The following is a 72,089-nucleotide window of genomic DNA, read 5'->3' as shown; positions in this document are numbered from 1 at the left end:
CGGTGGGCCTAGGAATCCTCGACTGGTGAATGGTGAGATATACGGTAAATCCTAGAGGTGTGTGGTCTCGATCATGCATAGGAATCCTTGACCCACCATTGTATTATGGGTTATACGGTAAATCCTAGAGGCTACGAGATAGTAAAATTCCTCATGTTGTAGGTGGAGATATATGATGGCATCCATGCTTGTTTAGGGCCTAGTGATTTGTCACGGATTGTGGTAAAGCCCGAGGAAACCTGAATTGGTTTGGTTTTTAGTCCCACATTCATGCTTGGAATATGACATAAGGGTGATTGGATGAAAGAAATATTTGGTTTAATGAATATATAGTCGGGTGGTTCGTGGAAGTCCCAAACCTGGTTGGATTTTGCATTCATTAATATGAGTATGTTTTATGATAGACTTGATGTATGGCTCTCATCATGTTTTGGTTATAAAACGAATGTACAATGTATACATTTCCTAATATATGATAATGAAGCTATTGTGATATGGAAACAATCCTTCTTTACGAATCTCAGATAAGTATGAGACCCCTATGCTCAAATATGTTGTTATGACCTGTAGTTTGAATATTTGTGACATGTTTGATGAAATGCATGTCATGGCTAGTAGGGGTCAAATCAAGTACTAGTACCAATGATTGCATTAGTAGCCTTATTCCATTTTTATTTCTCATTTATGAAATTTTCATGAAGTTTTGGGTAGTGGCCTAAGTCCTGGTCCTAAAAACGTTGCACAAAATTTGGGGTCGTTGGGTCAAAATTAACTGAAATCGTCCATAGTCACTGGCATGCTTTGTTGTGGGAGCGACTAGAAGGCCTTAGTCACATGCATGGAATTTCATGAGAGCAAGGTCTAGATCAATGAAATTCCAAGTTGTATCAAGGGTTGGTCACTTATAAAGGTTGGTTGGCTCCTAAAGGTTCTGTAGCATGTATGGAAAGTCATAATGGTTTTATTTTGTCTGTTTCACTTCCTTAACTATACATGGGGATTTGAATCACATCATATTATCCTTTCATCACACGTTTACCCCAATTAGCCGGTTAACTTGGGTAAATGTGGGAGGAGGGTGTTACAATATCCAATTATAACATCATGATGAGAGAGTATTATTCAACGAAATTTAATAAGGAAAATGTCAAAAAAAAAATACAAGCAAAGAGAGTATTTTTAGTTGTTCATTGATCCTAGATTCCACCAACCAGTTGATCCGAGAAAAATACATCTTCGTATGGACTAGTGCACATTCCTGACATGAAGACACAATTGGATAGAGAAATGAATCATAGTATTTGATAAATCTCCCTGTAATAATAGGAAGCTTCATTTGTCTTTTATTCACAAATTATAGGTTGAGTTCATTCTAGTATCAATGAAAATTATTTTAACATTGGAGAATTCAAAGAGGTTTGTCTCGACTATTCTTATGAAAAAAAACTACCAAGCATAACTGGTTAGTGGGCTTCATCCTCCTACATGATTACCTAACCCAACACCACATCCCCCACCCCCCACGCCAAGGATAATTTTAGGGGCGAATGTTCGCCCTTTGGCGAAATTAAGGGGTTTTAAATTTTTAGTGGGCGAATATTTTGTATCATAGTACATTTTTACAAATCACCTCAAATAGCCCACCTTATTTTAAGGGAGAGGGTAAAAAAGGTAAATTTAGCCCTTGAAATTAGGACTTACAACCTTCCATTCGCCCATTTTCAAGAATAGGTTTTACTTAAGTGAATCCATTCGCCCATTTTCAAGAATAGGTTTTATTTAAGTGAATCCTATGGGCCAAATACCATATTTATAAAAGAGGTATGGTAAATTAATAAAAATATAAATAAATGAGAGGTATGGTAAATAAATAAAACATTTTTTATATTTACTCCATAAGTCACCTTATATACATGTAAGGGTGTAAACAAATAAAAATATAAGTAAAGTGGAGGTATGGTAAATAAATAAAACGTCTTTTTATAATTACTCAAAAGGTATGGTAAATAAATAAAAATGTAAATAAACTAGACGTATCGTAAATAAATAAAACCTCTTTTTATATTTAGTCCATAACCCTCGTTCTATTTATGAAGGCTCAAGGAATAGGTTTTATTTAAGTGAATCCTATGGGCCAAATACCATATTTGTAAAAGAGGTATGGTAAATTAATAAAAATATAAATAAACGAGAGGTATGGTAAACAAATAAAACATTTTTTTATATTTACTCCATAAGTCACCTTATATTTACGACCACTCAAAAAATGGGTTATATTTAGGTGAAACCTATGGCCAAAATACTATGGGACAAATACCATGGACTAGATTGAACCATTATTAACCCTAATATTAGAATTAATAAAAATAAAAATGGCACATGGTATTGACCCATGGTATTCACCAAAATGGCACATGGTATTGACCCATGGTATTCACCAAAATGGCACATGGTATTGACCCATGGTATTCACCTGGAATGTAGCCTATTTAAATGGGGGAATTAAACCAGCATGTAGCCTATGCTAAGATCCACTAGGACTTTACAAAGTTTTATTATTTAGTGAAAGACTCGCCAAGATCTTACAAGATTTTATAATTGAGTAAAATATTCGCCATGCTTGGTGAGAGATTCGCCAAAAAATTATATATACATATTATATTATTGATAAAATCGCCTTCCATTTTTCCTATATACCATGGAGATTCGCCTATTTATTATATTTATAAATTTAGGGGGGGTTCTTAAAATTTTCCCTGCCCCACGCTCCATAAGCCACCTTTCTTGGAGATAGGATTTGGGTTGCTAGTACTATGATATTGTCCCTAACACATGACCTAGTTTGATATATAGTGTTTGTAGTAGCATCCCATCAAGAGCCATCATCTGATGATATTATACCACTAGGTGTAGAGTCTCTAGGTTAAGATGACCATTTTGGTTCCAACATGGTTTTTTTCATCAATGGTCTCATTGTGGGCATACTTATCATGGCTTGATAGAGTATCCTTTCAAGATGTTTTATTACATGAGGTTAGTATGGCATACTTTTAACATTTTCATAGCCTATGTATTTAATTTTACATTTGAAAAATATCTAGTAAATGTAACTTTAAAGTATTGATTGCCGTGTTTTATATTTTTGGCACATCCAACCCCTAATAAATGACACTCCTCCCTTCCTCTACTAGGGAACCTCTTCTATACTTGGACTTGATGTAGTGGTTTCTACAACATATTCCATTAGGTCTCTCACACCTATATCTTAATGTTGTCACATTGTTTCAAATTAGTTATATGCTTCATATGGCATGCATTTTCTATCTTTCATTGCACCTAGAAAAGATTAGCTCATCTTATGGTTTCATGAATGGACGTATATTTTTGAAGAAAATATATTCATAATGATTTACTTCTTGAGGAAACGTATTCATCATATTATAATTAGCAATCCTTATAATAAGTCAAAGGGATATTCAAAGGGCTTTTGTTGTTGTGGAACTATGAATCTAACATGACAATCATTTAGGTTAATATTAATCATTCCATCTGAAAAATGGAAACACACACACACACACACACTAATGGAATTCTAAATTTAGGAAAATTTCCACTGACTCGAGACTAATGAAATATTCAAAAGTCACAAAAATATATGGATTAAATCATGTTTTGGTTTACCCACACAACACACAAAAGTTATTTGAAACATAATAAATTTAACATATACAATGTTCACAACAAACAAAAATTATTACTACATGTACAAAGTATTAAATATGCTTTTCCATTTTTTGTATTTGAATAGTTGTACCATATTTTTCACTATTGAAATCACTTTAAAGCATGGAAAATCCTCTAAGAAATCTTTTGTTAACCAAAAACTTGCGCACTAAAGGATTCCATAGTAAGCTAGGACTTATGTTGCACCTTGAAGTATTGTATGGACTTGGGTACCTTGAGGGTCCACACGAAGGTCTAAGACTTAGGTGTGAAATGAATGATTAGGGCCATGGATGAAAAGGACCAGGCTTAGAGGGAAATCTTGAGGAGTTTTAATGATTTTGAGTTGACATTAGCCAAAAAAACTTTGGCAAGGTCTCACACTCTAATATTGATCCAAGTGGATATTTGTGGCCACACACCTCTTCAATTGTCTCAATGGTTCTCTATCTTCTTGGTAGTTTTTTTTAATGATTTTTGGGTCCCAAACTTACAAGGGCATTTTGAGGCTCTAAATGATGTTTTTGGGCAATTCAGGGTGCCTAAGGTTCTAATGGCATATCCTGGCACTAGTCCAAAGTTGTAGTCCTCATATAGTTCTTTCCAATGAGTTCTCGTGCATCCAAACAAATATTGTATGCAAAATTTGCACCCTTGGGAAGTTGATGTATCAACTAACCACCTTAGGCCCGACAAACCTTTTGGCATTTCATCTTCTAGGGTTATATTTTTGGACCTCTAAGGTTATTTATTTGTAATAAAAGGCCATTATTTTGGCCTCTTGTAATATCTTTCAAGAATGCCCATAGCCACCATCTCTCTCCATCTAGAGATAACTACCAACATTATAGCTAGTTTGTCTTCTACAATTTTTTGTTATTTCATTTATTAATAGAAGTTGGGTTTTCACCATATTGTTGTAATCTCTGGTATATTTCTCTCTATTTGTTACATTTTTTTCTTTCATTTCATTTCATTCATTGTACAACCCAGATCAATGGTATAAGAGAAATTTCACTTCTTGTTGTTTCTTAGTGCATGTCCTCGACGAGGTTAGGGTACATATAGTTGGGTATCAAGGTAACTTCACTTAGGAACAATCACTCTTGCAAACCCAAGCAGTATCCCATGGTGAAAGAAAATAGAGATGATAGAGCAAGGGATAATATAAACTTTTTTCTTGAGAAAGCACTCACACAATAGAGGAATGAGATGATGGACAATTTTGTGTAGATCCTTCACTGATTACCAACAACCACTGAGACATCTTCAATAATAGAAAAATTTCGAGTTGTGATACCCTTCAAGGTACAAGTTAACTTTAATATATCCTTATTCAAAGGCCAAAGAGATGTAGATGCTTTGGGAAAATGGTTAAATATATTAGAGGGCATTACTCTGTCCAAATTTTTTCCAATAATGAGGATATCAACTTCACACTTCTGAAAGCCAGTCCCCATATCAAGAATTGGTGGGAAGGTTCCTAGGAGAGACACAACGAAGATGAGTTTGTAATGTTCAATTCAGGACCACTTTGGGCCACTTATGTTGATTCCCTTAAGGAGGAATTATACCTTGTAGGGAACTATGATGATTAGTAAATGAGATGGACAACTCTACGACAAGAGAGAGACCATATGGTGTTTAAGTACACTAATAATTTCCATACCTTACAATAAAATTTGGGTATCAAATACTTTGAGCAACATCTTGTCTTCCAGTACTATAACGATCTATATAGCTACATGCAACTGATATTGAAGTACCATAATGGCATACATAGATACATCCAAATAGAGATGGATTTCCTGGTAATCTCCTCACTAGGAGCCACTTATCGATATGTTGTCAAAATTGAGCAAAAATTTAAGCAATGTAATAAGTAGGGGTTCGGGTTTGCAAATATGTTGTAACAGAAGCCCAAAGAAGGTGGCACTAACTCACATAACTAGGGACAAAGTAAGGAGGTCCAACCTCAAGGAAGCCAACCCAAGTTGTAGGTGAAGAAGGGCAATGGGAAGTCAAAAAATGACACTAGAAAGTATGTGAGTCCCACAAAGCTCTTGGCACAACACTGATGAATGCCACTTGAAACAATCGTTATTGGTGGAGCTTAAAGAAAAGGAAGTGGAATTTATCGATGATTCTAATTGAGAACAACATAAAGGAAAGCATATCATTGATGAAAAACCTAGTGCTATCATCATTACCACAAAGATCCAACTAGAAGAGATAGAGGAGCTTGAAGTGGGGGAGTGCCTCTTCCATTCGCAAATGTGATTGAAAGGGACTACACTCCATTTCATCATTAATAGTTGGAGCCAGAAGAACTTGATACCAGGCGAGGTCATCAAGAGATTGATTCTATTGACAATTCCATAGATCCAACCATACACCATTGGTTGGTTGAGCCATGAAAGAGACATCTATGTCAACCAACAATACGACCTATCCTATGACATCAAGCCCTTTGAAGATGAGGTACCATGTGATGTTTCCCCACTTGAATTTTGTGATGTTGTTTTTGGACAACCTTATGTGTGATAATGTCATGCTTCTTATGAGTCTCATCCTCATAGTTTCATTTTTACTCTCAGAGGTTAGCTCTACAAGATACCAGAGGGGTCTCAACTACCGCAAGTTCATTGATATAAAAAATCATGCCAAAAGTTAATCTCTCAGATTGAAAAGTTTGTTCTCTTCATTATTTTGTTAGAAGGTGAAAGGAAGGTCACTGCAACCACCAGAACCTTTGCATGACGTCTCTCTACCCAAAAGAAGAAAGTGGAAAATAGTATAGAGACAAACAAAGATATCGCTGCTCCACTTATAGGGGCGTGTCTTCACTGCTAGTTCAAACACTCAATTGACTTGATAGTTGGTTCTCCTTTACTTAATGGCCCAATATATAGACACTTTCTCTTGGAGAATGAAGAAATAAAATACCAGATCCAGGAGCTCATCCAAAAGGGCCACGTTTGACCAAGCTCTTCACCTTTCAAGAGTCCAATTGTGTCCATTTAGAAGAAGTATGGGAGATGTAGAATCTATATTGATTATAAAGGCTTGAACAAAATCAATGTCAAGAATAAACACCTGATCCACATGATTTATGATTTTCTTAACCAACTTAAGGGTGCCAAGTTCTTTAGTAAGATTGATTTGAAGTCAAGCTACCACCAACTTCCAATTGAAAAAACTAATGTATGGAAGATAAATTCAAATATAAAGAAGGCCTTTTCAAGTGGTTGTTCATGCCGTTTGGCTTGATTAATGCTCCAGAACATTCATGAGGATGATGGATGATATCCTATGGCCATTCACAAACTCTTTTGTGGTTGTGTATTTGGATGACATTCTCATCTTGAATATAACCTAGGCAGAACATTTGCAACACATTCAATATGTCTTAAGAACCTTGCGACAACACAATATGCATGCTAATATGGAAAAATGCTCATTTTGTATGCACATAATTCAATACTTGGGATACATTTTGGAGGAACATGGGGTGCATGTGAAATCAACCAAGATCCAAGTCATTTGGGATTAGCCAATTCGAATGACTCTAATAGAGCTTCGTAGCTTCTTAGGCCTTGTTAAATTTTACTAAAGGTTCATGTTGGGCTTATCTTTTGTCACCTGGCCCTTAAGTCAAGTGATCAAGAGTGGAGAAAAATAATTTTTTTCTTGGTTTGAGTGACAAAGAAAAACTTTCGAGGATCTAAAAAACTACCTTTGCTCTACACTAGTGCTCATCCTACCAAATTTACAACAACCATTTGTGATTGAGATAGATGCATATGACTATGCTATTGGTGTAGTCCTCACTAAGTAAGGATATCTGATGGCCTATCAAAATACTCTTATGACAATATATGTACTCCATCTTGTAGGTCTGCTAATAATGGAAGCATTAAATTTTTTGGAAGGAGACGATCATCCACACTAATCACACGCATATGCAATTTATGTAGACACAAGGAAATTTATAGAATGATTTCCATCAAAAGTGTTCCATTTGAACACCAAATGCAAGAAGAGTAACACCAATCATGTTGCATATTACCTTAATCAACCCCCAGTTGTGGTGCTAACCATAGTTCTTCACTCTTGTGGACACGATATCTCTTAGTGGTCATAAATAGTCAACAACGACTCTGAATTCACTACCACATACCATATTTTGATTTCAAACAAGAAAGTTCTATACTTCCACCTCTAAGACGTGCTCTTATGCTATCTAGGCCACATTTGTGTTCCTTTAAGAAATTGTACCAAGCTAATTTGGGTGGTGTAGGTTTTAACCCCATATAGAAATTACCTGCATACAAATTCTAAAAAATAGAAAATAAACAATGTGAGAGCATAACACATAAACCACATATACACAGAGTTTTTTCCCTAGATCCCAAAACTGGACTACCAGCTTGATTTTTCATTATTTTCCTTTCAATTTTACAATACATATATATACATGCCAAAGCATCCAATACCATGGATCGAAAACCATCATGCCCAAAACCATGCACAAAATCATAGGTAGGTCTGCCCACTAAATATAGGGTCCAAAAAAAAAATTCCCCAAGGCGCTGCCCCGGACCCTGTAGAGGGGGGCTAACCACCCCCCTCAAACCCCCTGTGATCCCCCCGCTACACAGTTGGCACAATGAAGGGGGGGCTCTGCCCTCCCTCTAACCCCCTGGTTAACTAGGAAAGCTATTCATGGAAATAATATAACACAAACCAACATTCTCCCACTTGTTGTTTTCTTTCCACAGGGGTCCACAAGAGAGATTAGTCATTTATCCAGCCTTGCAATGCCCATTGTTTCTCTACACCAATGGAACTTCTAAGAGCTCACATATTTTGTCAATGCATTTGCAGTATTCTTCAAAGTGTCCACCTTTACCAACAACACCTTTTTGTCTTCTATCATATCCCTCACAAAGTGATACTTAACATCAATGTGCTTTGTCTTTGAATGGTAAGCAGGGTTCTTTGCCAAGAAAATTGCACTTTGGATGTCACATTTGGTGAGCTCCAGTATTGTAGCAATAATGCTACAACTCCTGGGGCTTCATGTCTCTCATTTTATCAACCCGGTAGTTCGTACAAACTTGGAAGCGACGGTGCTATATGCACAAGTACTAGCTCTTGTCGCAGCTGTCACTTGGTCAGCTGGCACAAGTCCGCTAGGGCTCAAGCCAACTTCTATAGGCTCTCAGAAGAAGCTTGCTAATTGATGGACGAAAGATAATCTCAAAGGAAAGCTACTCTACTTGACAAAAATGAACTGAAAGCAAATCGGAGCATGTAAACCTAGGAAACCCTAATTTAACTAGTCTGACCTCTACAATGCATGGAATGTAAATGCAACTTCTACCAATGCTGTCACTACCTCTAATAAATGAAAATGCATGGATCTAAACTACTTGCATCATGAAAGTTATGTTTTTGTATTTTTCTTTTAAGTGTGTGGAATGATGGTGATCTTGTGCTAACTAGGGTTTGGTTGTGCAGTTGGGATGGAGAAGGAAGGAAAGCGTGGGATAGGTTGGGGAGGCTAGGAGAGGTCCCTAGGGATCCTTAGCACCCATCCACAGAGGTTCCTCGCATTCAGATGCTCAGCAACTGAGAGAGTGGCCTCCTACAGGATGGCTGTGGAGAATCCTACAGGATACTCTATTTTCTACAGGATGTCTATAAATGGCTACAGGATGACCTACCGTGAGTGTTTGGAGTGATGGAGGGATGATGAAATGGTAGATGGAGATGTGTAAGGTAGGGATGAGGCTGGTGATGGCTTTAGAAGTGGAAGATTAGGATGGGAAGTGAGTGTAGGGAGGAGGATGGAAGGTGAAGGGCTATGTCAACGAAAGGCTAGAAAATGGGAGTACGTGAGGAATGAAATACTTTGTGAGGTAACAGAGCGGAGCAGGGGTCAAAGAGATGTCTGCATGCGTGATCAAGATGGAGGACAAAGTGATGGAACGAGAGAGAGCAGTGTAAGTGAAACAAATGCTTATGACTGTCACTTAACCAAAAACGCATCAACCTAAACTACTTGTGCTTGTAAATTCAATGAGCAGCAATCTAAACGTGAAAGAGAACGTGCATGACGCTGTGGTAAGGAAGTGTGGTGCAGGTGTGAATCATGTGGAAGCATCTAACTTAACGTGACTGTGTTTGCAGGAATCATGGAATAAAGAAATGCGTATTTTTGGTGGTCAATCATGGACTTCACTCCAATCCCAGATGAGACGGCAGTGAGCCTTAACAACCTTTTTGTTGGAGCTCCAATCAATTATATCTATTCTCTGCTACACTAAGCAAATGGAAACAAATTCACTATAAGCAATCTCCTATCTAACTCATGAAAAAGAACAACTCAATAACCTGTAATTCGAATTGCATGTGTAAATGGAAAGCTCAAAGTGCTGAAATGAAATGGAAACAACACTACAGCAGAGGGGATCTATGGCTCTCAGGTTGGGCCCTAACCTGAGAGCTATAGTCTCCTTAAGAAAAACTCAGAACTAGATCACAAATTGCCTTCTTTATTCATAACTGATATCATGCCAAATTGGCTTACAAAAAGGAACGAAAACTGAAATGTGCTCCAAAATTACAATAGCAATACGAGAGTTTCAACAACCTATCTAAGGCTAAAGCCTTCATACTTATACAAAAACGATGATCCAACAAGTGTCCTACATTTTAGGAGCTCGGCTGTCCAACTAGAGTTTAACTGCTGATCCTGTAGGGTGGTCATAATTGTTGTTCCTGTAGAGCAGTTTATAACTGTTGTTCCTGTAGAACAGCTGGCCGTTTTTTAAGCTCGGAGGGGAGATGGATTAGAGCTCGGATTTCTTGATGGGAATCACGAGGGATGTCCCTAGAACCGTGGACATCCTCTCCCAAAACCCGTAGTGCCACCTCGTTGTCTCCTTAACTCCTTTTTCGTTGTCTTTTGCTCCCTTTTAATGCCAAAACCTGGAATCATAATGCATTAGTCACGTAGAGAGAGTGCCTACCTTCTTCCTACAAACAACATGAATAAACTAAGAAATGCATGCATAAGCAATAAAGAATGAATGGTTTGAGCAAGTAGAATAGGCCAAAATGAGCCCAAATTGTACCAAAATTGGGGCTCATCATCACCCCCCAGCTGAACCATTTGCTCATCCTTGAGCAACCTTGCTCCTGCTCCTTGTCCTTGGCCGAGGACTCAGGACCGGAACAGGCTCTTTCTTTTCTGCCTTTGATGGCCCTGCCTTCTCTGCCCCTGGTGGTGATGAAGGTGATGCTTCCTTCCCCTTTTCCATTTCCTTGAGTCAGGCTTCGGAAGGCGACTGGCCTATCTTTCGAGTCCAGGAGGTTATTTTTGGGCTCCCCTTTTCTGGGGTGGCTAATGTTTTAGAGGGGGTCCTTGGACTGGGTGAAGTAGGGACATCCCCTGAAGTGGTTTGGCTGTTGGGTGGAGGCTGTGGTTTGCCCGTGGTCATCCTCTTGCTTCTCCTGACTTCAGGTGGTAGAGGGGTCTCCCTCTCCCTTTTCTCTTTCGGTTTTGGAGGTGTGCTGAGGGCAGCCAGTGCCACTGCTGCCTCCTTCTCAGGAATGCCAGCCTTCTCCTTCTTGCGATTTGCTCTCTCGGAGCTCCTTGTAGAGGGCCTCTCCTTTTTAGATTTCGGGCTTCTTGTGGAAGACCCTGCTTTGCCCGCTTCCGGGCTTCCTGTAGAAGATTCTTTCTTTGTCTTCGGACTCTCTATAGGAGGTTGTTTCTCAATGACCTTCGGGCCTCTTGTAGAAGCCTGTGGTTGCACTTTCGGGCTTCCTGTAGAAGCCTCTTTCTCCGTTTTTGGGCCTCCTGTAGAAGCCTGTCCTCCAATGATTTTCGGGCTTCCTGTAGAAGCCTTGGTTGTTGCTCTTGGGCTTCCTGTAGAAGCCTCCTCCTTACTGATCTTCGGGCTTCCTGTAGAAGCCTTTGTCTTTGTTTTCGGGCTTCCTGTAGAAGCCTGTTTTTGTGGTTGCGGGCTTCCTGTAGAAGCCTATGCTTGCGTTCCTGTAGATGAAACTTCCGCCACCTTTTCTTTCTTGGCTGCATGGATTTTGCTTTTGGCTTTGCCTGCAGGAGCTGACGAGGTGCTTGGGCTGGCAGGGACCACCTCAGTCTTGACTGCCCTGCTTTTCAACCTCTGTTCCCTTGCTGACAGGATGGGGGTGTCTTCTTTTGCTCTGTCATCCTTTCCCTCCTCCTTTTCCTTTCGTTCTTTCTTCTGTGTTGGAGTCGGGACCTTTTTGCTTTTCCCTTTCTTACTCTTGGCTACGGGCTCTTCTTCTTCACCGCTAGAGGACTCCGTTTCTTCAAGCAACATTTTTATGTCCCCTTCCCGTGTTAAGTTCCTAAATGATTCCCATGCGAGGGGGACTTTATATGAGTGAAGAGAATCCTCCACAAGCAATTTTATTAGCCCATGATGGGCTATCTGATCAGGGATTCCGTCCTTGAGCTTTGTAGAGCACTCCATCAAGGACTGTAGTAAAAAGTAAGGAATGCTCAGCCTCTGTGCTGCAGGGAGGTCAATCTGGTGTCTTAGTTCATTGAGCAGCCTGAAGTGATACGCATATATGATGCTGTAACGACCCTCACAGGTGATATATTTCATAATTTGCAAACTGACTTCGTTCCACGGTGGCAATAGGCTGGTCCTTTTCACCCCATTTTTGTCCTCTGTGAATGATTCTTCAGGCGGGAAGAACTCCTTCTTTGCTTGCTGGCTCTGCTTCCGCTCTTCTTTATCCCACGGCAGACCCATGGGCAGTTCCGTGACTCGACTTATGTGCTCTGGGGTGAGTTGGAGGCTGAGACCTCTGAAGATTACCGTGGCCAGTGTCAGGGATTTAGGCTTCAAGGCCTGCAAGAATTCCTCGGCTACTTCATCATCGTAGCCCTGTAGCTTATCACAAAAAGGCATCCATTGTGCTCTGGTAAAGAGCTCAACCACTGCCGGGTTTCTCCTTAATTTGGCGGAATCTGTGGGTTCTCGCCTGATAAATCCACCCGGCATGATGCACACAGTGGTTTTGACCAAAGGCGGTAGATACAAAGGAAATTCGATCTTATAGATAGAGCATGCAATGAATTCACAAAACCACAGTCTAATTATACTGCTATCCTGTAGAAGCGATAGTATAGGCACGGCAATCCAATATCTTTTATGACCAGACTGTGAATAATGACCTTGCCACCTTCGAAAACCAATTGCGGAAGGAGTTTCAGGGTTACCTCTTTTCCGCCACCTTTTTTACGTGAAGACTTCACCTTCCTGTAGAGACTGCTTTCCTGTGGATATTGCTTCCTGTAGGACTGCGTTCCTGTAGAAACTGTTCCTGTAGGAGCAGTGCGCAGACTTCGGGGGGAGCTATAGTTGGACAGCGGTCGAGAGGTGCCTTACCAGCGTTCAGGTAGCCGAGAGCTTGGCGTATCAACATGCAGAGGTAATCAGAGGAGCTACTCGAGTTTTGAAGTGAGGTTGATGGATATACACGCTTAATCGAGCCGATTAGATTTTGAATCGGCGCAGCTCGTGGCGCGGGGGGTGAGCTGTCCCCGCCGGACCGTTGGGTGATGTCACCCATCATCCGCCTGCACATTCGCTTGCTGCCGCATTCATTCCCACAGATCTGCCGCCGCCCTTTTCGGTTAAACTCGTTTCACGGTTGACGGGACTAATCTTCACGTGCGTGCTGCGTGTGTCCTTTGTTGTGGCTGCCACCTCATCATCCTACTATCCCTTCACTAGCCGATGTGGCCAGTCAACTGGCCTTACGGCCGCTCAACCATTCACCTTTATGCCATGCAAAACAAATCAAAGTAATATCCATGCGATTTGATGGAGAGAAGGATTAGAACACTTACCTGCGCGCGTCTGCATATGATTTTCAGGTTTTTGGACGACGGATCTACCTGCTGCATGTGGCTTACACAGTCCCGGAGGCTCGTGGTTACAGGATGCTGGCGCTGTGGTGGACGTTCTGGTTGCATGCGCCCGCGTTTTGCTTGCAGATGGCGGTGCTGTGGACGGTATTCACTCGAGCAGGTTGAACTGTTACAGGATCCCCGCGAGGGGTCTTGTCACAGTCCTTTCTCCTTGGGTGCATGCTGCATGCTGGTGGTTCTAGCTTCTCGATCACGATCCCAGCGCTTCTGATGCATAACGTTGATGTGGTATGGCTCTCGGTGCTTGGTTTTTCTTTGACAGATGTTTTTTTACGAGAACTCATTGCTTTGTTGTGCTGCTGCAGGGATCTTGGCTGCATGGCAACGAGGATGGTGGAGCAAGATAATAGCAATGCTCAGGGGTGCCATCAGTGGCATGCATGCATTCAATCCACTCCTCGGTCGCTAGATCTTCATTTGAAACACATTTCAGCCATCGCAACCTTCTACAGGAAGTTTCCTGTAGAACACAGAGCTTCCTGTAGAAATTTTGCACTTTCCTGTAGAAGATCCGCGTCTTCCTGTAGGAAGACTCTCTGTTCCTGTAGAAAACTGTATCTTCCTGTAGAAGATCCAAATCATGATAAAAATTGCACATACCTTGAAAAACATTGTTATTCTTGGAGGAGGTGTTGATGACATCCTTTGATAGCATGATGAAGGCCCCTGGCTTGGAGTGGAGAGGCTTCTTCTCCTCCATAGAACATCTGCATGCAAAACTTTTATTGTGCTTATTGTTTTTTCTTTTTTTTTCTCTTTTTTTTTTTTTTTGAAAAGATAGCAGGGGCGCCCCAAAGAGGTTTTCACCCTTGCTACCTGCCCTGAGCGCCTCAAAGAGGTTTTCACTCAAGGATCTTTTTTAAACTTTTTTTTTTTTTTTTTTTGAAAGACAATAGGAGCGCCTCAATGAGGTTTTTACCCCTACTACCTGCCTTGGGTGCCTCAGAGAGGTTTTCACCCAAGGATCTTTATTTTTTTTCTCTTCAGGGTATGCCCAAAGTGGAGGCAGAACCCTTCTCTATGGCCAAAACAGATTTCTCCATAGTGCTGATAAACTCTTGTCTTGAGGGAGGTCTTCTGTAGATCTTCAATCGGTGCCCATTGACAAGCATGGGAATGGCTTCCTCATCAATGGTTCGAATGAGGACAGATCCATTGTCATGGCACTGCTCCACTACATATGGTCCTAGCCATCTGGTTCTCAACTTCCCCTTGAAATATTTGAATCTGGAATCATACAACAAAGCCCAATCTCCTGGCTGAAATTGCTTGTCATGGAGATGTTGGTCATGCCACACCTTCCTCTGAAGTTGAACCACTTCTGAGTGAAGGAGGGCCTGCATGCGGTGCTCATCCAGTCCATTCAGCTGCAACAACCTTTCTTGTTGTGCATGGCTGAGATCTAGGTCCAGCTGAGCTGCCATCCTCAAAGTGTTATACTCAAACTCAATCGACAGCAAAGCTTTCTTCCCATAGACCAGCTCATAAGGTGTGAAGCCGGTGGTGGTCTTCCAAGTGGTGTTGTAAGCCCAGGTGGCTTCAACCAGGCGATCTGCCTAGTCCTTTCTGCTGCTGCTCACCACTTTAGTCAAGATCCCTTCTAGTGCTCTATTGGTGACCTCCACCTACCCATTTTCTTGAGGATGATAGGGAGTGGAGGTTCTATGCTTGATCTTGTGATGAGCTAGGAGATCTTCGACCAAGTGGGAGGTGAACTGGCTCCCTTGATCGGTGACCAGCTCTCTTGGATAGCCAAACTTATAGAAGATGTTCTCTCTCAAGAACTCGACCACTTTTTCTTCTGTTGCTGCTTTGATGGCTTTGGTCTCTGCCCACTTCGTCAGGTAGTCAGTGCACACAATGATGTAGGATCTTTGCCTCGAAGAGGGATTGATTGGGCCCACAAAGTCCATGCCCCACTTCTCAAATGGCTCAAGAGTCACTTGAGGTTGGAGAGGCATCTCATCCCTTTGGGTCAGTTTCCCCATTCTTTGGCATTGGTCACACTGGCTGACATATATTCTGACATCTTGATGCAGTGTGGGCCAATAGTAGCCCGCCTGCAGGATCTTGAAGGCAGTTCTCTTTGCTGCAAAATGTCCTCCACAAGGCCCATCATGACAGGTGAGGAGGATGTCAAAGACTTCCTCTTCCCTTACACAACGCCTTAATATCTGATCGGGGCCAAGCTTGAACAGATTGCCCCCAATCCATGTAAATGAGGCACTTTTTCTGATGATTTTGCTCTTCTCTTTTGAAGAGAGGTGCGGAGGAAACTGAGATGAACCAAGGTAGTTTACTATATCAGCAAACCATGGAGAGAGTACTGATATAGCAAATAGATGCTCACCAGGCATCTGGTCATCCACCGTCCCATCTTCACCTGCAGACAAATCCAATCTAGACAAGAAGTCAGCAACAACATTTTCTCTCCCTGGTTTATCAACAATGGTTAGATCAAACTGCTGCAATAAAAGTAACCATCTAATAATACGAGCATTCACATCTGGTTTATTCATCAAATATCTAATAGCAGCATGGTCAATATGTACAAAAGTCTGGTAACCGGTAATATAATGTCGGAACTTGTTCAGTGCATGGACCACGGCTAAGAATTCCTTCTCGGTTACAGTGTAGTTCAGCTCTGCTTTGGACAAGTTTTTGCTAACGAAGTAAATGGCATATGGAAGTTTTTGCTCAACTTGTCCTAAGGCTGCACCTATGGCTTTGTTTGAGGCATCAGTGTGGATGTGGAAAGGTAGGGCCCAATTTGGACCTCTCAAGATTGGTGCTGACACCAACTTGTCCTTTAACTCATTCAAACTCTTCTGACAATCGTCAGTCCACTTAAACTCCACATATTTTGCCAACAGACCAAACAATGGTGAGGCTAACTTGCTGAAGTCCTTAATGAATCTCCGGTAGTATCCTTCTAATCCCAAGAAACTCCGGACATCCCTTACTTTTTGAGGAGGTGGAACCCTCTTGATGAGAGCAATTTTGTTAGGATCCACCTGCAATCCTTGGGAAGAAATAGTATGGCCTAGCACGATCCCCTCAGTCATTAAGAATTCACATTTTTCAGGACTAAGGGACAAGTTCATCTCGGTGCACTTGGTTAGGACCTTTCCCAAGTTGGTCAATGCTTCCTGGAAGTTGCCCCCATAAGGGGTAAAGTCATCCATGTATATTTCCACTGCATCATGGACCAACTCCGAGAAGATGCTCAAGACAGCTCTCTGAAAAGTAGCAGGAGCATTGCATAGCCCAAAGGGACGGACTCTGTAGGAAAAGGTACCCCAAGGACAAGTGAAGGTGGTCTTATCTTGGTCTTCCGGGCTGATTTGGATTTGATTGTACCCACTAAACCCATCCAGGAAAGAGAAGAACTTCTTTCCTGCCAGTCCATCCAACACTTGATCTATGAAGGGTAGGGGGAAATGGTCTTTCTTGGTAGCTTTGTTCAGCTCACGGTAATCTACACAGATCCTCCACTTCCCATTCTTCTTGGGAACCAACACTAGAGGGGACACCCATTCACTACCTGAGATGGGGTAGATGAATCCGGCATCCAACAGTTTTTGCAACTCTTCCTTGACGATGTCCTTAAGGGCTGGATTCATTCTCCTCTGGGGTTGCCTAACTGGTTTACAATCCTCTTTGATGTATATATGATGGGTACAGACCGAGGGATGGACTCCTTTCATCTCCTTATAGCTCCAAGCAAAGGCATCTAAGTGGCTGGCCAATAGGCTACACAACTCCTTCTCCTGGGAAGGAGATAGGGAGGAGCTGATCTTTAATGCTCTCTCAGGGCCAAACTCCACACTTTTGACTCTGGGAGTGACCGGGCCGGTTGTACAAAGGTCCACTGAGGTGCTAGCTTGGGCATCCTCCACCAACTTCTCTAAAGATAGTGCACTGGAAGGTGGATTCTGGATCAGGGTCTCAATCAAATCATCCTCGGTAGGAGGGTCTCTTCTATTGGTATCTAGGGTGCACAGAGGTGCAGAGTACACCTTGTCTTCCTCTCCTTCCTCCAACCAGAGTGGTAAATCATGCTCTAAAGAAGGTTGGGCAGGAGGGTATAGGACTAGCAACTTGGACATGGGACCATTCTTGATGGTCATGTTTCCTGCCCGACAACTTATGTAAGCATCTGCAGTAGCTAACCAAGGCCTTCCCAAGATGAGAGGATATCCAGTAAGCTTGGCCATTGGTTGCAGAACCAGAAAGTCAGCAGGGTATTCCCAAGAATCAATAGAGACCAAGACATCCTCCACAATCCCTTCGGGAGTCACGGTGGAGCGATCTGCTAATTGTAGTACTGTCGAGGTCTTCCTCAAGGAACCCTGAAGGTTGAGTTTAAGCATGGTATCTCTGGTCATCACATTGATGGTTTCCCCCAGATCAATCAAGGTGTGGGGGATAATGGTGCCATTGATGTGAACATCTACTACAGGGCTTCCAGGATCTAGGTACTTTGGGCAGATAACTTGTCCTAGCATAAGGTCAGACAATTGCCCTATGACATTGATAGTTGAGGCATCTTTTTTCCGTCTGCCTGGGTGTTTGAAACACTTCTCCTTAACCAGCTTGTTATATATTGGCACATCCTTGATGGCTTGGAGAAGTGGGATTTTTACACACAACTGCTTGAGCTCACCCAAAAGCTCATCTTCTTCTGGGTTAGGTTGTGTGGTGGCTGTTAATCTCTCAGGAAAGGGTGGAATAGGCTTTGGTTCACTCTCCTGATGGTTTTCCTCATCCCCTGGGGGAGGAGGTTGGCGATCTGGAAGAGTCTATCCAGATCTAAGATTGATCTCCTGGATCTCCACAGCATAGGTAGGGCATGAGGTCTCCCCAGTATATACCTGCTGAGCCTGTCTATTGTTGGGGTTCGGGTTCGGTTGAGCAGGCATCTGAGGTTGCCTCGGAGGAGCAGGAGGTAAAGGCTGAGGTTGAACTAGTGGTGGAGGAAAAATGGCAGGAGGAGTGTTGTATTGGGGCCTCCACCCCGACTGAGGAGCACTCCATTGAGGCTGCGACTGGGTATGTAAGTGATATGGATGAGAGGGAGGTTGAGTAGGATACTGAGGTGGATAAGACCATGGAGGAGGCATGGACCATGAAGGATGAGCAGGGGGACCCCAGGAAGGCATAGGAGTTGACTGGTTGGGGTTGTAATAGGCTTGAGATGCCCCTTGCATCCCCTGCTGATAAGGTCTAGATCCTTGAGGCCTCCTTTGGTTGATGAAGTAGAGAGGTTCAGTGGGGGCTTCAGTTCCTTGGTACATGGCTTTAAACCCAGGTAAGGTTGGAGACTGATTTGTTGGGTGGTCCTCCTCACAAACGAAACACACTTCAACCGAATGCAATGGACATTCGTTCTTAGGGTGTCTTCTGGTGCACCTAGGACAGAAGACAGCCAAGGCTCTCTCAGCTTCTTCTTTCTTCTGCTGGATCCTGAATGTGTCCAGCTGCATGGCAATGGTCTATCTCACCTCACTCTTAAGATCTTCTAATTGGTTTGTAAAATCATGTTTGGAGAAAGGGACACCAGTGGAGAGGAGATTTCCTCTACCTCGTTTTCTAGCTGCCCTGGAATGATTTCGAAACACAGTCCTGATGTCCTCATAAGGCAGTTGGTAAATGTCCCCCCCAGCTAACATGTGAAGGGTGTCTAAGAGATCTTCAGGGACTCCTCGGAGTAGAACCAACTTGAGAGATTCAGGGTCAAGTGTGTACCTGGCCCGTTTATAGCTAAGTTGGAACCTCTCCTCGTAATCCTCTAAAGACTCATCATTTCGCATGGTCATTCGAAAGATATCTCCCTTAGTTTCCTTGGACCTACAATAATCCCTATACTTGGTATTGAAGGCTTGCTGCATCTGAGCCCACGTAGCTATGCTATTCCCAGGGAAAAGCTTCAGCTTTTTCTCATCTTCAGTATAGTCATAGGTTCTACAAAGGACATCAAACTCAAACAAGAAGGTATCAGGATCCTCAGTGGTCAGTCCATGGAAGTGAGGCAAGGCAGAGGGGCTAATGTTTTTCATTTTCATATCCCCATTGGTCTCTCGGATGGGGAAAGCTCCTTCTATTCTCTCATCTTCTCTCCTATTATCAGCCATGGCTCCAGATGGAGTGGTCTCTAACTCTTCTTCTTCTATAGGGTCTTGGTATATCTCCGGATGTTCACCTATAGGTTCCTCTGGGTCACTGTCACCAAAGAAGAGAGAAGGGTGACTCAGTGATGTGGTGGGGGTGTTTGGTAGGAATTTGCCTGATCTATCACGGTTCCTACGAGGCATGAAATGGAAAGGACTTTTCTTTCTTTTGTTTTGAGTGCTTTTGCTTTTTCTTTGGTACCTGCAAAACTGAAACAAAGTGATCTACAACTAACTATATTGCTCAAATGAAATTGCAAAATTGGAAAGCTAATCTAGGAAAGCAAGAAAAATTAATCTAGGAAAGCAAGAAATATTAATCTAGGAAAGCAAGAGATATTAATCTAGGAAAGCAGGAAATGCTAATCTAGGAAAGCAAGAAATGCTAAGCTAATTTTGCAAAATGGAAATGAAGTAAACTACTGAGCAGAAGTAAGAGTATGGAAGTAGAAGAAAAGAAACAATTACTAATACTCTGACGCTTCCCCGGCAACGGCGCCAAAAATATGGTGAGCTCCAGTATTGTAGCAATAATGCTACAACTCCTGGGGCTTCATGTCTCTCATTTTATCAACCCGGTAGTTCGTACAAACTTGGAAGCGACGGTGCTATATGCACAAGTACTAGCTCTTGTCGCAGCTGTCACTTGGTCAGCTGGCACAAGTCCGCTAGGGCTCAAGCCAACTTCTATAGGCTCTCAGAAGAAGCTTGCTAATTGATGGACGAAAGCTACTCTCAAAGGAAAGCTACTCTACTTGACAAAAATGAACTGAAAGCAAATCAGAGCATGTAAACCTAGGAAACCCTAATTTAACTAGTCTGACCTCTACAATGCATGGAATGTAAATGCAACTTCTACCAATTCTGTCACTACCTCTAATAAATGAAAATGCATGGATCTAAACTACTTTCATCATGAAAGTTATTTTTTTGTATTTTTCTTTTAAGTGTGTGGAATGATGGTGATCTTGTGCTAACTAGGGTTTGGTTGTGCAGTTGGGATGGAGAAGGAAGGAAAGCGTGGGATTGGTTGGGGAGGCTAGGAGAGGTCCCTAGGGATCCTTAGCACCCATCCACAGAGGTTCCTCGCATTCAGATGTTCAGCAACCGAGAGAGTGGCCTCCTACAGGATGGCTGTGGAGAATCCTACAGGATACTCTGTTTTCTACAGGATGTCTATAAATGGCTACAGGATGACCTACCGTGAGTGTTTGGAGTGATGGAGGGATGATGAAATGGTAGATGGAGATGTGTAAGGTAGGGATGAGGCTGGTGATGGCTTTAGAAGTGGAAGATTAGGATGGGAAGTGAGTGTAGGGAGGAGGATGGAAGGTGAAGGGCTATGTCAACGAAAGGCTAGAGAATGGGAGTACGTGAGGAATGAAAGACTTTGTGAGGTAACAGAGCGGAGCAGGGGTCAAAGAGATGTCTGCATGCGTGATCAAGATGGAGGACAAAGTGATGGAACGAGAGAGAGCAGTGTAAGTGAAACAAATGCTTATGACTGTCACTTAACCAAAAATGCATCAACCTAAACTACTTGTGCTTGTAAATTCAATGAGCAGCAATCTAAACGTGAAAGAGAACGTGCATGAAGCTGTGGTAAGGAAGTGTGGTGCAGGTGTGAATCATGTGGAAGCATCTAACTTAACGTGACTGTGTTTGCAGCAATCATGGAATAAAGAAATGCGTATTTTTGGTGGTCAATCATGGACTTCACTCCAATCCCAGATGAGACGGCAGTGAGCCTTAACAACCTTTTTGTTGGAGCTCCAATCGATTATATCTATCCTCTGCTACACTAAGCAAATGGAAACAAATTCACTATAAGCAATCTCCTATCTAACTCATGAAAAAGACCAACTCAACAACCTGTAATTCGAATTGCATGTGTAAATGGAAAGCTCAAAGTGCTGAAATGAAATGGAAACAACACTACAGCAGAGGGGATCTATGGCTCTCAGGTTGGGCCCTAACCTGAGAGCTATAGTCTCCTTAAGAAAAACTCAGAACTAGATCACAAACTGCCTTGTTTATTCATAACTGATATCATGCCAAATTGGCTTACAAAAAGGAACGAAAACTGAACTGTGCTCCAAAATTACAATAGCAATACGAGAGTTTCAACAACCTATCTAAGGCTAAAGCCTTCATACTTATACAAAAACGATGATCCAACAAGTGTCCTACATTTTAGGAGCTCGGCTGTCCAACTAGAGTTTAACTGCTGATCCTGTAGGGTGGTCATAATTGTTGTTCCTATAGAGCAGTTTATAACTGTTGTTCCTGTAGAACAACTGGCCGTTTTTTAAGCTCGGAGGGGAGATGGATTAGAGCTCGGAGTTCTTGATGGGAATCACGAGGGATGTCCCTAGAACCGTGGACATCCTCTCCCAAAACCCGTAGTGCCACCTCGTTGTCTCCTTAACTCCTTTTTCGTTGTCTTTTGCTCCCTTTTAATGCCAAAACCTGGAATCATAATGCATTAGTCACGTAGAGAGAGTGCCTACCCTTCTTCCTACAAACAACATGAATAAACTAAGAAATGCATGCATAAGCAATAAATAATGAATGGTTTGAGCAAGTAGAATAGGCCAAAATGAGCCCAAATTGTACCAAAATTGGGGCTCATCAACATTCTATCCTTATAGCTCCCTGTACTAACTCCATACTTGAACACAATCTGTGCAACCAAACTGCTTCCTTGCTTGCATGAGTGGTTGCCATGTATTCTGCCTCTGTAGTTGATAGTGCCACCACAAATTGTTTCTTACTCATCCAACTGACTGCACCTCCAAATAGGTTAAACACATACTCACTTGTAGATCTTCTCTGATCCAAATCTCCAGCCCAGTCTGCATCAAAAAAGCCACGGATATCTAAAACTATGTCCAATCTTGGTCTTCCTTGGTAGCACAAACCATAATCACTAGTGCCACATAAACACCTGGAAACCCACTTCACTATTGTCCAATGCTCCTTCCTTGGTTTTGACATAAACCTGCTCAATACTCCCACTGCATGTGAAATTTTTGGTCTAATATAGACCATCACATACATCAGGCTACCGATTGCATTTGCATATGGAACACGAGACATTTCCTCTTCCTCTTCTTGTGTCTTGGGACACTGTTCAATAGATAACTTCACACCTACAGGAATAGGAACCTTCATCGGTTTACTATCCTGCATATTAAACCTCTACAATATTGTCTCGACATACTTCCTCTGGTTTAACCAGAGCTTCCTCTTTGCCCGATCTCTTTTAATTTCCATGCCCAAAATATAGTTTGCAACACCAAGATCTTTCATGTCGAATTTGGAGGACAATTGGTTCTTCAAATCCTGGATAATTGCTTTGTCATTTCCAACCAACAACATATCATTCACATACAAGACTAGATAAATATCACGGTCACCAATTAATTTAAAATACACACAATGATATGCTTTTCTTCTAGTAAAGCCAAGTCCCCGTATAAATGTATCAAATTTCTGATACCACATCCTTGGTGACTGTTTCAACCCATACGGAGACATTTTTAACCTGAATACCAGTTCTTTCTTACCCTTCACCACAAAGCCTTCAGGTTGCTTCATGTAGATCTCCTCTTCCAGATCCTATGAAGAAACGTTGTCTTCACATACATCTGTTCTACCTTAAAATAAAAAACAGCAACAACAGATAAAAGTAATCTAATAGAAGCTACCTTGGCAACAGGAGAAAAAATATCACCAAAATCAATTCCTGACACCTGGGAATAACCTTTTTCTACTAACCGAGATTTGTATTTCTCCACCTTTCCTTCTGCATTTGTCTTCTTCTTGAACACCCATTTGTTGCCAATGGGTTTCCTTCCAGCCAAAAACTCCACTAGATCCCAAGCTTCATTTTTGTGCAAAGATGCCATTTCATCAACATGACCTCTTTCCAGAGTTTCACATCCTCTGAATCTAATGCTTCCTTCACAGTTCTCGGATCATCATCAGTAATAGATAAAGAAAAATTTGAACAGAAAGTAGACAAACTATACCTTTCTGGCTACCTTCTTTCTTGAACTGATCTTCTCACAACCAGAGTTTGTGGCTCTTCATCTTCTAATTCCTCTTCTGTTGTAGAGTTTGATTCTTCCTCCTTTAGCTCAAACTCTATCTTCTCAGGTTCCTTTGAAGGGACTTCATGTTTAATAACATCTTTCACCTCTCTAAACACCACATCTCGGATGTACACAACCTTACTTGTTATTGGGTTCCAAAGTTTATAACCCTTTAAACCATCCTTATACCCAATAAAGATGCACTTTTCAGATTTACTATCCAACTTTGTTCATTTCTCCTTTGGAACATGTACATATGCATCACATCCAAATACCCTCAGATGTGAAAGAGAGGGTTTCTTATCAGTCCATACCTCTTGTGGAATATTATCCTCCAACGTTGATGAAGGTGATCTGTTGACCAGGTAACATGCAGTCTCAAAATCCTTTGCCTAGAATTCCTATCCTAACCCGACACCACTCAGCATGCTTCTTTCCCTTTCCATCATCGTCTTGTTCATTCTTTCTGTAACTCCATTTTCTTAAGTGTGTATGGAGTAGTCTTCTGCCATGCTATACCACACTTCTTATATAATTCTTCAAATTCCTTCTTTCAAAACTCTCCACCATTCACTATCCTCAACACCTTTATCTTCTTCTCTGTCTAGTTTTCCACCAGAGTCTTAAATTCATTAAACCTGTCAAAGACTTCAGATTTCTTCTTAAGGAAATATATCCATTTATTCCTTGAGAATTGATCTATAAATGATACATAGTACATAGACTTACCCAGCGATGGAACCTTCACAGGTCCAAACACATCACTGTGCACAAACTCTAATATCTGTTTTGCCCTCTTACCACCAGATGGGAAACTCACCTGATTTTTCTTCCCATATACACAATTTTCATAGAAATCAAAATCTAGAGAGCTATTAGTCATACCTTCTACCATACCTTTACCATGAAGTATTTGAAGGCCCTTCTCTCCAATATGTCCAAGCCTTTGATTCCATAGCACGGTCTTTTCTCGAGAGACCACTAGATTTTCTACTCCACTTTCAAGAATCATAGAACTGTTGCACCCATCAACAACAATGTTATCTAGCAACTTGTACAGAGTTCCAATATGAACTCCCTGCATCAATACGAATGTTCCCTGAACCATCTTGTAGGTATCCTTCTCAAGCACTGTTTTTACACCTGCATCATCCAACTTGCTTACAAAAATCAGATTTCTGGCCAATGCAGGAATATGCAGAACACCCAGAAGTGTTCTAATCCTTCCACCTTGCAAATTCAACTTAAATTTTCCACGACCAACGATTTTAGCTTTCCTATCATCCCCCAAGAAGACATCACCACCATCATATTTCTCATAATCACATAACCACTCCCTATGGGGAGTGAAGTGAAAGGATGCACCTGAGTCAATAACCATGCCTCATGATCTACATGTGTAATTGAAGAAGCCAAGTACACATCCCCACCTTCATCTGAGGTGGTTTTCACCTCTACAGAAGGAGCATCATCAGATCCCTTTCCTTTGTTAGGAGCTTTAGATTTATAGTCCCTTTTGTAGTGCCCTTCGTTTCTGCATTTCCAGCACACCTTTACAAGTTTTGTTGGAGATTTAGATCTCCCTATAGATTTAGATCTCCCATTCGATGACTTATTTTTGTTTATGTTTTGGGATTTTCCTTGTACAGACAAGGCATCACCATTCTGGTTCTCCATATTTTTTCGTCTCATCTCCTCTATCAGTAAGGATGAGACTATTTCATCAAACTGCAAGGCAATTGCATTGCTACCTATTGCAATAACCAAACCATCCCACAAATTTGGTAGAGAACACAAATTGATGCACTTATCTTCATCTGAAATTTTAATATCAATAGATAATAACTGACTTACCACAATATTAAATGCGTTTAGATGCTCTATCACCGAGTCTCCATCTTTCGTCCTCAGGTTATACAACTTTTTCCGTAGGAATAATTTATTCACTAGAGGCTTATATTGGTACAAAGTCCCTAACTTGTCCCACAAATCCTTAGCCGTAGCTTCCCCTGATACATTCAACAACACTGAATCTGAGACACACATTCGTATTGTGCTCTTTGCCTTCCGATCCAACTTCTTCCATTATTCATCAGACACTCCCGTTGGTTTAGTACCTGGATCTACCACGATCCACTAATCTTTATCTACCAACAGATCCTCCATCTTGAGTTTCCATAACTCAAAACTCTGACCATTAAATTTCTCGATCTCTATCTTTCCACTACTCGCCATCTTCTTTCACCACTAGAATCGATCTCTCAGATCTCCCATTGAACAAGATCTACCACAAGCTTGAGCGAAACCCCTCAGCAAAAAAGGTGTCCCCTTGCAGCCAAAACAACTTTGATACCAAATGTAGGTTTTAACCCCGTACAAAAGTTACCTGCATACGAATTATAAAACACAGAAAATAAACAATGTGAGAGCATAACACATAAAACACATATACACAGAGATTTTCCCCTGGATCCCAAAACCGGGACTACCAGCTTGATTTTTCATTATGTTCCTTTCAATGTTACAATACATATATATACATGCCGAAGCATCCAATACCATGGACTGAAAACAATCGTGTCCAAAACCATGTGCAAAATCCATGCACAAAACCATAGGTAGGTCCACCTACCTAATTTAGGGTCCAAAAAAAATTTCCCTAGGGCGCTACCCCAGACCCCATAGAGGAGGGCTAGCTGCCCCCCTGTGACCCCCCCTCTACGCAATCTGCATAATGAAGGGGGGGCGAACCCCTGGTTAACTAGGAAAGCTAGTCGTGGAAAGAATATAACACAACCCAACAGGAGGCACATTGTAGTTGGATGGTAGGGTGCTTTGGTTTGTAGAAGACAATAACAATACTCCATAAGTATTTATATTGGTTGAATCTTTGACATGATGCCAAAAAATATATCAAATCAAGAACTTCCTTTGTCATTTCTAAACTAGCCATCAAGAAATAGGGGTTGTACGCTACCCTACCAACCTTAGAAAAGACTTGGAATGAATCTACATGTCATGATTTCCATCCACCAAGAATGGTAATGGTTGTGTATTTTTGGTTGTTGACCGGATCTTTAAGATGGCCATTTTGGCGCCATGCAAGAATAGTATCACAAATGAAGCCACTGTTAAACTCCTTTTTGATTGTGTTTGTGTTCATTTTAGGCTACCTCAGACCATTATTTTAGATAGGGAAAACATATTTTGGTCTAGCCTATGATCTCTCATGGTTTCCAAGTTGACGAAATCGACTACCTTCCATCCCCAATAATATGGACAAACATAAGTGGTCAATAGGATGATTGTGCATGTATCTTTTGCATGTACAACTCTAAGCATCCATGTACATGGGATGAAATTATTCCATATGTTCAACAAAGCTATAATATATCCCTCCACAACTCTATTTTCCATAGTCATTTTCAAGTGTGCTTGGGGTTCCAACCCTTGGCCCTAGTTAGTGTAGCTACACCTATTTTATCCTCACCAATAGAGTCCTCCTACACTCATGTCGAGGTAGATAGGGAAATCAAATTTGTTGAATAGATCAAACACCTCTAACAACAGGAGCATGCTATCTTGTAGAAAGCCAATTCCAAGTACAAGAAACGACATGACCAACACATGGTTCCACATAAGTTTCAAGTTGGTGATAAGGTGTGGTTACATATATAGAAAGATAACTTAACATGTTCCCATAGGAATTTCATAACACTTTGATATGGGTCTTACACAACCATAAATGTTTTTGGTGAAAATGTGTTTGAATTGAGCATTCCCCCTTTCCTTGGCTTGCACCCAATATTCAATGTGAGTTGTTGCTTCAACCACATTTTCCACCTCTATTGGACACCTCATAAGTATCAAAGTAATTGGCACCTACAAAATTCAATCATAACTTCATTGAACATGCTACAGTGGATCATATCATGGAAACTAAGACAAAGGATACCTACCAACAACACATACAACTCTATCGGGTTGTCAAAGCAAGAAAACTTCTTCACTAAGGCAAGTGGCTCACTAGGAGCCAAGTTCAACAGAAGTTTCCCCATATGATGATGGAAATTGATGCAATGGACACCATTGGCTCCCAAGGGAAGAGGATCGATCCAAGTGGATATGAGTGGCCACCCACCTATTCTACTATCTCAAATTTTCTTTATCTTCTTAGTGGTTTTTTCCTATGATTTTTGGTTCCCAAACTTCAAGGACCATTTTGAGGCCCTGAATGATGTTTTTTGGAAATTTGAGGGGCTAGGTGTAACAACCCCAGGTTAAAAATCAATGTAATAAAGTTAATAAAGGCAAAAATAACACGAAGGTCATGGGACATGTATTCCAAGCTGAATGTTGGGAAAAACATCCTAGTGAGTGTTCATTTGGTTTATTATGGCTAGGGAAATTGGCAAAGGAAATTACAAAGGAATTTGAAAAGGCAAGAGACATTATTTGGCATTTATTTATGAAAAATAAAGGAAATTAGGAAAAAAGGAAGGTGAAATGTCACAGGTTGCATGTGAGGAGGAAATTGAAGGAAAATAATGGAAATTGAAGAAAATAGAGGCCTCATTAATAAAAAGGCTTATGAGGATTAGTTCATAGTATTTTGTCAGTTTGGTTTTGGAATTACTCTCGGCGAGAGAGGAGCATCAAGAGGAGAAAGAAAGAAATCAAGTAAAGGAAGTCAAAGGAAGGACAAGAAAGAAAATCGGTATATGGCAGGATACATAGTAAAGCATGGTTGTATAGACGAGGGTTTTGGGCCTGGGAATCCCTTGAATGGTATATGGTGTGATACACGGTAAATATTGAGGAAGCCATGGTTGGTTTTGTTGTGAGTCCCACATTCATGCTTAGAATATGGCACGGGGGTGTTTGGTTGAAAGAAAGCTTTGGTTCAACCCAATCTATGACTAGGTGGTACGTGGAAATCCCTGACTTGGATGGATTTTACATATGAATAATAAGAATATTTCCTCTTGCGTTTTATGAAAAAATCTGCTTGTTATTATGTGATTTTAATGGTTGTTCTATCATTGCTAATCTATTGGTTATATGCTGGTTATAACATTGTTTTATGACAAAATTTAGTTATGGTTGTCATCATGTTTTGATTAGTAAATGAATGGTTAATGAATGTATGACATAAGAGATGATATTGCAGATATTGTGAGAGGGTGTCATGCCTTCTTAACAATTCTCAGATAAGTATGAAGCTCCTATGTTCAAATGTGTATTTATGACCTATGCATTACATGCTCGTGATGTGTTTGACGAAATTCCTATCATGGTTAGGATGGGTTAGGCTAGGTCCTTGTTGAAGTTTTACATTAGAGGCCTTGTATTATTGTTATTTATAACTTATGAGAGTTTCAGCACGTTCAAGCATTGATCTAGATCTAGCCTTGAAAAATTGACTTAGATCTCGCAGTCACTCGCACGAAAATGGCTGAAAAAGATTGCAGTCATTGGGAAGCATGCCTGTGGGAGTGACTGGAGGGTTTCAGTCATATGGAGGCCTTGTCATGGGAGTGATTGGGGGTTTAGTTAAGTGAAAATCTAAGTTAACTTAGGGATTGGGCACTTGGGGTGGTTGGTTAGCTCCTGGGGGTCCTATAGCACTTGAGGGAGGTATGTAAAGTTTTGGTTTGTGAGTTCCACTTCCTTAACTTCAATTAGGGATTTGAATCATATCATAGTAACTCCTCATCATATATTTATCCTGGTGGACTAGTAAGCTTGGGTAAGTGTGGGAGGAGGGTGTTACACTAGGGGTTACCTTGGATATCTTGGCCCCCTTGACAACCCTTTCCTTTTCAAACATTGTATTCCTCAGATATTTCTTTCCAACAAACTATCATGCACCATAAATAGATATTGTATACAAAAGTTATGCCCCTGGGAAGTTTATGTACCAACTAACTACCTTGGGGCCCACAAACCTTTTGGCATTTCATCTTCTAGGGTTAGGTTTTTAGAACTCTAGGCTTTTTTCTTTAGGTTAAAATGCCATTATTTTGGCAACTTTTAATAGCTTTTGCGAATGTGCATAACCACCATCTCTCTCTATTTAGAGATAACTACCACCATTCTAGCTTGTTTATGTTCTACTATATTCCACTATTTCATTTACTAAAAAAAGTTGGGTTTGCACCATATTATTGTAATATTTTCTATACTTGTTAGCGTGTGTTCCATTTACTTTCATATACTTCATTTCCTTCCTTGTAACACTAGATCAAATATCTTATAATTATGCCTACTATGGTCAACATCAAAGGTTCTTTGTGGCCTACTATGGTCAAGCTCTTCTTAATGAGTTTTCTCATTGAAAAATGGATTATCCTTTAATAGACATTGTATCTAAAGGACTTGTATTTTGAAATTGAATGGTGAGACCCTCGATAAGATTCCCTAGTTCTTGGCCCTTAGGTTTTACATGGAAAATATTTCCTTGTTCAATGACATATACGAAAAATAATAGGGGATACATTCCATTTTTAGAGAAAATAAAAACTTAGGTTATTCGATACTGATAAGTAGGTTGATGGTAATTGATGGATATGAGAAAATCAAGCCATTGATGGGTGACTCACTCACTTAGTTGTTCATAATCATCCTTGTAATTATCTTTTTCAATGACATATATAAAAAATAATAAGGCATATATGGAAAATAATAGGGGACAACTTCCATTTTTAGAGAAAGGAAAAATTCAGGTTATCCAATGTTATGTTTTTTAATGCCATATATGAAAATTATTATCTTTTTCAATGACATATATGAAAAGTATTATATTTTCAATGGAATATATGAAAAACTTAGGTTATCCAATCCTAATAACTAGGTTGATGGTTATTTATGGATGTGGGCAAAGCTAGTCCTTAATGGGTGACTCACTCACCTAGTTATTCAAGATCATACTTGTCATTAGTATGTATTATTAAAATGATTAAGACCATTTTATGGTTTTATTTTCTTGCTAATATTGTTTAGGGTAGGTTGATTCAAATTTTCTCAGCGTATCCCTACTACTATTTGTTAAAGAGTCTCCCTCTTAGGAGATGCACTCCCTTGGGTTGTAGTCTTAAGCTTCTTTGGGACTTATTATTTTGAACAATTTTTTAAAGTGGATGAAATAATATATATATATATATATATATATATATATATATATATATATATATATATATATATATATAGCAAGTAACAAAGTCTCAAGTATAAGAAGAAAACTTAGTTATTAGGGTTGTGCAATATGTGGAAGTCAATGTTAGAGCTCAATAAATAATTTCCCTAGTCATTAGTCATAAGAAGTTTTACTTAATAGGAGACTTACTCACCTAGTTGTTCATAATGATCCTTGTTGTGAATGTGGCATGTTAAAATTCTCTATAACATTTTATTGTTTTTTCCTTTTATCAACCCCACCCAAAGATGAGTTGATTTATTTTATGCTAAAGTTATTCCTACTACCATTTCTTAAAGAGTCTCTCTCATAGCAGATAAACTTCCTTAGATCATAGATATTTAGGATTAAAGGTACCTTGTTCATTTGAATCCCTTTTCATTGTGGAAGCGAAAAAAATAATACTTTATTTAGTACAAAGGATCTTCATTGATATTTATCTTGGTTTAAAAACTCTTTAATATATGCAAGTTTTCCCTTTCAAATTAATATGCATGTACGTAACTTATTTATGGAAATGGACCACTTATAACAATTTCTTGAATTTGGGGGAGTTTCTCCTTGCAATATGACATGAATCTACTAAGTATATTCATAGCTCAATCATTTAATTCTAAGAACTGTCAAAGGATGGAGGGTAGGTCACAACACCATACTAATGATTTTGTAATAAAAAGAGAAGAGTGAGTTGAGATGCAAATAGAAAATCCTCTCCAAATTCAATAGGATATTAAATTCTTAACTTGGCTCTTGATATTCTAGAAAATTCTAAACCACATGAACCCAATCATGCACATAGTCAACATAGCAAGCTTTATAATTTAATTGTTTTGCAAGTGTCCAAGTTGTTTTTATAAGAAATAAATTATAATGTTGTTGTGTTTCTAAAGTTTGCCATCGAAGAGACCAAGCAACCGTCTCCACCTAGGGCCAATAGATAATCCCATTTTCATGTATCATCTCTTAAGTTAACTCTTGTTTTAATGTGAAATTTGTTATATTATTTTGGTTTATTTGTGTTTTTATACTAATAAAATATTACAAATGTATATGTTGGCACTATCATTCTTCACCCATTCATAACTACCACCTATCCTTATCCATCGACCATCTATATCTTACATCGTATATTATAGGGTGGGTTTGGTTGTTGACCACCCTACCCAAGCACTTGGGGATTCTATCCCCCCTTCCCCCAAAAAGTACGTCACTTGATCTTATATCCTATAGAGCTTTTCCACCCTTCGTCCCTCGCTCTTCCACCATGCACTGATTTTCTTTTTCCTTGTTATTTCCCCTCGTGTTGCATCAACTATGGTTGCAGTTTCTGCCATTGCACCTCTCCACCCTAATGTAGCCTCCCTTCTTTCATCCATTTGTCTGCACTTGTTGACTTACATTAGTTATTTCCTTGGAGCATCTTGTCCAGTCAAGTTCTTCATTTGCTAACCAGTATCCATCATTGCGTGAGTTATTCATGGTGAGATCATTCATTGGTGAATTTTTTATCTAGCATGAATGGCATTGATTTTTAGCATTTTGATTAAATTTCATGCTTTGATTCTTGTAACTGTTGTAGGGAGAAACCATTGATAGGTTATGGTCATGGAACATGAAAACAACCTCATGACTTGCACGCTCATATGTGGCAAGTTTCATTATATTAAATTATAAAGCATAACTTTGTAAGTGTTTTAATTAATATAAATGTGGAAAAAAACTTATTAGAAAGCTGCTATCTTTTCCAATCTATAGAAACTTAATGAACAACTCCTAAATGCAAGAAGAATGATGTTTCCCTCAATTCTAAAAAGAGGAAGATCATCTTTGGGGTTGCACCTAGTAGTGGCAAAGGTGCTAGAAGTCAATGAGTGATCCATTGCGTATCTCAACTCACTCCTGCCACCCGTAGGTTTCCTTTTACTGATCCATCGAAGCTTAAGAAGAAATGTTTCTACTCAAAGTGCCATTGATCAAATTCCACCTTATATAATATTACTTTCCAACTCTTGTTGAGATGTGTTTTCTCCTTGATGCCCACTTTGGATGAAAAAATTAATCGATTATGATTCCTCCCCATCCAACTTCTGATCCTCTACATTTATTTTCTTAACCTGGAAAGATTCTCCAATAATCCCTATTGTCCTGATGACATATACCCTTCATGGATTTCAGAGATCTGTGGCTTGAATCTTTTGAATAATTGACCGGAGAATCCACAGTTTTGTCATTTTTGAACCAACGTTTCAAATCCCAAGTGGGATCCATCATCAGGATGAGAGAATACAATATTCTCTCATCCTGATGATGGATCCCACTTGGGATTTGAAACGTTGGTTCAAAAATGACAAAACTGTGGATTCTCCGGTCAATTATTCAAAATATACCCTTCATCTTGAAAAATAGCCTGATTCCTAGCCAACCAAATTTTCCAACATACATAATTGGGTACTACTTCCCATATTCTTTTCATCATTTTTTTCCCAACAAAAGAGCCATTGTAACATTTTCCCCATTTTCCCAACAAGTCTTGCAATGAAGAAGGCCAGATTACCCTTGATTTTAATTGAGATAAGATTATTCCCCATAATTCAAGTGTGAAATGAAATTCAGAGAATATATTATCTATACTTTCAATAATGTGTTTGCATAAGGAACATTAGGAAGGTCCAAAATTTACCCTTTTCAATAAATTCTCAACTTTTAGGATCTTTCTATGAGCTAATGTCCAACAAAAAATATTGATTTTTGGGAGGCAGTCCAAGCACCAAATAAAGGCCCAAAGCCAAGAAAAGGGAGGTTTTGATATCAGGGAAAGGCAAAGATTGATAACCCATTTTAACATAACACAAATCACTTTCCCAACCTCTCAATATAACAAGGAAGAAGGAGCACACTAACAAGTTCATATTCAAGATATTTGCAAATACTAACAAGGTGACCTAGAATGTTACCCCGGGGCCAATTCAACCAATGCTTGTCAGATGACCAAGAGGAGATATCCCACATAGATATTTATGCTAGGAATCTAATATATTACACAACTTGGGATGAAATAGGGAATTTAAGCATAGAAGAGGATTTCCCATTTCCTAGGATCCAAGTCAACTTAGACCTAATTAAAGGAATATAAGCCAACATCAAATTCAATATTTGGGAGTTGACTCTATTGTGAAGGATATGAAGAATACAAGATTCTCTTTCCCCTTTAAGATATTTTTTATGAAGCACCTATTTCCACCAATCATTATCCCCTGTGATTAGCCGCCAAACTAGATTTTCCCCAAGGGATATATTCATTAGAAGGGGGTCTCTTATTCCTAACTCCCCAATGGATTTTGGAAGCCTAACCACCTTCTAATTCCCCATAAGAAACATTTTAGAATTTGTATTTCCTTCTTTCTAGAGAAACCACCTGAGTTCTTGAGCAATTTTCTTCCTAAATGAGATGGGGGATGGCATGGCTGAGAATTGGATTATAGGAAGGGTTGAAAAGATAGATTGAACTAAAATTAATCTTCTAGCTAGATTTAGCCAAAGAACCATCCATTACTCAACTTTGGATTTAATATTGTTAATAGCATGACCCCAAGAAGGATGAGGGAACAATTTGAGAGATATGGGTAGGCCCAAATATCTAAAATTGATTAACTCATCCCTTCCTACTATCCCCAAAATTATTAAGATCCTTCAATGCAATAGTTTTCTAACATTCCAAGAATATGAATGAATTTTACCCTAATTTATCAATCGCCCCAAGAGCTTAACAAAATTATCCAACAAAAATTTGAAGTGTTGTGCTATAATGCAAAAGGCATCATCAAGAAGGATCATGTCATAAACAAACTAGGCATCATTTATGCTCTTTATGCCTTATGAGAATCAAATTCCATGGAGGGGGTGATATCTTCATTCAAATTCGATCTTCCTACCTAAGGATTCAGCCATGAGAATGTAAATAATGGGGGAGAGGTTGAACCCCTTCTTGAGGCCCCTATAATCTTTTAAAAACTAATCACATATCCATTAACAAGAGGGGAAATCCAAGGGCAATAAATACAAGCATTGATCTACAATATAAAAACATAAGAGAACGCCATTTTTCTTAAAATAGAAAAGATGAAGGAATGACTTGCATGATCAAAGGCATTGGCCATATCTAACTTTATGACCATCCCTTTGTCTCCTCTGGACTTGCTGGAGTGTATGGTTTCCTATACTAAAACAAAATTTTCTATTAAATTCCTCTTACTAACGAACCCTCCTTGTCTTTCAGAGATCAAATTGGGAAGAAGAGGAACAGGTCTCTAAGCAATAATATTTGTAATAGTCTTATATGATAAATTGCAAAGAGAAATAGGTCTAAAGCGAGAGAAAGAATAAGACCTTACATATTTAAGAGCCAAAGCAAGGAATGATGAATTGAGAGTGCTCCCCATTCAACCAAATTTTTGGATGAAGTCCACTATTTTGATCAGATCATATTTAATTGTGTTCCAAGATTTCTGATAAAATTTCCCATGAATCCATCAGGATGAAGAACTTTATCTAGATCGAGGGACCAAACCACCTTTTGAATTTGTTCTTACGATATAGTGAGAAAAAATTGGCATTGTTCAACTTTAAAACTAGTCGGGGAATATGGCCTAAAAAATCTTCCTCTAAATCTGCAGGAGTGCCTCCATCTTCTTTATATAAGCACTTAAAGTGATTAAAGAAAATTCCTTTATTCTATCCAAATATGAAATAATCAATACATACTCGATTTTATGTTTCCATTCCCTTATTTTTTATTGTCAGTGGAAGAAACTAGTATTTTTATCTCCTGATTTCAGCTACAAACTTCTTGATTTCAATAGCTATATCTCCTCTTCTTCCTTTAATTTCCTATGCAATTATTCAAAGGATTTTTTCTCTTTAGAAAGAACATCCTTATTGATTGGAGTCTCTTCCATTTCCAAAAGGATTCCTTCCAAATTGGATCTAATCTTCCCCACATTCCTTTTGTAATATTTCTAACTTCACTTCACCCACCTTTTTATTTCCTCTTTTAAGCCCTTGATTTTCCACTCCAATATGAAGATAGGAGAACCAATAACCCACCTCGACCATGCCTAATGCACTAGTGGCTTAAAATTCTCATCATTCATCCACATAGGATTAAAACAAAATGAGATGGGACCCTTTAAATCTCCCAACTCCAAAAGAATCTTGACTCAGAACCACCCCAGGGAAAATGAAAGGAAGAGGGAGAAATTTATTGAACCAAAACATTGTTCCGCACTAGGAATAGATCTAATGTTGCAACAATGTATCCAGGGCCAACCCTTTTGTGCTCCAAGTAAATTTGGAGACTTTAGGCTTGATATTGACTATGCCCAACCGAGAAATCAAATCCTCCATCTTTTCTTGAAACTGATCTCTTACAATATTGTGACCTTTCTTCTCCCAATGGTGAATTGTAACATTAAAGTCCCCTCCTAAAATGTAGTTGGAGTTGAAAAGGGTTTCCCTTTGTCTTAGCAGAGACTTCCAACATTTTATTTTGTCTTGATACACATATGGCATGTAAATGTTTACTACGTTGCAATTTTTCCAAATTGGAGATTAATCAATCTAGTGATGATTCAATGTTGAGATTTTTAGTCTTGTAGAAGATTGGAGAACAAGGATTCCCTAGAGTGAAAATGCCACTCAATGTGCCCCTTGAGCTTACTGCCACCACTTTACTACCTTTCCAAATTGTTTTGCATTTTGCTAGAGCTTCATACTCCCCTAATTTCGTCTCTTGGAGTAGGAAGACATGTGGATTCTTTGATCTAATTAAGATTTTGATTTCATGTTCCATTTTCTCATTTTCCATCCCCTTCAATTCCAGGAGATGATCATCAATATTTTCTAGAAGCTTTAGAGTTGCCACTAGGATGAGGGCTAGAGGAACCATATTTATTTTGGATTTAAGACCTCTGTGGTTTATTACTTTTGACTTTGTTACCAGAGAATCCACAGTAAGAACCATTTTCTGCCAACGTTTCAAATCCCAATCGGGATCCATCATCAGGACAACTTGAATGCTTGATAGAAGAAGAGCTTAATGGAGAGATTAAATAGTAATGAGGAGGGTAAATTGAGATGAATGTCGGCTCTCTTTTTGAATAAAATTATTTTGATTAATAATAGAAGAGAGATGTCGGCTCTTTCTTTTTTGAATAATAATTTTGATTAATTAATGATGAGCTAATTAATTGCTATAAATTATTATTTTGATGATCATTATCATAATTAAAATTAATATTAATTTTTAATTAATTAATTATAATTTTTAATATTTGGTTACTTTTAATTTTAATATTAATTTTTAATTTTTATTAATTAATTTTAATATTTTAATTTAATATAAGAAAAATTATTATTATTATCATTATTATTATTATTATTATTATTATTATTAATTAATTAATTGTTAATATTATTATTCATAATAGTTATTATTACTAATATAATAATTAATAATAATAATTAGTATTAATAATATTAATATTGATCATAATTAATATTAATAATACAATCCTAGTATATTGAATTAATATTTAACAATTATTAATATTTTTTTATTTAATCCTAGTATATTGTATGATAATAATAATTATTATATTAAAATTGTTTTTTAGCGACTCTAAAGGAAGGAACATTAATCACCAATTGAGTTCGTTTTTCTTTATCCATTTTTGCATGAACTGAGTAGAGATCCTGATTATATTTTATGCCCACTTTTCTTGTAGATTTGGGGAATCAAACCCCCTTTCGATTTCATTTTTCAATTTTTTATCAGCTAAGGAAAATAAATCTAGGTAAGATTTCTTTACTTGTGTAGATTCAAAATCTTCTTTGTTTTCCAAACCCACATCTTCTACTGAGACATTTCACACAAGGTCATCTTTTGGTTCTGGAACTTTATTCCCATCATGTGATTCACCACCTCCCTTTTGTCCTTGAGTCTGCTCTGGTTCTTCAACCCCCTGATCTTCTCCTTCACCTTCTACATTTTCCAATACAACACATTGATTTGCATGCTAATAAATCTTCTTCCCAGCTCTTGGAGACAAATATTTCCCCGCATTTTAAGGGCCTAATAGAGGAGGATGGGACCTTTTAGGGGGACCCTTAATCCTTTTTTGATTTTGGGCATTTTTCCTCTTCTTCTCTTATATATTTTCCATTGACCCACATCCCCATGCTGCTCTAAGGCATCCCCATTTTTGGGGTAATTCCTAGCAAAGTGTCCATACTCATGACATTGTTTACAGTTGAAAGGCATCTGACCATAATTCACTTGCTTAATGAAATTCCAATTATCTAATGTGAATTGAATTTCTCCGGAAGGCCTTTCTCAAGGTCTTGTTCTACATAGATACCACAAGGGCTTCAACAAATGAACCTCTAACATATCACGTGAGTTCATGGCATATTAAACAATACTTTTAATTTGACTACATATTGGAAAATACCTTTAAAAATTGTTTTATTTAACCCCCTACCAATATGAACCTAATACACCTTACTCGTTTAAAAAACCCTTACTTTCACTAGATATTGTAGGTATCCATTTTTTCATTAACATTTTTTATGCCCCTTTATATTTTTTCATTAACTTTGTGTTCCATTTTTTATACCCGCCAATATAAAAACCCTTTACCCCCTATTATATGCTCAATATATTATGTCATATTTTCCTCAATATATATCCCCCAATATGAACACATGTGGTATGGTATTGCTCCCCTATGTAAGCCCTTGTGATATATACATGCACATGCACACATTGAATCTCCTAGTTTTTCTCTATCTGTGTATCTTCCCAAGGAATTTATGATGTTTCTCAAAAGTATCCACATCCCAATAGTGAAGAGGTAAGTGAGGAAGTTTTACCCATCCTAGATTTGCTAAGAGAACATCATTCTCGAGATTAAAATCTAGTGTCCAACAATCCAAGTAAAGACCCTAAGCACCCATGAAGGGTTGCTCCTGAATATGAGATCCCAATTTTCTTGAAGTTCAAATAAAAAAGTGAAGAAACATTTGCCACACACTCAATATGTCCTTTAGCTAGGGGTCTCTAGTATCCTTCAACCCACAACCTCATAGATCTTATAGAAGACCAAATCCCCATAAATTGACCAACCAAACCTCTTTCAACTAGACTAATAACCCTTGCCCAAGATTTACTTGGATTCACATGCACTTTTAAAATCCTATCCAACTTCTTAACAAATTTCTCAGGTTTGGTTTTCACAGACTTGATACTAAGTTTTACAACCTCATTGAAAGAAATAATCACTAGAGATAGTGGTGGCCAGCGAGGAAGAGGTGGGGTCGTTGACCATTTTTGAAACAAAGAGAGTGTGCAAAAAAATCCATAACAAAGTCGAGCCCTCAGATTTTTGTTCACACAAAAGATTTCACAACATTATATTCAATTATAGTGAAGTACACTACCTAGTCTACAAAAGTTGGCTTAAAATCCTATGAAAATTTACAGACCATGAAATAAGTCGCATTAAAACTTATGCATTCTTTACTAAATATTTTCTATCACGATTTCTCACTTAAACTAAACTATTACCTCTTTATAAAAATTAATTTATTAACAATATTAAATCATAATTAATAAAAATCCTCTGACATACACCAACATCAATATACCAGGTATGAAATTCATTAAGTCCATAAGGAAATTTTGATTAAAGAAATATCAAATTAATATAAATATATGTCATATAGCTAAATTTAGTTATTGAAATAATAATATATATTTAAATTGGATGAATTTTATTAAAACTATATATATATATCATTCTCATTCATATAGATATAATAGATAATAATATTTAAGTTACAAACAATAAGGCTCTTTACTATTTTCTCGAAAAGAATTAAGAAGGTCACGGGTAATGGGTGGTTCAATGATATCTGTCACGTTGCCGGTTCCATTGAATGCATCTGTTTTTGATAATGACCGTTAGGTAGGTGGTTCCTTTGAATAGATCTCTTTTTTTTCATATTCTTTGGGAGTTTTAAAGGAAAAAGCTGACGTTGTATCCAATAAGGGTCTAACACTAACACGCCATATGTGTGGGGAAGCTATATAAATTAAAACATTGATAAATTCTCAAAGATATTAACTAATGTTTAGCATCAATACACTTATGTTATTATGTATTTTCAAAATTTAAAACAAAATATAAATATTAATTAATATAAATATTTTAAAATAGCTGAAAATAAAGTAATAATAAGCAACCAGAATTCAATTAAATATGTGGATATAATATCTTTTTAATTATATCGAAAATTAAAAAGAGTATAATTATTTTTAAGATAAATTTTATAACTCTAATTTTTTTGTAAGTTTGGTAGGACTCTCTGATTTTTGAGTTTACATGTCTATTATTCACCCCGCTACGGGAAGGGTACCACAAGATTCGAACCCAAGATCTCTAGTTCAATGAGACTTCATTTCAGAGTCATCGCCACTTGAGCTACACCAAGCGAACCCTATCTCTCTATTTTGATTATTACTAAAAATATTAAAATATTCCGTGAAAGTTAAATCCCTAACATCTATCTCATAATTATTTATAATTGAATTAAAATTTGAGAAGCCTTATTCCAAAATAGATGTACTTATCCAATTAACTAATTAATTGTTACATAAAATCTACATTCTTTCTTTCAAATCAAAATCCAAGAACATCATATTATTTTAATATTTTGTTATTTTGACCAATGTTCTTAATTATCCAACTGAAATTTGATATAAATTTTAAATTTAAGGTTAAATTCAAATGTTTTGGTAGTTTTTCCTTTATTATCCAATTAAATTCAGATAGAAATTTTCAATTTTAAAGGCAAAAATGATATTTCAACAATTACATGTTCAAATATTAGATTAATTTTGGAGCACTGAAACTATTCAATATCCAATATTAAAATTTAAACCACGTAAAAAAAATGTTTTAGCAAATTTTTATTCACCAAATTCTTACAAGTATATTATATGTTAAATATCAACCTAAAGCTGAGAACATGATGGATACCATGCGAGTAGCCGGGGTTTTATGTTTTTACAACCCCTAGGAATGTGTTGCCGCATGCCAAGAGAATTGTAGACGAAAGGTGCCCTCATTGGAGGACAATTTATTCTCCCCTTAGGGCGTCGGCTGAAGGCGGAACTGGGCTCAACTCTTGGAGGTGTGATGGTTCTTCGGTGGATGACTATCACGAGTTTATGCGAATGAACGTTGGTTGCGAATGAACGTTGATATGGGATACAATATCATCACTTGAAGATAACATTCAAAAGCTGACCAAATTACCTATGGGGGCAACGAGGCTACTTTTCAAAGGGAGGAAATTAAAATCGAAAAGAAACTCATAGACTATGGTATCAAGAAAGATGCTTCTATTTTCCTCACTGCATGCCTGAAAGGAGGTGGGGCATCTTTGGCATCAAAAACCTTGGCATTCAAAGATGTTCTTAATCCAGCTTCTAGTTCTGAGATGCCCAAGAAACTCTTAGGCCAATAGTTTGTGGTGGAACATTCGTCTGACACCCCAATCCTTGTGGTGAATGAGATTTTTACTAGAATCAAGACAACCTATTATGAAAAGAAAGTGGTCATATGTCGGTTCAATGGCTTTTGTCCCCAAGCTTTTGCTCTCTAAGCTTGGGTTCATCAAAACTAGACCCAAATTTTAGATTTTTGATTCTTCTCTAAAGGTTATTTTGTGGTAGTATTTAAGGATCTCGAAGACTAGGAGGGGGTTTTTGACCAAGGGCATTGGTTCTGGGGTCACACAAGTCTTTCGATTTAGCCATGGTTCCTGGAGTTCAACACTCTTTTCATGAAATCTTTGGCTACTCCCGTATGGGTAAGACTCCCAAACTTACCTCTCTAGTGGATTAGACCATATTTCCTCGCGAGTATTGGAAACTTGATTGGATGTTTCATCAAAGTGGAGAGTGAAAGATTGGATAATGGGTTCATTTGATTTGTCCAAATATGTGTCGAATTAGATTTAAGTGAAGGATTACTAGATAAAATCATTCTTAAGTGGGTTAGTAATGAATGCCTTCAGCCTTTAGATTAGGAAAACACTGCTTTTAGGTCCAAAATTTGTCAGTAGCTCAAACATCTTCAGAATTAATCCCTTCCTCAAAAGGGCTAGTTGGCTCCTAGGGGACGAGAAATCCCAATCGTGGTTGGAGGGACCATAAGACAAAAAAATGTGTGAAGAACTCGATAATCCAAAAGAACAAAGGCTCTCGGTAGGATAAGACAACCCCTATCACCTTGACTTCTCAAGATCTAGTTCAAACCCCTACGGATCTGCACCATTCCTCAACAGAGGAGAATATTCCAGAAAAGGGCAAGGAAAACATTTCAACAATAATTGTTCTTGTAAATAACGAGTAGAAACACACCCATGAGTCAGACCATTCAAACAATGATAAAGATTTTCCATGCTTTCTTGTGTTAATAAAGATGGAGCTCTATCAGAAAAATGAGGATATGGCCTTATCCTCAGTTGTAACCAATAAATCTCTAGGTTAGATAGATGTTTGTAGGAAAAAGGGGAAAAACAAAACCCCATGAATAAATATGGGGTGTGACAACAAATATGTTGTAAATGTTTTGGGTATCTTTGGTTTTCGGATTTAACTTGTGTTTATGATTTAAAATATTTCAATTTACAAAAAAAAGAAAAATATATTAGCCTAGAGCTATCTTAACGTTGGTGGAAACCTCTTTTTTGAGTGCAAAACTTGAGAAAAAGGTTTGCACCTTGAGAGATTTGATCCCTCCTTGTGCTTGATAGATCCATAGTTAAGATTGACCTAGGTAGGTTTAATTATTAATATATATTTTTTTAATTTCATTTTGTTTTTATTTTTATATAATTTCATTGACTAAAAACGTTTTAATTAATAATTTATTTTATTTTATTTTATTTTCACTTTTAAGTAATATGACTCCGTGAAGATGTTTACATAATAAAACCTTACAATAGAGCGACTCTCAATGCAAAAATATTTATCAAGTCAACATTTTTAATAAATAAAATATTTTAAATGACAATTTAACACTACAAAAAGATAATTATGTTAACATTATCCGAATTTAGTTTTATCTTAGTCATATCTCATCACACATCTCATTTTTGTGATGCTAGAGCAGTTTTAATGTAATTAAGTTAGATCATATTTTCTGACAATGTTTGATCGAAAATATTTTTTTATCCAAACAAGTAATTCCAACATTCATAGATTACAATTATAAAATTATATCGTATCATTTATTTGATTGAATAAATTTGATTATGTAAATTAGTAATTTCAAACATTCGTAAACTAGCAACTGCCCCAAAAGGTCCAGAGATATACCAAAGGAATATAAGATTTGAGAAGATCATCTCCCCAAGAATAGAGCCAAAAATAAGCTGATAACTAAATTTTTAGAATTCAAAATCAACTAATGGTCTCAAGAAACAATTGTTTTTCTATGCACAAATATATTTTTGGGCTTGTCCTTGTAGAACTTATAGCCAAGATTCTTAAGAGAAAGGACTGAGGGATGCACAAGAGAGAGGCCACCAAGGCCATGAATGAGGCACAATGAGGTCACTAAGTTGCTCAGAGGATAAGCAACACTTTCAACAAGGGATATGATGGCCCTCTAAATTAGACATAAATTAAGACCCATCTCTCTAAATTAAACATAAATTAAGGCCCATCTAACCATCCTTTAGCATATTAAACCTCTCTTTTTCCATTAGATAATGTATTTTTAACTTTAATATGTTCATTAGGAAGGTTTATGAATAATTTCATATTTGTGCCTAATATTATTTATTTTTGTGGAATATTATGAGAATATTGGGCAGATTATGAAGATTTGGAGGAGGAGATAATTTAGGGACTTGATCCATACTACAAGAGGATTAATATTAAATAATAAATTAACAATATATTATGGAATTATGGCACAAATTGTGGAACTCCAATGATTGAGAAAATATAAGAATGTGTTCCCTGTCATTTAATGCAAATTCGGAACCAAATCCACTAATCAAGGGATTTTGGTGGGGAAAGCTTCCTCCTTTCATGGGGAATGATTCCTAATCATTTTGTGTAAGTACCAATTCAAATTTTCCTCTAGGGATAGATTCTTATTAGCCTTATTATGGAGATAACTTGTATTTTGCAGCTCCACTGTCATTTCTTGTAGGGATGTAATTGTATTGATGAAATGAATGAAGATTGGTGTCATGTTCAGCCTCTAAATCTTGTTCCTCTCCATAGGACTTTGAGTTTCCTTGGGCTTGGCCATTCCAGGAGCCTCAAAGCCCTTTTGTATCATTTTTTATAATTCTTTTCACTTCTTATTCACATGCATCTCTTGTTCTTGTTTCTTTTTATTTCTGCATTTATTATTAATGATTTTCTTGTTGTGGGATTGGGTTAAATGGTTGATGTAAGTTCTTTTGCAGGATCAAAAACATCATTTCATCATTGGAAAAGCTTTGGAAGTTCATAGTAATCATTGAGCTACTTAGATTAGTTTTCTTATTCCCAAATCTAGATTTTTGGAACTCCTTTGTGGCAAAGAACAATAAATTTATGCTATTTTTTAGAGCATTGTAACAAGCTTCAATCGAGTTGGTTCCACTTGAATTAGATCGAAAAAACATTCTATTTAATAACAAAATTTACCCCATTGCATTTGCACTTGATTAGGTTAGGCATTTGATAGGTTTTTTTTTTTGGTAGGTAAGCACCCACGGGGGATTTGAACCAGTGACCTATCGCAAGGAGTGCCTTAACAGTGCACCCATCCACCGTCAATCCAAAGCCCTGTGGGTGGCATTTGATAGATTTACTAGCTTGCTAGTTCTCGAATTTCTGGATTTTAGAGTAGTAATTTTCTGTTATTTAATAAATCTTTCCCATGTATGGATGAATTTTTCGATAGATGCATACAATAATGTGTGTTGTTGCATGAGATTCTACATTGCAAGGAGACCTCATCTTGTTTGCCTCATCCAAGCATCATCCACCCATGTCCCAAAAATCCACTAAAATCTCAATCTGAATTCTTGTTTAATAAGAAAAAATTGTCATTTCCATTGAGCCAATCTACCCATATTCAAGCATTTGCTTGAGTTATGGGTAGTGTCCACCACCTCCATGCCTTATTCTTCCATTATCCACCTTTCCCAATCTCCATTCCACCTTCTAGACCACTTCCTAAGCTTTTGGCCTGTTCTTGTAATAAAATAGGGGATCCTGTAGGAACTATTACATCCTATAGATGTCTTGTAGGAAATCGTGTAGCGTCCTATTTTGAGCCCAAATTGAGAAAAATCATCATTGAATCTGGGATTAGGCCTCTACTTGACCTCCAAGCCATCAAAACCATTGTACCCCTCTTCCTCCACACCTGTCTCCCTGCCAAAAAACACAAAAAGATTAGCATTTGCATTTATAAAATGAAAATACAAAGAAAAATAGTTCTTTTTATTTCTTAATTAGCACATGCATGCAACAGTTAATACTCCCTAGATCAGATTCCATGTTGAGTTAGTTTAAATAATCACATGTGATAAATAGGGTTAATTTAGGTTTCTTTTACATTTAGTTCATGATATTTATGCAATTAGAATATGTTTCTTTCCTTATACTTTATTTCTTGCAATAGGTTAGGGTTTCCATTTCGAGTAGTTCATTTTCTGCAATTAATTTAGGATTTGATTTCAGTACATGCACTCCATTACATTATGACAACAAAGGAAGGACACATTGTATGTTGCACATATAGTGTTGATACCTCTTAAGTTTGTACGAACCCCGGGTTGATAATTAAAGTCAGTAGCCTTGGGAGTTGCAACATTCTTGTTGCAATACCGAGGCTCATCACTAAGTAGTCTTTTTGTACGTTTTAGAATAAAGGTGTATGGATCAATCAGGGTTTGGAAGCAATTCTGGAAGGTGCTTCGGCATTGAGAAGGCCTTGTAGGGGTATTCTCACCTTCAGAATTCTACTGTAGCAGTTGTAACTTGTAAGGTTCAGCTCAGGTTCACTTTTCTCATTTTGTTATGTTGAGGGAAGTTTTTTTTATGTGCTTCAATGTGGAATTGAAGTACTCACATGCTCATTTTAGCTCATTTCAGTTGGAGTATGATATTTGTAGGACATTATTTGTGTTTCTGCTATTTGTGAGAGTTCTTTGCAAGAGAAAATTACCTTGCAGGGATAATAGCCACATGTTTCCATCAACAGACATTTGTGTACTCCATTTTTCTACTGAATATATGAGTGGTCTAGCTATGTTGGCAGGCTTAGATATGTATCCCAAAAGGGGTGAACTTCGTCAACAAATATTTTTTATCTCTTCATTATGTAGCATGAGTTATGCGTTGTTATGTTTCTCAGGTTAAGTTACATGTGAATACTAATTCATGACTTCAAGAGACATTGGAAAAAAACTTGTTTGTTTCAAGACCCATTTTACCTTGCAAAGCGTCAACACGGTCCTATTTTTGTTTCTATTTGATTTTGGAAAAGAGGAAGAAAACACCTACTCCAATTTCAGATCAGTTGTAGTCTTAAGATTCTTTGGGATTATTAATTTGAATACTTTTTTAAGGTGGATGAAATCATATTTATATTTTTTTTAGAAAGTAACAAACTCTCAAGCATAAAGAAAATTTGGTTATTAGGGTTGTGAAATATGTGGAAGCCAATGTTAGAGCTCAATAAATCATGTCCCTAGTGATTAGTCGTAAGAGGTTTTATTTAATAGGAGACTTACTCAGCTAGTTTTTCATAATGTTCCTTGTTGTGAATGTGGCACATTAAAATTCTTAATAACATTTTAGTTTTTTGTCCTTTTATCAACCCCACTCAAGGATGAGTTGATTTATTGTGTGCCCAAGTTCTTCCTACTTCCATTCCTTAAAGAGTCTCTCTCCTAGCAAATAAACTTCCTTAGATCATATAGATTTAGGATTACATGTACCTTGTTCATTTGAATCCCTTTACATTGTGGAAGTGAAAAAATAATACTTTATTTAGTACGAAGAATCTTCATTGATATTTCTCTTGGTTTAAAAACTCTCTGATCTATGTAGGTTTTCCCTTTCAAATTAATATGCATGTACATAACTTCTATATGGAAATGGACCATTTATAACAATTTCTTGAATTTTGGGGAGTTGTTGCTTGCAATATGGCATGAATCTACTAAGTATCTTTATAGATCAATCATTTAATTCTAATAACTCTCAAAGGATGGAGGGTAGGTCACAACATGATACTAATGATTATGCAATAAAAGAGAAGAGTGAGTTGAGGTGCAAATAGAAAATCCTCCCCAAATTCAATAGGATATTAAATTCTTGACTTGGCTCTTGATATTCTAGACACTTGTAAACCACATGAACCCAATCATGCACATAGTCAACATAGCAAGCATTATAAATTAATTCTTTTTCAAATTTCCAATTTGTTTTTATAAGAAATCAATTATAATGTTGTTTTGTTTCTAAAGTTTTCCATTGAAGAGACTAAGCAAGCATCTCCACCTAGGGCTAATAGATCACCCCATTCTCAAGTATCATCTCTCAAGATAAATATTGTTTTAATGTGAAATGTATTATATTATTTTGCTTTATTTGTGTTTTTGTACCAATAAATATTATAAATGTATATGTAGGCACTATCATTATTCACTCATTCATAACTACCACCTATCCTTATCCATCGACCATCTACATCCTACATCTTATATTATAGGGTGGGTTTGGTCATTGGCCATCCTACCCAAGCACTTGGGGATTCTATCCCCCCTCCCCCCGAAAAGTACCTCACATAATCTTATATCCCATGGAGCTTTTCCACCCTTCGCCCCCCACTCATCCACTATGCATCGATTTTCTTTTTCCTTGTTATTACTCCTCGTGTTGCATCAAATATGGTTGCAGTTGTTTGTGTTGCATCTCTCCACCCTATTGTAGCCTCCCTTCTTTCATCCATTTGTTTGCACTTGTTGACACACACTAGTTGTTTCTTTAGAGAAACTTGTCTAAGCGAGTGCTTCATTTGCTAAACAATCTCCATCATTGCTTTAGTTATTCATGATGGGATCATTTCATTTTGATTAAGTTTCATGCTTTGATTCTTGTAACTATTGTAGGAAGAAACCATTAAGAGGTTATGGTCATGGAATATGGAAACACCCTCATGAATTTCACATTCATATGTGATGAGTTTCATTATATTAAATTAGAAAGCATAATTTTGTAAGTGTGTTAATTGATATAAATGTGGAAAAAAACTTATTATGAAGTTGTTTTCTTTTCCAATCTATAGAAACTTTATGAACAACTCCTAAATGCAAGAAGGCTGATGTTTCCTTCAATTCTAAAAAAAGGAAGATCATCTTTGGGGTTGCATCTGATAGTGGAAAAGGTGCTAGAGCTCAATGTGTGACCCATTATGTATTTCAACTCACTCTTGCAACCCCTAGGTTTCCTTTTACTACTCCATCGAAGCTTAAGAAGAAATGTTTTTTCTTAAAGGGCCATTGATCAAGTTCTGCCTTAGATAATATTAATTTCCAACTCTTTTTGAGATATGTTTTCTCCTTGATGCTCACTTTGGATCAAAAAAATTAATCCATTATGATTCCTCCCCATCTAACTTATGATTCTCTTCATTTATTTTCATAACCTGGAAAGATTTCCAAGAAGCCCTATTGTTGATCATGTTCTTCTAATGACATCTACCCTTCATCTTGAAAAATAACTTAATTCCTAGCCAACCAGATTTTCCAACATACATAATCAGGTAGTACTTCCCATATTCTTTTCATTAATTTTTTCCCTACTAAAGAGCCATTGTAACATTTTCCCCATTTTCCCAACAAGTCTTATAGTGAAGAAGGACATATTACCATTGATTTTAATTGAGATAAGATTACTCCCCATAAATCAAGCGTGAAATGGAATTCGTAGAAGAGATTCTCTATCCTTTCAGTAGTGTGCTTGCACAATGCACACTGGGAAGGTCCAACAATTCCCCTTTTCAATAAATTCTCAATTGTTAGGATCTTTTTGTGAGCTAATGTCCAATTAAAAATATTAATTTTTGGGAGGTAGTCCAAGTGCCAATAAACGCTCAAAACCAATAAAATGGAGGTCTAATATCAGGGAGGTCAATATGACAAGGAGGAAGGAGCACACTAACAAGTGCATATTGAAGAGATTTTCAAATACTAACAAGGTGACCCAGAATGTTACTCGTGGGCCAATTCAACAAATGCTTATCAGATGACCAAGAGGAGTTATCCCACATAGCTATTTTATGGTGGGAAACCAACCTATTACACAACATGGGATGAAATAGGGTATTTAAGCCTAGAGGAGGATTTCCCATAATTACCTCAATCCAAAAATTTATTGATTTCCCATTTTCTAGAATCCAAGTCAACTTAGACCTAATTAAAGGAATAGAATGCAACATCAAAGGTCGTATTTAGGAGTTTCCTCTATTGTGAAGGATATAATGAATACAAGATTCTCTTGCCCCTTTAAGATATTTTTTATGAAGAACCTGTTTCCACCAATCATTATCCGTTGTGATTAGCTGTCAAACTATATTTACCGCAACGACTATATTCATTACAAGGGGGTCTCTTATTCCTAACCCCCCAATGGATTTTGGAAGCCTAACCACCTTCTAATTCACCATAAGAAACTTTTTAGAATTTGTATTTCCTTCTTACCAGAGGAACCACTTGAGTTATTGAGTCATTTGTTTCCTGACTAAGATGGGTGACTGCATAGCTGAGAATTGGATTATAGGAAGGGTTCCAAATATAGATTGAACCATAATTAATCTTCTAGCTGGATTTAGCCAAATAGCCCCCCATTACTCAACCTTGGATTTAATATTATCAATAGCATGACCCCAAGAGGGACGAGGGAACAATTTGAGAGATATGGGCAAGGCCAAATATCTAAAATTGGTTCGCTCATCCCTTCCCTTTATCCCCAAAATTATTAATATTCTTCAATGTAATAGTTTGCTAACATTCCAAGAATACGAATGAATTTTATCCTCATTTATCAACCCCCCTGAGACCTAATACAAATTATCCAACAAAAAATTTAAGTGTCATGTTATAATGCAAGAGGCACTGCCAAGAAGGATCATGTCATCAGCAAAATAGGTGTAATGTATGCTCTTTATACCTTACGAGAATCAAATTCTAGGGAGGTGATGACATCTTCATTCAAATTCAATATTCCAACTCAAGGATTCATCCATGACAATGTAAAGAATGGGGGAGAGGGGGCACCCTTACCCGAGGCCCCTATAATATTTAGAAAACCAATCACAAATCATTAAAAAGAGGGGGAATCCAAGGCCCATAAATACAAGCACTGATCCGAGAGATAAAAACATAAGAGTACCCCATTTTTCTTAATATATCAAAGATAAAAGAATGACTTGCACGATCAAAGGCATTGGTCATATCTAACTTTATAACCATCCCTTTTTCTCTTCTCAACTTGCTGGGGTGTATGGCTTCCTATACTAAAACAAATTTGTCTATTAAATGCCTCTTACTAACGAACCCTCCTTGACTTTCATAGATCAAATGGGAAGGAGAGGCACAAGTCTCTGAGAAATAATGTTTGTAATAATTTTATATGATAAATTGCAAAGAGAAATAGGTTTGAAGTGAGAGAAAGAAGAGGGATTCACAACTTTAAGAGCTAGAGCAAGGAATTATGAATTGAGAGTGCCCCCCATTCAACCAATTTTTTTGGTGAAGTCCACCATTTTGTTCATATCATATTTAATTATGTTTCAAAATTTTTGATAATTTTTCCTATGAATCCATCAGGATGAAGAACTTTATCTAGATCATAGGACCAAACCACCTTATAAATTTCTTCTTTCGATATAGGGAGCAATAAATTGGCATTGTTCAACTCTAAAACTAGCTGGGGAATATGGCACAAAAAATATTCCTCTAAATCTGTAGGAGTGCTTCCATCTTCTTTATATAAGGACTCAAAGTGGTTAAAGAAACTTTCTTTATTCTATCCAAATATGATATAATATATCCATTAAGCTCCATATACTCGAATATATGTTTCCATTCCATTATTTTTTATTGTCAGTGGAAGAAACTAGTATTTTTATCCCCTGATTTCAACTATTTTTTTTTTAATTTCAGCATCTAGATCTCTTATTCTTTCTTTAATTTCCTATGCAATTCTTCAAAGGAATTTTTATCTTTAGCAAGAAAATCCTCAGCGATTGAAACCTCTTCCATTTCAAAAATGATTCCTTCATAATTGGATCTAATCTACCCTATTTTCCTTTTCTAATATTTGGACCTTTGCTTCACCCACCTTTTTTTCCTCTTTTAAGCCCTTGATTTTCCACTCCCATATGAATATAGGAGAACAAATAACCCACCTCAACCATGCCTAATGCACTAGTGGCTTAAAATTCTCATCGTTCATTCACATAGGATAAAAACAAAATGAGAAGAAACCCTTTAAATCTCCAAACTCTAAAAGAATCTTGACTCAGAACTACCCCAAGCGAAATGAAAGGAAGAGGGAAAAACTTATTGAACCAAAATATCGCTCCCCGCTAGGAATCGATCTAATGTTGCAACAATGTATCCAAGGCCAACCCTTTTGTTGCTCCAAGTAAATGTGGAGAGTTTAGGCTTGATATTGACTAGACCCAACTGGGAAATCAAATCCTCCATCTTTTCTTGAAACTGATCTCTTAGAATATTGTCATCGTTCTTCTCCTAATGGTGAATTGTAACATTAAATTACCCTCCTAAAATGTAGTTGGAGTTGAGAAGGGTTTCCGTTTGTCCTAGCAAAGAATACCAACTTTCTACTTTGTCATGATACACATATGGCATGTAAATGTTTATTATGTTAAAAAATTTCCCAAATGGGAGATGAATCATCTAGTGATGATCCAATGTTGAGATTTCTATTCTTGTAGAATATTGGAGAAGGAGGATACCCATCAGGTGAAAATTCCACCCAAATTGCCCCTTGAACTTATTTCGACCACTTTACTCCCTTTCCAAATTGTTCTTCATTTTTCTAGAGCTTGACACTCCCCTAATTTCGTCTCTTGGAGGAGGAGGACATGGGGATTCTATGATCTAATTAAGATTTTGATTTCATATTCCATTTTCTCATTGTCTATCCCCTGCAATTCTAGGGGATGATATTCATTATTTTCAATAAGCTTTAGAGCCTCCACCAGGATGAGGGCTAGAGGAACCATATTTCTTTTGATTTTTAGGGACTCTAAATGAAGGAAAATTAATCACTCTTTGAGTTCGTTTGTCTTTATGCCTTTTTGCATGAGATGAATAGAGCTCTCGATTAGATTTCTTGTGCACTTTCCTTGTAGATTTTGGAGGATCAAAACCCCTTTCCATTTCATTTTTCGATTTCTTATCAGTTGAGGAAAATAAATCAACGTGAGATTTCCTTACTTGTGGAGATTCAAAATCTTCTTCCTTTTCCAGACCCACATCTTCCACTGAGACATTTCACATAAGGTAATCTTTTGGTTCTGAAAATTTATTCTGATCATGGGATTCACCATCTCCCTTTTCTCCTCCAGTCTGTTGTGGTTATTCAATACGTTGATCTTCTCCTTCATCTTCTACATTTTCCAAGACAATGCATTGATTCGCATGCTAATAAATCTTCTTCCCAGCTCTTGGAGACAAATCTTTCCTTGCATTCTGAGGGTCTAATGGAGGAGAATGGGCCCTTTTATGGGGACCCTTAATCCTTTTGGATTTTGGGCATTTGTCCTCTTATTCTCTTCTAGATTTTTCATAGACCCCCATCCCCATGTTGTTTGAGGGCATCCTCATGTTTGGGCAATTCTTGGAAAAGTGCCCATACTCATGACATTGTTTACACTTGAAAGGAATATGATCATAATCTACGTGCTTAATGAAAGTCCAATTATCTAATGTGAGTTGACTTGATTCTGGAAGACCTTTCTCAAGGTCTACTTCTACATAGATATCATGGGGGCTTCACTAAATGAACCTCTATATTATCACGTGCATTCATGGCATACTAAACAATACCCTTAATTTGACTACATATTGGAAAATACTTCTAAAAATCGTATTATTTAACCCTCTACCAATATGAACCCAATATACTTTCCCAATTAAAAAAAAAAACCCTACTTTCACTAGATATTGTAGGTATCCATTTTTTCATTAACGTTTTATATGCCCCTTTATATTTTTTCATTGAGTTCCATTTTTTATACTTGCCAATATAAAAACCATTTACCCCCTATTATATGTTCAATATATTATGTCATTTTTTCGTCAATATATATCCCCCAATATGAACGCACATGGTATGGTAAGGGCCGCTCCAATGATCCAAGGAAAGACCATGAGCGCCCATGAAGTAAGGGCCGCTCCTGAATATGAGATCCCAATTTTCTTAAAGTTCAAATAAAAATGTGAAGAAACATTTTCCGCACACTCAATATGTCCTTTAGCTAGGGGTCTCTAGTATCCTTCCACCCACAACCTCATAGATCTTGGAGAAGGCCAAATCCCTATAAACTGGCCAACCAAAATTTTTTCAACTAGACTAATAGCCATTGCCCGATATTTACTTGGATTCACATGCACTTTCAGAATCCTATCCAACTTCTTAACAAATTTTTTAGGTATAGTTTTCACAAACTTAATACTAAGTTTGATAAGCTCATTAAAATAAATAAAAATAGTGATAAGCAACAAGAAGAAAGTGGGTGCACTAATCCCTGTAATGATAGCTATTTTTGAAACCAAAAGTGTGCGTGCGAAAAATCCCTAACAAATTCGAACCCCTAATTTTTGTTCACACAAAAACTTTCACAACATTATAATGAAGTACACCACCTAATTTACAAAGATTTGCTTGAAATCCTATAAAAATTTATAAACAAAAGTATGAAATGAGTGGCATTCAAACTTATTTATTCTTTAATAAATATTTTCTATCACAATTTCTCACTTCAAGTAAACTATTATCTCTTAAAAATAATTTATTAACAATATTAAATCATAATTAATAAAACTCCTCTAACATACATCAACACCAATATACTAGGGATGAAATTCATTAAGTCAATAAAAAGCAGAGGAAATTTTGATTAAAGAAATGTCAAATACTAGGGATGAAATTCATTAAGTCAATAAACAGCAGAGGAAATTTTGATTAAAGAAATGTCAAATTCATATAAACATATGTGATGTAACTAAATTTATTGAAATAATAATATATAATTAAATTAATTGAATTTTATTTTATGTATATATATATATCTATGATAGATAATAATATTTAAGTTCCCAACAATAAGGCTCTTTACTTTTTTCTCGAACTTATCCCAAAAAGAATTAAGGTGGTCACGGGTCATGAGTGAACTTTTTTCTGTCACGTTGCCGGTTCCATTGAATGCATCTCTTTTTGATAATGATCGTTAGGTTGGTGGTTCCTTTGACTTTGGAAGTTTTTTCATATACGTTCTATCCAATAAGGGTCTATCCTTGCCCAATAAAAACTATTCTTTAATTTTATTTTGATAGAGATTGATGTACTGCTCATTTTTTTGAGGTCAGCAAAACAAAAATTTTGGACATGCATGACATGGATAGATTCAGAGCATTTTGTTTATGTCAAAATCTAAATCTAACTCTCCATATGTATGGGGAAGCTCTATAAATTAAAACATTGATAAATGCTTGATAAATGCTCAAAGATGTTAGATTTGATTTGATTTTATTTTAATTATTGTTAAAAATATTAAAATATTTTGTGAAAGTTGAATCTCTAAAATTTATCTCATAATTATTGATAATTAAATTAAAATTTGAGAAACCTTATTCCAAAATAGATGCAGTTATTTAACTAATTAATTAATTGTTACATAAAATCTACATTCTTTCTTTCAAATCAAGATCCAAGAACATCATATTATTTTAATGTTTTGTTATTTTGACAAATGTTTTTAATTATCCAACTAAAATTTGGTATGAATTTTAAATTTAAGATTAAATTCAAATGTTTTGGTAGTTTTTCCTTTATTATCTAATTAAATTCAGATAGAAATTTTCAATTTTAAAGGCAAAAATGATATTTCAACCCTTACAAGTTCTAATCTTAGATTAATTTTGGAATATTGAATCTATTCAATATTACAATTTAAACCACGTAAAAAAAAAATGTTTTAACAAATCTTTATTCACCAAATTCTTACAAGTATATTATATGTTAAATATCAACCTAAAGCTAAGAACAAGATGGAGACCATGAGAGAAGCTAGGGTTTTATGTTTTTACAACCCCTAAGAATGTGTCGCCTTAGGCCAAGAGAATTGTAGACGACAGGTGCTCTTAGTGGAGGAAAAATTATTTTCCCCTTAGGGCATTGGTTGAAGGTGAAACTGGGATCAACTCTTAGAGGTGTGATGGTCCTTCGGTGGTAGACTATCACAATTTTATGTGGATGAACATTGGTTGTGTCTATAGATCCCCTTTTGTGTTTCGTCTTTGGTCTTGGCTGGAGCGAAGGTGTCGTGGCTGGACCCATGAAGGATGGATTTTGAAGAATTTCCATAGTAAATATTGCGAAAGAGATCACGCCACTAGCCAACGTGTTATGAAACTAGCTCAAGAAAAAGATAGAAAAGATAGATCAACACCTTAGAATTCAGCCTCTTCGAGGGGGCAACCTCCTTTACATTACATAAATGAACAATTCTTGGATGATTCAAATGACAAAACCTCCTCTCTATATATAGGAGTTTAAGGAGTCACAATATAACCTAGCCGACCTAACAATAATAATATAAAGCCACAAAAATAACAATAGAGGGATTCTATGGGGCACAGTAATAACAATATGGGGATAATAGGGGCACAACAATATTAATAAGGGGTACAACTACAATAGTAATGGGGTAATCACTAGTATTATAGGGACCCAACATAATTGTGCAATTACACCTCTTTTTTCCTTTTTTAGAAGCTTTGTCATACCGTTAGAGCTGATTATCTTTCCCAGTTTCCTTGCAATACCCTTTAATTCAACTTCCTTTCCTTCCACAGAAAATTTCATGAAAAGTTCTTGAAAATTAAAAGCTATTGTACCCAAGGATTGTAGCCATTGGACTCCTAGTACAACATCAACACCTCCCATTGGAATGGAAAGCATTGGGCTAGTCAATACATATTCTCCCATGGATAGCTTGATATTATGGCACTTTCCCGAGCAATTTATTGTTCCTCCATTTGCAACCATCACTTGACACTCTGGTGCTGGATATAAGAAGAAATTCAATTCTCTTGCTACCTTACAATGAATAAAATTGTGGGTACTTCCTGAATCAATCAACACTATTGCCTTTTTCTTCTTGATTTTTCCTTCTATCTTGATTGTTTGAGGAGTGGTAATTCCCGCCAGTGCATTACAAGATATGGTTGGATTCATTTCTTCTTTATCTAGGCTTTGTGCTTGGAGTATATCCTCTTCTTTTGACCTTTCTTGCTCCTTTTCTTCTTCCTCTTCAAAATCTATGTAGAATAATTTCTTCTCAGCACACTTATGACCTTTAGTGTATTTGCTATCACAACTGTAACAAAGCCCTTTTGCTCTTTTTTCTTCCAATTGTTGTGGTGTCAACCTTATAGGTTGTGGAAGACTAGCGGCAACAACACTTCTGTCTTTATAGTTGTGAGTAGTATGCTTCCTGGTTGCCATAATTTTGCTTTCCATTTTTCTTGCTAACCTGAATGCCTTCTCTAATGAATTAGGTTCCCAAAGGTGAACATCATGTTGGATATTATCCTTTAAAGACCCTATGAACACATCAACCCTATGCTCCTCGTGAATATCTTTTACCCTTATGTTCAATTTTTGGAACTCCTCAATGTGCTCCATTATTGAACCCTTTCGTTTGAGACTTATCGATTGGCTAAAAAAAGTGTTGCTTTTTGTATCCTCATAATGTGCTATCAATTCTTCCGTAAAAATTGCCCAAGTGATAAATTGTTTATGAGAGCAAAGCCATTGATATCATACAAACTGATTTGGTTCCAAATATAAAGTTGCAATATGTACCTTTTGTGTGTTTTGCACATTATTGAGATCAAAAAATTGCTCCATCTGTAATATCCATGTTGCGGGATCCTTGCCATCAAACTTCCTCATATCAATTTTTGGAATATGGTGGGTATTTGATCCAACATTAGAGTCTATGGAATTATGATTAACATTTCTTTTGTTCTCATCATGAGTTTCCTTTACTACCCTTTCACCATTAGTGACCCTTTCTTGTAGCAACCTATTCATATTTATCTTCAATTCTTCCATGTCTGTCTTCAAATCTATCTTCAAATAATCCATCTTAGCTTCCACGTCATTCATCTTAGCTTCTAGACATTTCTTTAAACAATCCATCTTAGCTTCTACGCCTTTCTTTAAACCATCCATCTTAGATTCTGTTCCTTTTTGTGCAAGGGACAGTTGTTGCACTTGGTCTTGTAATTTTGATATATCATATTGCATTTCTTCCTCTTCTTCATGAGTCATGCTAGAGCTTTCAGGTTCCTTACTAGGTGTTTGTATTTTCTTTCCTCGGGGCATCAGTTATCGATAATAATGCTCTACTATTCCCTTTGAATTCCTTCAAAATAAATTTTCAAACCAAGCTTAAGCAAAAATTAAAGAAAATCTACACACCTTTTTTCACTTTGTAGGAACTCGATATTGCCTCTGATGTATCTCTGTACTTTCCAATCATCTAGATCTGAATTTGTGACTTGCAGTAGCCCTCTATGTCCTCTTTCCAATTCCACAAGTCTGACCCAAATTGAATTCTCCAAGGAAGAGTTATGCGAAATCTCCCACAGTGACTTGATTATAGAATAGTTCAGTAGAGCGAACTTGTACGACGTGCCACGAGTCACTGTTTTGACCTTTGGATTTGAAAAATGCATACAATAAACTGCAGTCCGTCCTCTTTCTGTACCTTCTTATGAAATTTCAATCCAATCCCCAGAGAGAAAGTTATGATTCTTTTCCCCAGGTCACCTGTTTGGAATGTAATTCAGGACTCTGCAAAAAGACCAACTTCCTCAGATCATATCTCTGCAAATATAGTGCGAATAACTCTGAAATTTAGACCCGAGGTTCAGTGTGCGTTCTTCTCAAATGGGTTTTTTTTGCAACTTCTGAAACGTTGCAGAAAAAAAGTTATAGCGAAAATTCCACGATGACCTGTTTGGAGCAACGAAACCCTAGAATCCAAAGCTCTGATACCAAATGTTATGAAACCAGCTCAAGAAAAAGATAGAAAAGATAGATCAAAGCCTTAGAATTCAGCCTCTTCGAGGGGGCAACCTCCTTTACATTACATAAATGAACAATTCTTGGATGATTCAAATGACAAAACCTCCTTTCTATATATAGGAGTCTAAGGAGTCACAATATAACCCAGCTGACTTAACAATAATAATATAAAGCCACAAAAATAACAATAGAGGGATTCTATGGGGCACAGTAATAACAATATGGGGATAATAGGGGCACAACAATATTAATAAGGGGTACAACTACAATAATAATGGGGTAATCACTAGTATTATAGGGACCCAACACAACGTCTTTAGGTTGGAAGTGTTGGGCACAATAGAAGGGGTGTATAGCGGGTCAAGAGGCAGATTTCTTAGAGAGTGTTGTTGACGAGTGTGGGGAGTTTACCTACAAAATGTTTGACGAAACGCTAGTCCAAGTTTCTCTTGGAGGGAATGGGTTGCCATGCAAAATGTTTGTCATAATGTTCTAGTCAGACTTGGTCCCCAGGTCTATTTTGAATCTTTTGAAAAACTTTAGTGAGATGGATTTTGTGTCTCTAGCCCCAATTTTCAGCCTTTTAAGGATTGGTTTCGGGGATTGTGAGTTAAAAAATTCCCAAATTTTGTTAAGGCTATGTCTGGAAATTCCCTATGCTTGAAGGTTAGTGATGGGGATACAATATCATAGCTTGAAGATAACATTCAAAAGCTGATTGAATTACCTATGTGGCAACGAGGCTCCTTTTCAAACGGAGGAAAATAAAATCGAAAAAGGAACTCAAAGACTATGGTATCAAGAAAGATGCTCCTATTTTCGTCACCACATGCTTGAAAGGAGGTGGGACATCTTTGGAATCAAAACCCTTGTCATTCAAAGATGTTCTTAAGCCAATTTCTAGCTCCGAGATGCCCAAGAAACTCTTAGGCCAAAATTTTGTGTTGGAACATTCGTTTGATACCCCAACCCTCGTGCTGAATGAGATTTTTACCAAAATCAAGACAACCTATTATAAAAAACAAATGATCATATGTGAGTCCAATGGCTTTTGGCCCCAAGATTTTTCTCTTTGAGCTTGGGTTCATAAAAAAAAAACCCAAATTTTAGATTTTTTATTTTTTAATATTTGTGGTATTATTTAAGGATCTTGAAGACTAGCAGAGGGTTTTTGACAAAGGGCCTTGGTTATGGGATTGCAAAAATCTTTCGATTTAGCCATGGTACCTGGAGTTCAACCCTCTTTTCATGAAATATTTGGCTACTCCCATATGGGTAAGACTCCCAAACTTACCCCTCTAGTGGATTAAACCATATTTCCTCGAGAGTATTTGAAACTTGATTGGATGTTTCATCAAAGTGGAGAGTGAAATATTTGCTAATGGGTTCATTTCATTTGTCCACATATGTGTCAAATTAGATTTAAGTGAAGGATTACTAGATAAAATCATGCTTAAGTGGGCTAGTAATGAATTCCTTCAGCCTTTATATTATGAAAACACTACTTTTAGGTCAAAAAATTTTCAACACCTCATACATCTTCAGGATGCATCCCTTCCTCAAAAGGGCTAGTTGGATCCTTGGAGATGAGAAACCCCAATTGTGGTTGGAGGGACCATAAGGCAACAAAAAGTGTCAAGAAGTCAATCAGCCAAAAGAAGAAAGGCTCTCAACAACAGAAGACGACCCTCGTCACCTCGACTTCTCAAGATCTAGTTTAAACCCCTGTGGATCTGCATCATTCCTCAACAGAGGAGAATATTCTGGAAAATGGCAAGGAAAACATTTCAACAATAATTGTTCCTACAACCAGCGAGCAGAAATGCACCCATGAGTTAGACCATTCAAATAGTGATAAAGATTTTTCATGCTCTGTTGTGTCAGTATAGATGGAGATCTGTCAGAAAAATGAGGATATGGCCTTATCCTCAGTTGTAACTGATAAATATGTAGGTTGGGTAGATGTTCATAGGAGAAAGGGGAAAAAATAAAAACCCATGAATAATTATGGGATGTGACAACAAATATGTTGTAAATGTTTTGGGTATCTCTTGTTTCCAGATGTAACTTGTGTTTTTGATTTAATAGATTTCAATTGGCTAATATATATATATATATATACATATACATATATTAGCCTAGAGAAGTGTATATTTTTAGTGATAAAGGTAAGGATGTTAATGATGTAGAGGCATTAAGCACGTACCCGATATTGCAACAGTTTCAGGATGTGTTTCCAACAAAGATTTCAAATTTGCCACCTCACAAAGAAGTAGAATTTTCTATTGAGTTGGTACCAGGTGCAACACCAGGATCAAAGACACCGTATAAGATGAGCACTCCAGAGTTAGTATAGTTAAAGTTGTAGTTGAAGAAAATGCTTGACAAGGGATACATTAGGCCAAGTGTATCACTTTGGAGTGCACTAGTATTATTTGAGAAGAAGAAGGATGGTACTCTTAGGCTATGAATTGATTACAGGCAGTTGAATAAGGTATCCATTAATAACAGATATTTGTTGCCAAGGATTAATGACATGTTTGATTAGTTGAAGGGAGAAATAATTTTCTTAAAGATTGATTTGAGATCCGGATATCAACAGGTACGGATAAAGGAAGAGGACATATACAAGACAACTTTCCGAACTAGGTACAAACACTATGAGTTTGTTGTAGTTCCATTTGGTTAGACCAATGCTCCAGCTACCATTATGTGCTTGATGAATAGTGTGTTGCGTCTTTATCTGAACAAGTTTGATATTGTGTTCATTGATCACATCTTGATATATTCTAAGAATGACGAAGAACATGTCGAGCATTTAGCAACAATGTTGAGATTGCTAAGAGAGCATCAGTTGTATGTTAAGCTTAACAAATGCAATTTCTTTCAAACAAAGGTACATTACTTGGGGCATGTGGTTCCCAAGGAAGGTATAACTGTGAATCCAGAGAAGATAAGGGCTATCATGGAGTGGGAAGCTCCTAGAAATGTGGAACAGGTAAGATCATTTATGGGGCTAGCAGGTTACTATAGGAGGTTCATCAGGAAATTTTCTCGGATTACATATCCTATTACGTCATTGTAGAGGCAAGGAAATAAATTTGAATGGAGAGAGGAATGTGCAACAAGTTTTGAGCAGTTAAAGAAGTTGTTGACAAATGCTCCAGTGTTAAAGATTGTTGATTCGAACAATGAGTTTGTGGTATGTACAAATCCCTGCAAGAGAGGACTTGGTGGAGTTTTTATGTAGGAAGGATAGGTGGTATGCCATGAATCGCGTAAACTAAATTAGCACGAGAAAAATTATCCGACCCATGATCTTGAGCTAGAAACGATCATTCATGCGTTGAAAATGTGGAGGCATTATATTCTTGGCAGGAGGTTTGCATTGATGAAGGATCACAGTGGGTTGACGTACTTGTTTGATCAATCGAAATTTAATTCCATGCAAGCTAGATGGTTGGTCATGATCAGTGAATTCGATTTTGAGATCAGGTACATCAAGGGTAAGGAGAACAGGGTTGCAGATGCTCTTAGCGGGTGGATATAAGTGAATCATATAGCAGCTATGAGTTCCTATGGGATGGAGTTAAAAGATCGTATCTTACAAGCAGGTCAACAGGATGACAGGTACATGGAGCTTATGCATAGGTTACAACAAAGTACAGGTACAGGTATAGGTGTGAGTACAAGTGATAAATATGTGGATTGTCATCTTACACAAATGGCTTGGTTAGATTTAGGGATAGGATATATGTTCTAGAAAATAGTCAACTCAAGAAGCTCATCTTGAGGTAATTTCATGCTAAGCCATATTCAGGTCACCCGATATATCAAAAGACATTGACAACAGTGAAGAAGTTTTATTATTGGCCGAATCTGAAGAAGGACATGGCAGAGTTTCTGGCTAGATGCTTAGACTATCATCAGTGAAAGTCAGAATGTAAGCATCCAGGTGGACTACTATAGCTAATTCCAAAGTTGAAATGAGAGGTCATTTCCATGGATTTTATCATAGGTTTTCCAAGAACATCTGGATTGCATGATTCCACCATGGTTGTGGTGGACAAGTTGACAAAGGTAGCACACTTCAGTTGGTGATGTAGCACAAGTCTTCATTAGAGATCTGGTTAGATTGGATGGTGTTCTGACAAAGATTGTATTAGACATGGATGCTAAGTTCACTTCCAAGTTTTGGAAGGATTTGTTTGCAGTTTAGGTTCAGAGTTGGCTCTCAGTATTATCATCTGCATAAAAATGGAAAAACAGAGAGGGTAAACAAGATATTGGAGGACATGTTGAGGATGTATGTGATGCATCAATAGTGGAAGTGGCAAGAGTATCTTCCACTGGTTGAGATCACTTACAACAATGGGTATCAGGAAGCTTTGAGGATGAGTCTATTTGAGGCATTGTATGGGCGAAGTTTTAATACTCCCATTAGTTGGAGTAATCCAGTTAACATCGTGTTGATTGACCGAACATGTTTGTAGAAATGGAACAAGAAATGCAGGTAATAAAGAAGAATTTCAATACAACACAAGACATACATAAAATTTATGAAGACTGGATCAAGTTGTTTAAAGAGTTTCAGGTTGGGGAACAAGTGTACTTGTGTATCAATCTGAAGAAGAGATCCTTGCGAATTGGATCATGTGCCAAGTTGGCACCTTGGTTTTGTGGACCTTTCAATATTCTTGAAAGGATTGGACCAGTAGCCTATTGGCTTGCACTTCCTCTAACAATGAAAGTCCATGATGCTTTCCATATGTCATTACTTAAGAAATATGTTAAAGATGTTAATCATGTGATTAATTGGTCTGTATTGTATGTGGATCCAGATGGAGAATTCTATCCGGGACCTCAGTGTATATTGCAAAGAAAAATGCTCATGCTATAGAACTAAGCAATCAAGAAGGTTAAAGTGCATTGGAATCACTTTGGGCCCAATGAAGCTACATTGGATATGGCAGATTAGATGTGGGCTATATATCCTTCTCTATTTGTTCGTTGAGCAAATATTTTTGGTATATTATTTAGTATGATGCTTTGATATATGTAGATATGTATACAGATGTAAATACCACCCCGAGTTGTGTTATAAAGCTCCAATAAGTGGTATGTGTGTCATTATGGTTGTCATGTTGCTATGTTGTCATGTTGGTTTTCTTTTCAACAGGTTGATCATTGTAAATACTGCCTCAAGCTAGGTTATAAATATCCATGGGTAGTGTGTTTTTTTTTCAATAGTTTTGTTGGTTGTAGGTGTTGTTGAATACTGAGGATGGTGTTGCCCCAAGGGGCAGGGTTCTATAAAATCCCTCGTGAAAATTATATGTAATAAAAGTTAATAAAGGCAAAATAATAACCATGGTTATGGGACACTTATTCCAAGTTGAATATTGGGCAAGACATACTAGTGTGGGTGTTCATTTGGTTTATGATGGCTAAGGAAATTGACAAAGGCAATGAAACAAGCTTTGGAAAGGCATGAGCATTAACTGGAATTTTATTTATGAAAATAAAGGAAATTAAGAGAAAAGGAAGGTTAAAGGTCACAGGTTTCATGTAAGGAAGAAAATGAAGGAAAATACTGAAAAATTGAAGAAAATAGAGGCCTCATTAATAAAAAAGGCTTCTGAGGATCAGTTGGTACCTTTGGTCAGTTTAATTTCAAAGTTGTTTCTGTATTATCTCTCTCTCACACTCTTGGACATTTAGAGTTTTCTTGGAGCACTTTAGAATTGGATCAAGAAAGAAAAGAAGGTAAAGGGAAACAAAGATCAAGAAAGGAAGAGCAAGATCAAGTAGCTACAATGAGATTATTTCCAAGTATCGATTTGCATGTATGATTTCCTTGCTAGTTTTTGCATGCATAGTTATGAATGTGTGTTCTTAGTTCTCTTGTTGTCATGGGAATGGGCTTTTCCAGGTGTGACAATGTTCTTTAGCCTTGCCTTACCATTTTCGAATAGTCATGGTGTGATGCGTTCTCATGTATTTGGTTGAGTTGGATTTCCAAATGGATTTGAAGTTGAGTGAGGTGGATCTTTGAATGGAAGAACACATGGCCTAATGATCCTTGAACCAGACTATGGATTGCAGTAAAGAAACAACCTAGTGACCCCTAAACTAGACTATGGGTTGCGATAAATCCAGATTTTGTGATGCCTTAGTGGGCGTAGGAATCCTCAACTGATGAATGGCAGGATATATGGTAAAGACTAAAGGTGGGTGATATCCATCAAGCCTAGTAATCCCGAGATGGGATATATGGTAAAGCCTAGAGGGTGGAGTCTCGATTGGGCCTAGGTCCGGGATGGGATATAATAGTAAAGCCAAGAAACTAGAATCTCGGTCAGGCCTAGGAATCATGGGATGGGATATATGGTAAAGCTTAGAGGATGGAGTCTCAATTGAGCCTAGGAATCCTAAGATGGGATATACAGTAAAGTACAGAGACTGGTGTCTCGATTAGGCCTAGGAATCCTAAGATGGGATATACAGTAAAGTACAGAGACTGGTGTCTCGATTAGGCCTAGGAATCCTAGACCAGTGAATGAAGATATACTGTAAGCCTAGAGATTGGGAGACAAGAAAATTCCTCATGGTGTGGGTGGAGAAATCTGGTGGCATCCATGCTTGTTTTGGCCTAGTGATTCGGTGAGGATTGTGGTAAAGCTTGGTTCTATTGATGAGGGTGAGGTGGTGTAGCCTCGAGAAGCCCTAGTTGAGTTTTGGTTATGAGTCCCACATTCATGCTTGGAATATGGCATGGGGGTGATTGGTTGAAAGAAATATTTGGTTCAACCAATCTATGGTCGGGTGGTTCGTGGAAGTCCCATACCCAGTTGGCTTTTGCATTCATTAATAAGAGTTCCTTTCCTTGGTATTTTATGAGCAAATGTACTGGTTCATATGTGGAATTTATGGTTGATGTATCCTTATTATTTCTGTTGTTTATGTGCTGATTATGAGTATGTTTTATGACAATAATGATGTATGGCTCTCATCATGTTTTGATTTGTAAATGAATGAACAATGAAAATATGAGCTAAGAGATGATAATGCAGCTAATGTAATAAGGCATCAATGCTTCTTACTGATTCTCAGATAAGTATGAGACCCCTGTGGTCAGACGTATTATGATTTGTAGATTTCATAATTGTGGCATGTTTGACGAAATGCCTATCATGGCTAGTAGGGGTCCATTCAAGTATTTGCATTTGCATCATTGTCTCAAAGTTACTTTTCATCCCTGAAGGTTTCATACAGTTCTAGGTAGTGGCCTGAGTCCTGGCCCTGAAAAAGTGCAACAGAATCCGGGGTCATAGGCTCAAAACACGCTGAAAAAGACCTCAGTCGCTTGCATGTCCATGCTGTGAGAGAAAATGGAGGGCCCCAGTTGCATGCATGCCCATATCATGGGAGCGACTAAGGCTTTAAGGTAGTGAAGTGTCAAGTTGTCTCAGGGGTTGATCACTTGGGAGGGTTGATTGGCTCTTGTAGGTTTTATGACATGTGCAGAAGTTCATATTGGTTATGTTGTGTTGGTTACACTTCCTTAAATATACATGTGGATTTGAATCAGATTGTAGTAGCCTCTAATCACTTGTTTACCCCAAAATACTAGTTAACTTGAGTAAATGTGAGAGGAGGGTGTTACAGAGGTATCATAGCATGGTTCACCCCTTGGACTGTATGGGTGGTATGTTGGTCATGCATTCATGTCAGTTGCATATGTGTCCCTTATGCTTGTGGTGTATGTACTTGTTATGTATGCATGGTGTTGGTCATGGTTGCGTTGTCTCGCCATGTGGAAGTTGATGGTGTGTTGTTGGATTTGTTTATCATGAGTATAGGTTGGTTATGCACTAGTTGTAAATGACAATTTTTGTATGTGTCGTGTATGCATGCATGTTGTACGTATGTTGATTATGCATACATTGACATGGTTGTAGTTGTCATGCATGGGGTCAAGATGTGTGGTTGATAGGGTCATGCATTTATGACTGGAATATGGTTAGGATGATATATATATATATATATATATATATATATATATATATCTATATATATATATATATATATATATATATATATATATATATATATATATGATGTTATGATTATGTTTATACATGTACTGTGCTAATTTGGTTGACCTTGCAGATGGGATATCCTCCTCGGCTAGACTGAGGTATGTTGATTATGTTTATATTTTGGTTTAGATAACATGGTATGTTTGGTAGAAAGAGATCAAAGATGACTAGAAAGATGGTAGACTACAGTTCACGAGACTCTCCCTATGGATCATATGAGAAATGTGGTGTTGGGCACTCTTTTGAATTAGTAAACACATTGAAAAGATTGAAGGGAGAATTAAGAAGTTGCAAGGAAGATAATGACAGAATCATGTAGGCACAGGAGAAACAAGTAGATGTCAATGTAGTAATCATTCAAAGTTTGTCAGAATTGCAGAGATAGGGACCAATTCAGATCAACCATGGACAGGAGGACAAAACTAATGGGGCATATAGCAGTAGGTCTCATGGTGGGCACAAGTCGATAGGGATGAGATGATTAGAGATGACCGGTTCTTGGATACTCTGGATCAGATAGGTGATGGATACAGGTATTATTCTAGTTCTCGCTCCGACAGGAACTATGATCATCATTGTTATCATCATTACAGGAGGAGCGACATGGGATATTTGCCAAATGATTTTAAGAAAGCTAAGCCACCTATGTTTGATGGAGATTTGAAGAAGATGGAGGATGCAAAGACTTGATTACTTGGGATGAAGAAATTCTTTGAGTTTCACGAGTACCCAGAGAACATGAAGGCCAAAATAGCTATCCTCTGCATCAAATGGTAAGTGGATATCTGGTGGGAAGATGCAAGGTGGATCAGAGACATCATGATAGAAGAGTTGATTTGGCATGAATTAAAAAGAATTGTCAGGAAGAATTACTTGTCAGAAAGGTAGCATAACTGTAAGGTCAGAGAATTTTATGAGCTAAAGATGGGATCAATGATAGATGAGGAGTATAAAACTAAGTTCTTGGAGCTATTGAGGTATGTACCATCTCTTAAGGATGAGAAGGCTAAATTTAAGAGATTTTTTAGGGGATTTCCATTAGATTTTAGAGGTCATATTTAATATGATGAGCCTCGATCACTTGAGTAAGTTATTGGAAAATTGAATCATTTCTATGATCATTCAAAGCGTAAGAATGAATCTCAGCAAGGATGGAAAGGGAAAGATAAAGGTAAATGTAAATGGTAGCTGAAAAGAACAAGACCTTAGAATGTAGAAGAGAAAGAAAATGTTGCACCATACAAGAAGTTCAATGTAGCTAGAGAGGAACATGGGTCACAATAACAGAATATAGGTGATGGTACAAGATGGCTGGACTGTTGGATGTGTGGTAAGGAACATCTTCAGAGAGATTGTCTACAAAATTAGGGTGGTAGGCCTCATATATATAATGCACAAGAGGCACAAACTATTGGGGATTTTTGGAAGAGCATTCCTCGTACCTATGCAACACTGGATAACAAGCAGGTAGAGCATCAGGATACTGTTATCGAGATGGACAGTTATTTTTGTGATCAATTTTTTTCCTTTTTGATTGACCCTGGATATAATTATAGCTTTGTTAGTACTGACCTGGTGCATAAGTGTGGTTTGAATAAATAAGTGCATATAGAATCATTGTTAATGAAGTTGGCTACAAGTACAAAGAAAAGAGTATATCACTGGTAAGAGCTTGTGCATTTGAGTTGAATGGTATGCCTACATCATCACACTTGAATGTATTTCCGTTGGGATCACATAGTATGATACTGGGTATGAAATGGTTATATCTTCATAGGACCAAAGTGGATTTTTATGACAAAGCCATTGAGTGCTTGGATGAAAATGGAGAACAAAAAATATTATAAGGTAAGAAGAAGGCAACATCAGTTAGAATGGTTACAACTATGCAGAAAAAGCGTAGTTGCAGAAAAGGGTGTGTTTTATTTGTGGTGCATATTTGTAGTGACAAAGGTAAGGATGTTGAGGATACTATTAGGTTCCTATACCAACAGGTGTCATAATTTTTGAATGACTGAGATTAAAACTTGTAATATGTACATACCTTTGCTTTCTGCGAATGTTTTCCATATTAAAGAATTAAAAAATGTAAAGAGGGTATGTCCTAAAAGAATAATCAAAGGACAAAAAGAATAAGAAAAGGTGCAAAAAAGTGAAAAATATTAACCTCGAAAAAAGAGAAAAGATCATGAAAGTGAGCAAGCCAAAATGCCACTACTATTTACTTTTATGCATAATAATGATTGTGTGCAGCTTGTTATTCATGCCACAATCCATGGTAATCAAACCATTTAACCTTGATTATGCCATGATTTAAATTTCATGTTGATATTTAAAGAATAAAATCTGACCAAACTGTTGAATCTTGGCAAATCATTAGATAGGTAGAGTAAATAAAAGGAGATCAACTGTTTAATATGATCCCTTGGATGTAATAAGGTTAGATTTAGTTAGTTTACTATTGTAAAGAGAAAGAAAAATGTTTGACAAGTGTTTACTAGCTCAAATGCACCCTAATAAAGAGAAGTGAAAATGGTAGCATGAGTAGATGGGTAAGTAGAAGAAAGGTTGTAGAAGTATGATGATTGATTAGACAAAAGAATATTTACCATTCACATCATAAAAGTTCCAGATATCGATGAACAATCAAGAATGCAAATGATTTACAATGTCAGTTAATTAGCTCCCCCCATTCATTTTACCCCTTTCCTTTACTAATTTCCCATTATAAAGTTCTAAGTACTTGAAAACCCTAAGTCAAAGAGGCTCAGAGCATTTCTCTGACTTTTGGAGGGATCGGACCATCGAATCAATGATTTAGGGATAACAAGTACCATATTCCCCTACAAGAAGTCATTCTCCCTTCAGTTCATTCATTTTCCCTAATAATAATCCTTTCCTAAGGTTAAAATACTTTTACCTAGGAAAAGTATTTATCCCCCCACATAAATCATTTTCATATCAAAAACCCACAAAAACACCTTATCCTAAGTATTTATGTTAATATTGGAAAAGCATTAAAATGTGAAAAATCATTTACTTAGGGTATTGTTCCCCTTTCTGCTCATTTTATTAATTACTAATTTTATTTATTAAATCCCGATAAAAACTTGTTTCCTCATATATATTTAACTCCTACATATAAATTAACCCTACCCTTAGTTTAAATGTAAACTATAATTTCACCCAAACCCCGAAAATCCACTAACTAATCAATCTGTGATTAAGTTAGGAAAAATCCCAATTAATCCCTCCGCTAATGACCCCGATGCCTTAACCCCGCCTTAATCCGTCATTAACTCAAATACTGCCACACTTAATCACCCATCGCCCCCCCCCGTTAGCCTCCGTGCACCTTCCTCGCCTGATCACCATGCGATCATCTCCCTTCACATCTAACGACCCTTACCCATATCAGGCAGACCCGACGTCCGAACAATACCTGCTCAATAAAGTTGTTTTTAGCGGGCCCCCGATGCTACTTGTTGTTCAACGTATGGAATTGGGCGGCCTCCCCCCAATACCACCGAGTGCCCAAAAGCAGTGCGATGGAAACCATTTACCGCCTCCTCGCTACGTGAAAAAATAGTTACTGTTCACTGCGCTACATGACAAAATCACCACTGTTCACCTATACCCACAAAAATTGACTTTTGTGCGTAAATCCAAAAAGCCCCAAATCATTTGTTTTATCGTTTTTTCAATTGTAAACCTCCATGCATGCACCTGCGAATGTCGAAGCTGTCAACCTATGTCCAATTGCACCCTAAAGATGCCACAGAGAACCCAGTTTTCTTTCTAGCCTACTCAGAGCCTTTTCGACCATTCGCAGTTTCCAGTCACCCAGTTCAGAGCCAGTTCTCCTCAATTCTAGGTATTTAAGACATAATTCACTAGAAAACCTTGTCAATTTTAGAACTAGTTACTGAATTTTCTTAATTAAGGTAAAAAATGAATTAAAGAATCTCTAGCAACTCAAACCTACTCTGTGTTAAACACCATTGCCCTAAAAACACTACAAATTACCACCCCCATTCTCAAATCCACAAGAACTGACAATGGCTGCCCCAATTTCCATGGATGTGAGATCCATTTCTACACCCCACTTAGATCTAGACCACCTTCCCCTGGTTGATAGGGATTTCCAAATAAAGGACACCACTGCCCATGAATCCCCGCTCAAAGTATACTGCCAAAGTAGGGGTAGATACTTGAACTAGGCTGATGAAATTGGTCTGTGGGAGTCCAATTTTCCTAAGTACCAATTCCTCATAGTCCACATTTTCCCAAAAATTGTACCTTATTGCCATGCCAACTATGTCCCCGGTAAAAGAGTAGTCATGTCCCCTAACTAGGCCATTCTTTTCACCATCACTACTGAATCTATAAATGAGATGCTACAACTCCAACCTGGCCAAAACTTGACTCCCCTCTCCATTAGAGACCTGTTGGACTTATATCCTAAACTCAGCCCTGCAATATTGGCTCAAATAATCCAAACCTTCATTGTAGAAGAGAAGTATACCCCCAAAAACCCCCCTCTGTATGTAGCAGCTTTATTTTCTCCATGGGGCAGAATTATTGTGGATATGATATCTAGAGTCTTGGGTTATACCACTAGTGAATATATTGATGAGATTATTTTAGCCTTCATGTCCATATACACTCCAGGACAGCCTCCTACTATCATATATGACTATGCTCAGTTCATAGCTGATAGGATGCATGAATAGTTCCTTAGAATGAGTAATGAGAGAGTCTTCAAATACTCGGTCTCGTATCACCTTTTCCTATATTTCCAATCATACAAATTCCCACTTGCCTTGCAAAAATTGGACACCAAGGGCCAACCAAGATCAGTTATCTTTTGGAGCCCATTGATTCATCAACATCCCTCCCCCTATTCATAGAATGATTTTATTGATTCCTTTGTCCACCTTGTGATGACCATGCTCATTGGAACCCCTCCACCAAGAATCAGTCCTGAAATCAGGAGAGTCCTTCATCTAAACATCAATCATCAAGTGGGAGATTGGTACTTGTACCAAAACCACACTGAAATCAGGATTTATGGCTGTGAGTTGGCCCCATACAAACTACCTAAATACCTCCCAATGAGGTTATTTTCCCTGGAGTACTACAGGAAAATAATAAATTTAGATGAGGTAAACTTTGTTAAAGCCAAAAAGAAAGCCCAGCTCAAAATCAAAGACCAATTGGGTCCCTTTATTTGTAATAGCAGAGAAGTTGGAAAGGAGGCAAACCTAATCCTTCAAAGATTAAAACTGAAATAGAGCTTCATA

This window comes from Pinus tabuliformis, chromosome 9 (assembly GCF_031772625.1).
Source record: "Pinus tabuliformis cultivar Carrire ecotype Pingquan chromosome 9, CPIR1, whole genome shotgun sequence".
In the NCBI taxonomy this organism is placed as follows: Eukaryota; Viridiplantae; Streptophyta; class Pinopsida; order Pinales; family Pinaceae; genus Pinus; species Pinus tabuliformis.
The sequence above is the reverse complement of the archived record's forward strand: the minus strand, read 5'-3'. Positions refer to the sequence as shown.